The sequence below is a fragment of the Impatiens glandulifera genome, chromosome 4, assembly GCF_907164915.1.
Source record: "Impatiens glandulifera chromosome 4, dImpGla2.1, whole genome shotgun sequence".
In the NCBI taxonomy this organism is placed as follows: Eukaryota; Viridiplantae; Streptophyta; class Magnoliopsida; order Ericales; family Balsaminaceae; genus Impatiens; species Impatiens glandulifera.
The window spans coordinates 3,449,008-3,521,096 of NC_061865.1; the positions used below are offsets into that span (position 1 = coordinate 3,449,008).

Below are 72,089 nucleotides of genomic sequence, written 5' to 3' on the forward strand. Positions count from 1 at the left end.
ACAGTGTGTTGACGGATAAACCAACGAAGAGGTAGAATCCCATGAGAATAGAATGTTGGGGGTGAAACAACAACCGAATAAACTCCGAAGTTATTCGCGAGTCTCGAAATCCATCCAACGACGGGATGGCAGTGTGTTGCATTAAAGAAAATCAGAAAAGAAGGTATATAGAATCCCATGGGAATAAAATGTTGGATTGAAACAACACCTGTAAAACTCATTCTAACGAGAGAATGCCAGTGTATTGACTAAATAACCAGTAAAGGAACACATATGATTGGATTAACACCTAAAAATATGACATTAACTACTGGGATAAAGCAACAACTGAAAACAAACTCAGAGAATATGATTGTTGAAAAAAATAAGAATATCAATATAATTATTTGAAAGAAGAAAATATTATTAAGAGATAGTAATAATAATTAATAAAAAATTATTAGAGCCCTCCATCAATGGCTAAAGTAACCATTGATGGAGGCAGCGGAAGACTATCACTTAATTGACTTAAAAACGATAATAAGGCTCTGATACCATGTTAGAATAAAGAGAAATTGTATTAGAATGATATATATTGAATTACATAAGTTATGTCTATTATATAGACATTACATTGAGCTTATAAGGAAACTAATAATATAATATAATATAATATAATATAATATAATATAATATAATATAATATAATATAATATAATATAATATAATATAATATAATATAATATAATATAATATAATATAATATAATATAATATAATATAATATAATATAATATAATCACAATTTACTTACATTATATTATCTTATATTCTAACAAAGTTGGTGAATTAACCATTTCTTCGATAGGGCAAGACTGATGATCAACCGAGTAGTGGTCGGTTTGACAACATGACAGAAAGTCTCCCCACAATCAACGCCAACCTATTGAGTTTCCATCACATACAAGACATACTTTATGCCTCTCAAAAGAACCATTAGCATGATCTTTATGAGTAAAGACCCATAAAGAACGAATAATATTAACATCATTTGGATGGAGAACCAACTCCCACGTCTTATTAGCAATTAAAGCATTAAACTCTTCCTGTATGACTAACTTTCAATTCAGATCTTATAGGGCAACTACATGGTTACAAGGTAATGAGATTTAGACCTAACATAAAAAAGGTTAAAAATACGTTTGGGTCGAAACACCCGCGCTGACTTCGAGTGATCGGTTGAAGAAAAGAGAGAGGGGCGGGGGAGGGGGAGGAGGTGGATGTGGATGTGGAGGTGGAGATGAATGTGTAGACTAATGATGAATCACATATGGTGATGAAAGATCATTGAGAAAATCATACGAGAGTGGAGAAGACTGAATTTCAATAAAAAGAAAACAAGACTAATCATAAATGTCATGACGACAAATAATGATTTTATTATTTAATATGTCAAAACACTTGTGATTCGGTGGATATCCAAGAAAGACACATGGGGGTAGACATAGAAGAAGTTTATGTATCACCGTGGATTGAAATAAAGGGTAACACAAACACCCAAACACACGTAAATGATCATATGATGGATATTTGTGGTACAAACGATATAACGGAGTTACGTATGGCATGTGTTTATGCGGAAGAATATTTAGGAGGTATGTGACCATTTGGAGAGCATGATGTCAAAATGAGGTGGGTATCTTGACATGGATGAGTAATGTATGAATCATATTATTGATAGAAATTGTCTCTCTTCTTGCCGTTCTAAGACAAGGTGTGAGGACATGAGAAGCGAAAGGTCATCCCATGCGTGGACGCAAATTCCCACCCATTATCACATTGAAAAGATTTTATATCCTCTCAAATTGGGTTTTGACGAGTGTCTGAAATTGTAAGAAAACAATAAACACTTGAGATTTATGAAATAAAGAGAAAGTCCACAAAAAAAGACGAAAAGTCATCGAGAAGCAAAACATAATATATATGCCCCATAGAACTAACTAAAGAGATGTTCATACATCACTATGAATACTGTCAAACGATAACAAAAAAATCAAAGTAGAAGCCTTATATGACAAACAAACATGTTTTCCCAATGAACACAAAAGACAAATATGAGAAACATGTTGTTTATTACAATGAATTAAGTTATTTAATCTAAGATATTCAAAACTAGAGTTGCCAAGATGACCCAAGCGACTTCGCCACAAGGATGATGACAAAGTATAAAAAACAGAAGACGACACTTGACTCCCAATTGTGACCGGATATAGATCCCCCCGACTGACACATCCCATTAGATGCATCACCGTCCGAAAATACTTAACAAAAAACCCAAAATGATCAAACTCAATAGACACAAAATTATTCGTAGTGAATTTACAAACATAAACTAGATTTTTAACAAGAGCAGGATCATGAAGAACATTATTAAAGGTAAGTTTAGGATTCGAAGAAGAAATAGTGGTATGCCCAATACCCCGAAACTAGAATCGTATTACCATTATCTACAAGAATATCATGTTTAATGCTTGAATTGAAATAAGACGAGAGAGTACCTTGTTGAGATGTCACGTGGGACGTCGCACCCGTGTACTTGTACCATGTTGTATTAGGAGACGTAATACCAAGGGTATACATGACCGCTTCAATGTCCACTTGAGTTGGTGGGGACTGAGCCATGTATGCTTGCGGACGTAGGCCAAGGAGACTCATATGTTGTTATGGCGTCGATGGACGAGGGTTAAAATGATGTCTCTTCCATTGAGCCATTGGATGCGGGCATGGAGGAGAAGCCCATGGCCATTTCTAAGACAATGATGGTGGACCTGAATGACCAGCCTGTTGTTGCGGCCATGGAGAAGGAGGCTGACTTTGGACTTAGTATTGTGACTGCCCCGATCGACCCCATTACGAGAGCCCTTTTTCTTTGGCTTTTACCGAGATCCCCACGATGATATAAGCTATGACCAATTCGTTTTAGACACGCCGATGACAAGAGTTACACCCGACGTTAGTGCCAAACCAGAGGCCACCTGCTTTGCCAAGCTAGATTCCTCCAAAATCAAAATGGATCGTGCTTGGTAGAACTGAGAAAAAGGATCACTTTTTCGGAGTAACGTTTCCACCCCATTGTACGCCTCCTCTAGGCCCGTGACCAATTGTAATATGAGGCGGTCGTTAGAGACTAGGCTACCGACGCCCTACAATTGATCGACCATGACTTTGAGACGTTGACAATAAGCTGAGACACTAGGAAAATCTGCCATGATGGTGGTGGAAAACTCTTGCTCAAGGGAAACTGTACGAGAATGAAATTTATCTTAAAAATCTCACGTAGTCGTGTCCAGGCTTGCTCGATTGTAGAGTCCGATTCGAAGATCGTGTGAAGGAGATCTTGTGAGATTGTAGCATATATCCACTGAAGCACAATGTCATCGAGAGTTAGCCACATATTTTCTATTCATCCGTTGATGGCGACGATAGAATAGGGACCGACGGGATGATGTGATGAAGGACCCAATGAGAACGAGCATGTATCTTGAACAACTCCGTCCATGTCGTGTATTAAACATTTTCCAACTCAAGAACAATTGAGACATGATTCTTGATGTTGGAAACGACAAGGCTGAGTGAAATCCTTGTTTGTTACTCGTCATCGGAAAAGAAAAATGATTAATTGAAAAGAAGATGAACTGTTAGGATACGACGTAAAAAAGTGATTGAAGAGAATATATTAGAAAATGGACTGTTAGGCTAGGACGCAGCGAAAGAGAGAAGAGAGAAAAATCCTAGGCTCTAATACCATAAAAGAATACAATCATTTGTTCTATTCATTCCAAAATGTTAACTATATATATACAAGATTATAATATTGAGATCCACTAATTTAGGGATCTCCAATATATTAAATTGATTATATTTATTATATTGAGATTCACTAATCTAGGGATCTCCAATATATTAAATTGATTACATTTATTAGATTCCTGTTGCTTGTCGTTCCAAATGGCAATGTTAAATTTAACATTAATGACAACAAATGTATGGATTTTCATTGCCCAACCTTCTTCTTTCTATCTTAACCATCAAAATGCGTGAATTCATTGATAGTTGTTGGGAAATTTGGGTGGAGACAGCCAAATTGGTTGTTTTAAAACGGTGAACTTTTATAGGACTGTGCAAAAAATCCGAAAACCGAACCGATAACTAACCAATTTATTTTGCTAGTTTATTAGTTAACCGATTCTAACGGTTCCGGTTAACCAGTTTTTTATCGGTTAAACGGTTTGATTTTTGGTTGAACTATTTTTTTAGCAGTTTAACCGGTAAACCGATAATAATTTAATTATATATTTATAATTTATATTAGTTATTTTGTAAATATTGTATATATTATAAATAATATTTAATAATATATATACATTATAAAATCTTTAAATTAATAAATTTGTTTGGTCTCGACTTAGGCCAATGTAATAAATTGAAAAACTCGATAAAATAATAAGATAATATTTTTTGGGAGATCCCTTTATAAATTTTGGTCCCAAAATAATCATAAATTAATAATTCATAGAAACTGAAAACATATATATTACACTCTATTGAAATATTCATTAGTTGTCTAGTTTCTTGTAAAGTTAAGTCTAGTTGAAGCTCATCTCTAACTTTATACTTCAAAAGTTACTTTTACGTTACGGTCCCACATTTGTATCTCTTGTTTAAATTTACAATAGTACTTCAAAAGTCATTAATAGTAAATTTGGAGTCTTAATGTTCGCTGCAAAGTAATTCTAGCAAAGAGGATTAGCAATTATAAGTTGAATCGGTTACAAACTCTTTAAATTAATAATTATTAATTAATCGATAAATTAATAACTTCTAAATTAATAAATTTCTTCGATCCCTATATTAGATAGAAGTGGTATCTTAAACCGACCAACCAACCAACGGGGAAGGAGATATTTATACTATATATATATATATTAGTTATTTTTAAATTTTAAATTATAATTTGTATAAAATTATTTTAAAAAAATATATAATTCATATAGGTATTAGTTTAAAAATTGAGACTTTTAAAATATATTATACTATTACACTAATATAATATAGTATAACATATTTCTAAATATATCTATAAAATATTATTATAATATATTATATTATAACAATAATATAATATAACATAGATAAAAGGAATAACAACCTAATAGTACGAACTCAAACAAATATTTTGATAAAAAAAATATCATTTAATAAATTTAATACTTAATTAAAAAATTAAATTATCGATTCTCGGTTAAATTCTGTTAACCGATCGGAACTAGTAGCACTAGAACCGATAAAACCAATATCAGTAATGGTCGGTTAATCGGTTTGTAAAATAAGAGGTAAAATTGGACTTAACCGGTTAACCGACCGGTTGAACACCCCGCTTTTATTCCCGTTATTTTTTGATGGATCATATGGTTTGAGCAACATAACTGAAGAACCTTCGACAACTATAAACGACCGTTAATGTCCAATCGAAACTCTATTATCATGGCGTTGACTAAGGTGATATTAGGTAAAAACGTGAACTCGACATGATATCTCATTACTCTTTTGGAAGATCTCCGTGCTCGCTGATTTTGTATTTTTTTTTCTTGTTTTGTTTTCAGTTTCTTTGTATTTTTCATGTAATACATTTGTTGTTGCTATAACTATACTTTAATTTTGATGAATCATTTAAAAAAAGCGTCATTTTCCTTCTCGCAAACCTCAAAATTAAATTATTGAATATTATAACGCAACTAATCTGAAAATGGCTATGATTCACTTCACAGAACCGGAAAAGCTCGAGATTCAATTGGAAACTTACTACTCAATCTTACTGCATAGATGGACTAGTTGATATGCTAGAATTTATTTGAATAAAATGTTGATTATAATTATTTTGTTTTAAATGCACATGTTTATCAAATGTCTTTTTTTTAGTTGGTTAAGTTTATACTATTCTTGACTTGTTCTAAGTAGTGAGTTAATGTTTGATAATTTCTTTAATAGTGTGTTAGTTGGTATTTACTACTTTATAGAACAACAATTATTTGTTTTAGTATTTAATTCTTAATTTGATTATGAGTTAGAAAAGACTTTGATTACCTTTTTACATAATAATGGAAGAAAAGTTCATAACCATTTCGATTATCAAGGTATGAATCACACTAAAATCTTATAATCAAAACTCGTTTTCATGTATGTTAAATGCGGAGATTTAATAAAACGCAAACAGATTCTTTACACAAGAATGTTTGAAATTGGATTTGAACATGATTCCTACACATTCATTTATGTTTTCAAATGTTTTGCATTTTCTTTGTCATTTATTAAAAGTTGATTTTTTTTTATACTTTTAATAATAAGGAGCTCAAATTGTGAATATCTAACTTAATTTAAAATATATTTATACATTTTGCTATAATAATTTATTTACAAATAATAATTTATATTATTTATTTATGTGAAAATGATTGTTTGAGATATAATTCTTTTACCTATGTCTTCAAATAATTATTATATTAAAGTATATATTGACATTTGTAAGACAATTAAACTATATTAATACAATATTGTTTAAACTGTAAAATAATACATTCTTGAATGATTAACACAAATCCGTTGTAGTCTAGTTGGTCAGGATACTCGGCTCTCACCCGAGAGACCCGGGTTCGATTCCCGGCAACGGAATTTTTATATTTTGCTGTAGTCTAGTTTAACTAAAAATGAAGAACTAATTTTGAAATCTGGTTATGCAGGTTTTGCTTCTTGTGTTTTGAACATTTTTAGTAATTCTAAACATCATATATAGGTATGCTTCAATCTATGTTTTAAGAACATCCAGCACTAAAAAGGGGATTTAGATCCCTCTATTTGAAAAACATAGTTCAGTTTGTTTGTTAGAAATAAAATTAGTTTTCAGGTTTAAACCCTTGATGATGTTTGGATTGGTTGTGGAAACTGGAAAGATGCTTTTTTGTTCAATATTATTGAATAGATCAAATGTTCAGAAAACATAAAACAAAATTTCTGAAATTTTGGGTTTGCTACTTTGTTGGTGTATCACAAACATGAGATCTCTTCTATTCCCAAGCCAACTTAGCCAAGACCCATTGTGTGGAACCCGAAACCACCCCACACTCAACCCGCACCACGGCTTGGATCCACCTGCCCAAACCGGCCCACCATTTGCTTATAGTTCTCTTATTTTTGTGCTTTTAAATGTTTTAATTAGTTTTAAAAAATTCAAAACAAAAAAATAAAATTGTTTAGGATATGTTTGGTTCATTTCTTTATTTTCGTATTGCATTAAAAAATCCAAAAAAAAAAACTTTTCACATGAATGTATATTATACACTAGACATGAAGAAGTAAAACATTCTAAATAAAATAAAATAATTGCAATAAAAGATTTTTACTTACTATTCTATGATCTGCTTGCAAAAGTCACCCCATGCCATAACTGTTGCTAAGATGTTCTTGGGCGATGGTATGTAAGCGATCCTTCATAATGTCCATCGAAGAGTATGGTGGGAGGAATAATTTGTAGAAGCATGTATGAGATGAAGGCAGGTGATCCTCACTTTCGAATGATCTTTCAATCCACAGCCGTTCCAAACCCCAAAATCCATCAATTGGTAAATACTTCACCGAGGTCCAGAAGAACATGAGGTGCCTTCTTTGCTCGAGCGTCATGTTTTGCACTATCTGCAAGATAATTTACATTTTACATAAATAATATATAGGAGATAAATATTATGGTTAAAGAAAGCAATAAAGATCATGTAATACCTTCCAGAACCAAACTATTTGAGGATCAGTTTTTTTGTAAATTTGGTAAAGAGTATGTATTTTCCAATCTGTAACCGAAATAGCATTTCCTTTACCCAACAACAACTTATCAAGATTCTTCAGCTCTAAAGAACTGAAAAACAATTGTTGGTGTTCCCAATCCAACAATATATTTGAAAAACCATCGGAAAATAGGGCGATCTGTCGAGCAATTGATGTGACGAAAACATGTTGAATAAGAAGATCAACAAATTGTTTTCTATTTCTACTATTTACAGCCACATCTTGTCCTCCAGGACAAAGCTCAACCACTTTCCTTGATCCAAATTCATCTTCAAATTCGTGCACAAACGTTAGCCCCAATACATCAGAATCTACTTCATCAGCATTCATCTCAATAATTTTCTTGCAACTACTGTATAACTGTGGATCAGCATCTTGAATATCCTCGAGAGAAATAGTTTTACCAGCTAATTGGTTGACAAAAACACGATCAAACACAATGCCTACTTGAATTTTATGTTGCAATGCAAGGCCAATCACATTTCCAGCAAATTTATAATACTTAAGGCGTGAATAAGACATCACCTTAGAAGCTGCAATGAAGATGAATCAATATATTAATTGGATTGCATACCAAATATACATACATACAAACAACATATATATTACATATATGCAGCAAACATACCAGGATTTGGATAAACTCTTCTGAGATCAGACGGGCATGCCACAAATAAGTCATTTGATGATGGATTAAAGATATCCTGGCATACCAAGAAAAACCATTCTCGAACTACACCTGGACCATGGGCTACCTCATTTTTAAACTTTATAGACAAATTACTTTTCAATAATACTGAATTTGCAAGGGAAAAAGAATTGCATGATTCTTCTAACAACTTAGACCTCTCTATGATAATTGTGTTCGAGTTGCCATCATCATCAACAACCACGTCATCATCAACAACCACGTCATCATCAACAAAATCACCATCATCATCATCAACAACATGTGTTATTTTGGGAAACATGTTCCTTACTAACTTTCTCCTAGACTTAAAATCAATCACATCATCGTACTCAGAAATCCATGCTACTATCTCTTTAGTCTTATACGTTAATAAGTAGTTGAGTGCAATCTTTCTTTCCTTCAATTTTCTGTGAAACATTTCACTGGCTCCTGAATAAACTTTTGATAAACAATGTATGATCTTCAAAGTAGAAAAGTAATAGAGCCCAGGCAGATGGAAATTATTGAGTTCTCTTTTTGATTTGATAGTCAACAAGTTCTCTATTTTTTCAAGATGTACATCAATTTTCTCAAGTAAGTCAATACAGACATCATAAATGAACTTGATCTCCTTAGAATGACACTTAAGTCTATCATCAAGTTCAAATTCAACAGATGAAAAGGATACCAACGGCCCTAAACCCAGTTGTTGCATTATCACGGATTGCAAGGAGACACATAAATCTCCCAAACAACGGACCTCAGATAATTTATCATAAGAACTACTTATAGGGGGCACAATTTCAGATGATAAACTATTCAATAACATAGTGATGTCATCTTGAAAAAATGAGAAAATATCTTCAAAGAAAATCTGACAGTTATCCTCAATCCAACAAGTATTATCGTCCTTTGAATCCCAAGTAAGTTGGACATAATTCAGATTTGAGCAAAGAGCATTCCTACAAGCCCCATAATTACTGATGATCCACTTTACGTTAACATAGTGATTACTATGAAGAGCTAGACGAAGTGTTTTGAATAATTCAAACAATATGGGTGCATAAATGATGGGTGGAGGAGACTTTGGTTTATTATACAGACCACAAGTAAAAATGATACCTCGAATGAATCCAGGATAAAACTCTGTGATGTCTGGTCTATCAGATAAGTAGAGCCTTACTATAGCTTGAGGGAAACCTAAGGAAAAAAATACTTGAAGATATCTAACAGATGTGTCTTTATTAAAACCCTCTACCCTTGTTAAGAACCTCATTAACATCGAATTTACCAACTCGGAAGAAAGGGTTGCATTGCCTTTGTTCAAATCGAAGATGAATAATCTCAAATCACAACCCATTTGCCAGGCTTCTAAGAGATAAGTGCTACGATTTCGGAGGAACAATTGAAGAACAGAATTGTTTTGTACAGATGATTCAAGTAATGATTGTTCCCATTGTAGCTGTTCTCCTTGATGTATCAGTCTTTGCTCGGTAAGTGGTATATGGGTTAATGTCTCGATATAATCGTGAACCGACTTCACTGAATCCTCTGGATTCACAATTAGGACTAACCTACTACCGTTGGGCATCATATCAATAAAGAACTTCAACATTGAATCATTGGAGGAAGAACAGGGAATTGATGGGTCATCTGAAAGAAACGAAATATGAAAACTTTGCGACCCCGAGTCATTGGAGGATTTAGCGGCGTCGGTTTCATTCCTATTCATCCTCAGACTCTTGACTTTTGCTTTAGATTCTTTTTCTTCTTCTTCTTCTTCTCTTCTCGTGTTTTTGTAGATTCAAGATTATGGATGTAAACGATCATAAGAGAAAGGTAATTTATAATCAAGATTATCGGTGTAAACAGTAAAGCTGTTTTGAAATAACTTGGTCAAAACACTACTTGATCTCAGGAAGATTTATATTTTAAAATCAAGCTCTCGAATAATTAGCTTATTATATATATATAATATAAAATATATACCTACTAAACATGTTTGAATAAATCGATAAATAATTTATATATACATTTCTAGTTATATTATATATATATATATATATATATATATATATATATATATATATATATATATATGATATAAATAATTTCTATATTATATTATATTATTTATATATAATATAAAATATATATTAATATATTTGGTATAAACAAGTGTAAATTAATTTTTAATATAAATTAAAATTTTAAATTATAAGTTTGGTTAGTATGTATATATATTAATTTTATTATTTATATTAATATAAAAAAAATAAATTAAATATATTAAATTTAAAAAAATTATAAAAAATAGTCAAACTAAATAAAATAAAAAATATAAATTATTTTTTTATAATTCATTATAATAAAATTGCTGACAATTCTTTAAAATATACTATTTTTTTAAATATTTTAAAATATACCATTCTCTAATATTTATAAATAGCTAGAACTACAAATGACGTGTGTCCGGGCACCCAGTGTAAGCCAAGAGAGATGTAAAATAGGATGGAGACAAATGAATGCCAAAATTAAGAGTTCATATACCGGATAATTATTTTTAGAGCCGCTATGTATACTTCCCGGGGATCATGCATGAAGAGACAAACTTGCTGAACCGCATACGTGATATCAGGACGAGAAAACGTCAAATAATGCAGAACACTAGTTAGGCTGTGGTAAAAAGAAGAATCTAACCCAAGAGATGAGACTGAAGCCCCAAGTTTCGATGTGGTATCAACCGGCGTAGTCGACGACTTACAAGATGACATACCCATATAGTCTACAATCTTATACGCATACTTTTGTTGAGAGAGGAACATACTATTTGCATGAGGCCTTACCAAAATGCCCAAAAAATAATGAAAGGGACCTAAATCCTTCATAGCAAATTTCGTACTCAAGCTAGAGATGAAGGATCGGCGGGGAGAGTTAGAGGATGTCGTCAATATTATATCATCAACATACAATAACAAGTATGTCATGTGCTCACCTTGGTGAAACACAAACAATGAGTGATCTGAAACAGTCCGGAAAAAACCAAGTGTGGACACAAAATCCGTAAAGAGTTTGTTCCAAACTCGAGAAGCCTGCTTTAAACCATACAATGATTTCTTCAAACGATAGACATGATGAGGAAATGAGGAATCTATGAACCCAAGGGGCTGATGCATGTATACAACATCATCAAAAGTGCCATGGAGAAAAGCATTCTTTACATCAAGTTGGTGAATTGACCATTTCTTTGATAGGCAAGACTGATGACCAATCGAATAATGTCCGATTTGACAACATGACTGAAAGTCTCCCCACAATCAACGCCAACATGTTAGGTTTTCCATCACATACAAGACGGGCTTTATGCCTCTCAAAAGAACCATCATCACATTCTTTATGAGTAAAGACTCATAGTGAACGAATATATTAACATCATTTAGACGGGGAACAAACTGCTACGTCTTATTAATAATTAAAGCATTAAACTCTTTTTGCATGGCTAACTTTCAGTTCAGAACCTGTAGGGAAGCTATAGGGTTACGAGGTAAATGTGATTTAGACCCAGCAGAAAGAAGGTTAAAAATACGTTTGGGCCGAAACACCCCCGCTGACTTTGAGTGATCGGTCAAAGAGAAGAGAGAGGGGGAAGGGGAAGGGGAGGATATGGAGGTGGAGATTAAGGTGTAGACTGATGATGAATCAAATATGGTGATAGAGGATGATCGAGAAAATCATACAAAAGTGAAGGGGACTAAATTTTAACAAAAGGAAAACAAGACTCATCAAAGATGATATGACGACAAATAATGATTTTATTATTTGATATGTCAAAACACTTATAACCCTAGTGATTCAGTGGGTATCCAAGAAAGACATATGGGGTAGAATGTGAAAGAATTTTTTATGAATTGCCGTGGATGGAAATAGAGGGTAACACCAACACACATAAATGATCATATGTTGGATCTTTGCAGTACAAACAATGTAATGGATTAACGTATGTAATGTGTTTATGCGGAAGAATATTTAGGAGGTATGTGGCCATTTAGAGAACATGATGCCAAAATGAGGTGGATATCTTGGCATGAGTGAGTAATGTATAATCATATTATTGATAGTATGAAACTGTCTCTCGGCCTTGACCTTCTGAGATGAAGTGTGAGGACATGAGAAGCGAAAGTTCATCCCATGCGTGGACGCAAATTCCCTAAATAAATGATTAGCAAATTCCCTCTCATTATAACATTGAAAAGATTTTATAACCCTCTCAAATTGGGTTTTGATGAGTGTCCGAAATTACAAGAAAATACTAGAGACTTGAGATTTATGAGATAAAGGGAAAGTTCACAAAAAGACGAAAAATCATCGAGAAACAAAACATCATACTTATGGGCCATAGAACTTAACACATGAGACGTCCATACATCACTATGAATAATGTCAAACGGAAACAAATAAATCGAATTAGAAGCATTAAACGAAAAATAAACATGTTTTTCCAATGAACACGAAGGACATATATAAGTAACATGTTGTTTATTACAGTGAATTAAGTTATTTAATCTAAGAGATTCAAAATTAGAGTTTCCAAGATGACCCAAGCGACTATGACACAAGGATGGCGACAAATAAGCAAAAACAAAAGATGACACATGACTCCCAATTGTGACCAGATATTGATCCCCCGGCTGCCACATCTCATTAGACGCGTCCTCGTCTAAAAATTCTTAATAGAAAACCCAAAAGGATCAAACTCAATAGACACAGAATTATTTGTAGGGAATTTACGAACATAAACTAGATTTTTAACAAGAGCAGGAGCATGAAGAACATTATTCAATGTAAGTTTAGGATACAGAGAAGAAATAGTGGTATGCCCAATACCCAAAATCGAAATTGTATTACCATTACCTACAAGAGTATCATGTTTAATGCTTGAATTGAAATAAGACAAGAGAGTACCTTGTTGAGATGTCATGTGGGATGTCGCATTCGTGTCCTTGTACCATGTCAGATTAGGAGACGTAATACCAAGGGTATACATGGCCACTTCAATGTCCGTCAGAGTTGGTGGAGACTAAGTCATATATCTTTACGGACGCAGGCCAAGGAGACCCTATTGCTGGTGTGGCGTCGACGGACAAAGGTTGGAAGGAGGTCTCTTCCATTGAGCCGTTGGATACGACATGGAAGAGAAGCAATGGCTACTGCCAAGACAATGATGGTGGGCCTGAATGACCAGCCCATTTTTATGGCCAAGGAGAATCAGGCCGACTTTGGACTTGGTATTAGGAATGCCCCGATCGACCCCCATTATGAAGCCCTTCTTCTTTAGCTTCCACCGAGATCCCCACGATGACATACGTTGTGACCCATTCATCTCAGACGCGTCGACGACAAGAGCTACACTCGACGTCGGTACCAAACTAGAGGTCACCCGCTTCGCCAAGCCAGATTCCTCCAAAATCAACATGGATCGTGCTTGGTAGAACTGAGGCAAAAGATCACTCTACTAGAGTAACGTCGCCACCCCGTTGTATTCCTTCTCTATGCCCAAAACCAACTACAATACAAGGCGATCATTTGAGACTGGGTTATCGACTAGGGATGTCAATGGGTACTCGTATACCCGATACCCGTGGGTACCTGGTGGTCAGGTTCGGGTATTTTAAATCGGGGTCGGGGTCGGAGATGGAGAGTAAAAATGATTACCCAATTAGGTTCGGAGTCGGGGATGGAGAGTGTGTAAAATCCAAACCCGATACCCAAAATATTAATATTAAATATATATATATATATTTATATATATATATATATACTTTTGTTAAAAATTAAAATAATTTTTCAAATTTCAAATCAATATCATCATTATAAATTTACATTAAATATATTATTTAATTTGTTATACCAACACTCCACTCCACCACGTCATCATTATTTTAATTTAAGTTTCTCGTTACTCTTAATCTTCTATTTTTTAATAACAAAATATTTTCTCTCTCTATTCACTTTTTATGTTCAAGAATAATATCTCATCGTCTTTTTTTCTAACATTCTCTCGAAGTTTTTAGTACTATGGCCCATATCATCTTTTGCAACGGAAGTTTTTGGTAAAATTAAATGGGAGAATGCCGCTACTGGCGGGCACCGAAAAGGAAGCAGCCCAACCTCTAAAAGAAAGCTTTGTTGAACTAAGAGCGAATTTGGAGCTTCATCCTCTCCTCACAGGAATCAATGTTGTTTTTTTCCTTCTCGAGCTTCTATTTCTTCCATGAATATGACTCGGAAGAGAAAGAAGGGGAACTTGTGTACTTACCACTATTTATAGTTCGTTCTCTCAAAAACCGATAAAGCGGAATCGTCTTCTCTCTAGTTTTTATTAAAGTAATGTATGTAATAACAACAAAGTTGTTATATTGTTCAACTTTTACAACATAACTATGCAAATAAGTAATATTTTTATATGTGTTTTTAATATTTAAAAAATAATAAATAAAAATTCATATTTTAATCTGGTAATAGGGTACCTGTCGGGGATCGGGTACCCGATGAATCAGGGATGGAGATACAAATAGATATACTCGTCGGGTTCGGGGATGGGTACTTTACTACCCTGGTGGGTAGGGTGCCCGTTGCCATCCCTACTATTGGCGCCCTATAACCAATCAATCAGGACTTTGAGATGTTGTAATAAGCCAAGACCCTAGAAAAATCCGCCATAATAGTGGTGGAAAACTCTTGCTCAAGGGAAACCGTACGAGAATGAGAATTATCTTAAAAAATCATATGTATCCATGTCCAGACTTGCTCGGTTGTAGAGTCTGTTTCCAAGATCGTGTGAAGGAGATCTTGTGAGATTGTGGCATAAATCCACCAAAGGATAGTGGCATCGAGAGTTATCTACATATTTTTCTCTTTATCCGTCGATGGCGGTGATAGAACAAGACTGACGGGATGATGTGATGAAGAACCCGATGAGAACGGGTGTGGATCTTGAACAACTCCGCACATGTTGTGTATTGAACGTTTTCCAACTCGAGAACAATAGAGATGTGATTCTTGATGTTGGAAACGGAAAGGGCCAAATGAAATCATGTTTGTTACTCGTCATCAGAAAATAAAAGTGATTGAAGAAAAGATGAACTATTAGGAAATGACGTAAAAGAGTGATTGAAGATAAGATAGTTGAAAATGGACCGTTAGGCTAGGGCACAGAGAGAAGAGAGAAAAACTCTAGGCTCTAATGTCATAAATGAATACAAATTATTGTTCTATACATTTTAAAATGTAAACTATATATACAAGATTATAATATTGAGATTCATTAATTTATAGATCTCTAAATATATTAAATTAATTATATTTATTATATTGAGATCCTAATCTAGGGATCTCTAATATATTAAATTGATTACATTTATTAGATTCCTGCGGCTTGTCGTTACAAATGACAATGTTAAATCTAACATTAATGACAATAAATGTATCGATTTCCATTTCCCAATCTTCTTCTTCTTCCTATCTTAACCATCAAAATGCGCGAATTCATTGGTAGTTGTTGGGAAGTTTGGGTGGAGGCAGTCAAATTAGTTGTTCTAAAACGATGGGATTTTATAGGACTATAAAAAAACGGAAAACTAATAACTGAATCGATAACTTAACGGTTTCATTTTACTATTTTATTGGTTAACCGGTTCTAACGATTTCGGTTAACTAATTTTTTTATCGGTTAAACGGTTCGGTTGAGCTATTTTTCTAGCCGTTTAACCGGTAATAATTTAATTATATATTTATATTTTATAATTTATATTAGTTATTTTGTAAATATTATATATATTATAAATAATATTTAATAATATATATTAATTATTTTTAAATTTTAAATTATAATTTGTATAAAATTGTTTTTAAAATAATATATAATTTATATAGATATTAGTTTAAAATGCAAGACTTTTAAAATATATTATAATGTTACAATAATATAATATATTATAATATATTTCTAAATATATTTATTATAATAATAATATGATATAACATATAAAAAAGTAATAACATAATAGGATGGCTCAAACAAAAGATTTTGATAAAAAAAAAAATCATTTAATACTTAATTAAAAAAATTGATTTATCAATTTTTGGTTAAATCTTGTTAACCGATCGAAACTAGTAGCACCGGAATCGATAAAATCGATGTCAATACTGGTCGGTTGACTGGGTTGTAAAATGAGAGGTAAAACTAGACTTAATCGGTTAACCGACCAGTTGAACATCCTGATTTTATTTCCGTTATTTTTTGGTATATCATATGGCTTGAGCATAACAGAAGAACCTTCGACAACTATAGACGACCATTGAGGTCCATTCAAAACTCTATTATCATGACGTTGACTAAGGTGAGATCAAGTAAGAACGTGGACTCGACATGTGATTTCATTACTCTTTTGAAAGATTTCCGTGCTAGGTGATTTTGCATTTTTTCTAGTTTTGTTTTTCATTTTTTTCAGCATTTTTCATGTAATACATTTGTCGTTGCTTTAACGATACTTTAGCTTTCATGAATCATTTAAAAAATGAAGCGTCAATTTCCTTTTCACAAACCTCAAAATTAAATTATCGAATTTATAACTCGAATAATCTGAAAATGACTATGGATTCACTTCACATCGCGGACAAGTTCGAGATTCAATTGAAAACTTACTGCTCAATCTTACTGCATAGATGAACTATTTGATATGTTAAATTTATTTGAATAAAAAGTTGTTACGATTATACCATTTTAAATGCACATGTTTAGTTGGTTAAACTAAGTTTATCCTATTCTTGACTTGTTTTATGTAGTGGGTTAATGTTTGACAGTTTCTTTAGTAGTGAGTTAGTTGATATTTACTACTTTATAGAATATCAAATTATTTGTTTTAGTATTTAATTCTTAATTTGTTTATGAGTTAGAAAAGTCTTTGATTACCAAATTTACCATATCGATTATCAAGGTATGAATCACAATAAAATCTTATAATCAAAACTTGTTTTCATGTATGTTAAATGCAGAGATTTAATAAAATGCAGAAGAATTCTTTACATAAGAATGTTTGGAATTGGATTTGAACATGATTCCTACACGTTTTCAATTGTTGTGACCAAAAAATTTATTGAAAGGTGAAATTTTTATTTAACTTTAATAATGAGTCCAAATTGAGCATCATCACTGTTTAAAAAATACTTAAAATAACTTAATTTAAAATATAATTATACATTTAGCTATAATATTTTGTTTGCAAATGATAATTTATTTTATTTTTTTGAAAATGAATGTTTGACATAGACTTCAAATGATTATTATATTAAGGAATATATCAAAGAAATAATTAAACTATAATAATACATTATAAATCTTAGTTTTGAATGATTAACACAAATCCGTTGTAGTCTAGTTGGTCAGGATACTCGGCTCTCACCCGAGAGACCCGGGTTCGATTCCCGGCAACGGAAATTTTTATATTTTGCTATTTTTGTTTTGATATTCAAGAACACATTGATCTTGGTATCAAGTAAGTGCTTAACTTGTCTTGTTAGTTAATTTGGTTCTAGCTGCTGATGAATTGTATGTTGATCTTTGTGAAAGGTAATGTATGATCCATCAAAGGGTATCTTTGGTATGGATTTTTATGTTGTTCTAGGATGACCCGGATCGAGCATAGGATTCTAGACCCGGAAGAAGACAACATTGTTGAACAATTGGAGTTTTCGAGTTTCAGGTTTCGAGCTAGAGGTCTTGGTTCTCCGTGTGATTGATTGGGACACTTCCTTGAACTCAAGCTTTAAAAAATCTGTTGAATTCTTCATGTAGCTTTGCATTATTACGAAAATGAGGGAAAACACCATTTTTTTGCTTTTATTAGTTCTGAATTGGTTTATGTAATGATTCTAGATTAGTGGGGATGTTTGAAACTAACTAAAAAAGAAGAACCAAAATTTTGAAATCTGAGAATTTGGTTGTGCAGGTTTTGCTTCTTGTGTTTTGAACATTTTTTGTAATTCTAAATATCGTATATAGGTATGCTTCAAATTATGTTATAAAAACGCCATGCACTTAAAAGGGGATTTAGATCCTTTTATTTGAATTTAACAAAGTTTGGTTTGTTAGAAATAAAATTAGTTTTCAGGTTTAAACCTTTGATGATGTTTGGATTGGTTGTGGAAAGTGGAAAGATGTCTTTTTGTTCAATGTGATTGAATAGATCAAATGTTCAGAAAAACAAAAAACAAAATTTCTGAAATTTTTGGTTTGCTGTTTTGTTGGTGGATCATGAATCTGTGATTTCTTCTAACCCCGAGCCAACTTAGCCAAGACCCCATGTGTCCAAACCCGAAACCACCCCACAATCAACCTGCTCCACGGCTTGGATCCACCTGCCGGAACCGGCCCACCATTTGCTAATAGTTCTCTTATTTTTCTGCTTTTAAATGCTTTAATTAGTTTTAAAATATTCCTAAAAAAAATTAAAATTGTCAACCTATTTGTTTGGTTCATTTCTTTATTTCCATATTGCATTTAAAAATCCCAAAAAAAAAACTTTTCTCATGAATGTAGATTGTAGACTAGACATGAACAAGTTAAATATTCTAAATTAAACAAAATTATAACAATAAAAGAATTTTACATACAATTCTATGATCTGCTTGCAAAAGTCACACCTTGCCATAACTGTTGCTAAAATGTTCTTGGGCGATGGTATATAAGCGGTCCTTCATAATGTCCATCGAAGAGTATTGTGGGAGGAGTAGTTTGTAAAAGCATGTATGAGATGAAGGCAGATAATCCTCACTTTTGAATGATCTTTCAATCCACAACCGTTCCAAGCCACCAAATCCATCAATTGGTAAATACTTCACCGAGGTCCAGAAGAACATGAGGTGCCTTCTTTGCTCGAGCGTCATGTTTTGCACTATCTGCAAGATAATTTACATTTTACATAAATAATATATAGGAGATAAATATCATAGTCTATTATGGTTAAAGAAACAATAAAGATCATGTATATACCTTCCAGAACCAAACTATTTGAGGATCAGTTTTTTTGTAAACTTTGTAACGAGTATGTATTTTCCAATCTATATCCGAAATATCATTTCCTTTACCCAACAACAATTTATCAAGATTCTTCAGCTCTAAAGAACCGAAAAACAATTGTTGATGTTCACAATCCAACAATATATTTGAAAAACCATCAGAAAATAGGGCGATCTGTTGAGCAATTGATGTGACGAAAACATGTTGAATAAGAAGATCAACAAATTGTTTTCTATTTCTACTATTTACAGCCACATCTTGTCCTCCAGGACAAAGCTCAACCACTTTCCTCGATCCAAATTCATCTTCAAATTCGTGCACAAACGTTAGCCCCAATACATCAGAATCTACTTCATCCGCGTTCATCTCAATAATTTTCTTGCAACTACTGTATAACTGTGGATCAGCATCTTGAATATCCTCGAGAGAAATAGTTTTACCAGCTAACTGGTTGACAAAAACACGATCAAACACAATACCTACTTGAATTCTATGTTGCAATGCAAGGCCAATCACATTTCCAGCAAATTTATAGTACTTTAGGCGTGAATTAGACTTCACCTTAGAAGCTGTAATGAAGATGAATCAATATATTAATTGGATTGCATACCAAATATACATACAAACAACATATATATTACATATATGCAGCAAACATACCAGGATTTGGATAAACTCTTCTGAGATCAGACGGACATGCCACAAATAAGTCATTTGATGATGGATTAAAAATTTCCTGGCATACCAAGAACAACCATTCTCGAACTACACCTGAACCATGCGCTGCCTCATTTTTAAACTTTATAGAGACATTTTTCAACACTTCCGAACTTAAGGAATTTAATGATTCTTCTAACAACTTAGACCTCTCTATGATAATTGTGTTCGAGTTGCCATCATCATCATCAACAACACCATCATTAATAACAACATCATCATCATCGACATCATCATCATCGTCGTCATCGTAGTCGTAGTCGTCGTCTTCGTCGTCGTCGTCGTCGTCATAGTCGTCGTCGTCGTAATCGTCGTCGTCGTCGTAGTCGTCGTAGTCATAGTAGTAGTAGTCGTAGTCGTCGTCATCAATTAGTTTGGGAAACATGCTCCTTACTAACTTTCTCCTAGACTTAAAATCAATCACATCATCGTACTCAGAAATCCATGCTACTATCTCTTTAGTCTTATACGTTAATAAGTAGTTGAGTGCAATCTTTCTTTCCTTCAATTTTCTGTGAAACATTTCACTGGCTCCTGAATAAACTTTTGATAAACAATGTATGATCTTCAAAGTAGAAAAGTAATAGAACCCAGGCCGATCGAAATTATTAAGTTCTATTTTTGATTTGATAGACAACAAGTTCTCTATTTTTTCAAGATGTACATCAATTTTCTCAAGTAAGTTAATACAGACATCATAAATGAGCTTGATCTCTTTAGAATGACACTTAATTCTATCATCAAGTTCAATTTCAGCAGATGACAAGGATACCAACGGCCCTAAACCCAGTTGTTGCATTATCACAGATTGCAAGGGGACACATAAATCTCCCAAATAACAGACCTCATCTAATTGATCAAAAGAACTACTTATAGGGGACACAATTTCAGATGATAAACTATTCAATAACATAGTGATGTCATCTTGAAAAAATGAGAAAATATCTTCAAAGAAAATCCGACAGTTATCCTCAACCCAACAAGTATTATCCTCCTTTGAATCCCAAGTAAGTTGGAAATACTTCAGATTTGAGCAAAGAGCATTCCTACAAGCCCCATAATTACTGATGATCCACTTTACGTTAACATAGTGATTACTATGAAGAGCTAGACGAAGTGTTTTGAATAATTCAAACAATATGAGTGCATAAATGTTGGGTGGAGGAGACTTTGGATTTTTATACACACCACAAGTAAAAATGATACCTCGAATGAATCCAGGAAAAAACTCTGTGATGTCTGTTCTATCAGATAAGTAGAGCCTTACTATAGCTTGAGGGAAACCTAAGGAAAAAAATACTTGAAGATATCTAACAGATGTGTCTTTCTTATGATTATTTATCTTTATTAAGAACCCCATTAACATCGAATTTACCAACTCTGAAGAAAGGGTTGCATTGCCTTTGTACAAATCGAAGATGAATAATCTCAAATCACAACCCATTTGCCAGGCTTCTAAGAGATAAGTGCTACGATTTCTGACGAACAATTGAAGAACTGAATTGTTTTGTACAGATGATTCAAGTAATGACTGTTCCCATTGTAGCTGTTCTCCTTGATGTATCAGTCTTTGCTCGGTAGGTGGTATATTGGTTAATGTCTCGATATAATCGTGAACCGATTTCACTGAATCCTCTGGATTCACAATCAGGACTATCCTACTACCGTTGGGCATCATATCAATAAAGAACTTCAGCAGCATTGAATCATTGGAGGAACAACAGGGAATTGATGGGTCATCTGAAAGAAACGAAACATGAAAACTTTGCTTCATATGCGACCCCAAGTCATTGGAGGATTTAGCGGCGTCGGCTTCATTCATATTCATCCTCTTCAGATTCTTCACTTTTTCTTTAGATTCTTCTTTTCTTTTTATTGTTTTTGTAGATTCAAGATTATGGGTGTAAACGAGATTAAGATTATGGGTGTAAACAAAACAAGCTAAATTTCAGAAATAACTCGGTCAAAACACTCCTTGATCTCAGGAAGATTTATATTTTCAAAACAAGCTCTCGAATAATTCGCATATTTTATATATTATATTATATTATTTATATATAATATAAAATATATACTAAACCATGTTTGAATATCTCGATAAATAATTTCTAGATATATATAGTTACATTTGGTATAAATAAGTGTAATTGAAATTTAATTTTTAATTTATAAGTTTGGTTAGTATTTATATTAATTTTATATTTTATTTTATTATTTATATCAATATAATAAAATAAAAAATTTAATATATTAAATTTAATGAAACTATACAAATAGTCAAACAACAATAAAATAAAAAAATATAAATTAGATTTTTAATAATTCATTATAATAAAAATATAACAATTCATTAAAATATACTAATTTTTATTATTCTATTTTTTTAATGTATATTTTAAAATATATTATTTTTTATTAAGTTAGAGACATCGACCCACCCCACGTCCACTTAAAAAAAATAATGATAAAATATATAATATAAAATTAAAAAAATAAAGTTATAAATATAAAAAGTTAGAGAAAAAAAAAAAAAAAAAAAGTCATATTCAATAGGATTGAGTATCCCTAATATCATTTTATATTTCTAATTTCTATGCAATAACTTTTTAGATAATAAATTTTTTTCTACCATGACTTACTTTTTTTCATCATGGCTTCCAAGTGGAATGTGAAAATGGGGAAATTTGACGAAGAGACCATAAATATGGATGAAAATAGAAAAATGACCAACACTTTTTAAAGTTTGTAAAAACTATATTTTTAGCCTATGAAATGTCTTGCCCATGAGCGATACTTATTACGAGTGAGAAGCATTACGTATTACGTGTGAGGAACATTATGTATTACTCGTAAGGAGTATTACGTATTACCCGTGAGGAACATTACGCATTACCATATAATTTTATTTTTTATTTTTAAAATGACCTTTTTGGCTTATGAAATATCTGCCTTGCCCGAGTGACGCATAATATATATTACACGTGAGAATCATTACGTATTACTATACAATTTTTTTTTAAATTAAGAAAAACTAGTATGTAATGACCACTACTGCTGCCTCATCTTCCAAATAACACAATACCATCCCTCTTGGTCCTTATTACTTATGGCCTAGAAAGGATGCTTAGAAAGAACTCAAAGTTTTATTAGAGAGTAAATAAGCAAATGATTCTTCTTCTTAACCAGGCTATTGATATTATCAATCTGTGGCAACAGAGTGGTGACAAATTGACATAAGCTTGAATTTTCTCGGTTCTTACTTCTATTGGTGAAAACAACTATTAGGAAATTGTATTTTGTTGAAGCTTAATTATTTGTAATTTTAACACCACTCATTTTCTTAATTCACTATTGTTCATTGTCATGTCCAAATTCATTTGTCTATTTTTGGAGTAATGTCCAGTCAATACTTCATGTGTGCTTGAGAATGACAAAAAAATAAGTCATTTTTTTAAGCTATATTTAGATATTAAAAAGTGTTTTCAATTGGTTAATAGTTTTGATAAACTATCAATATTATTAGCTGATTTACTTAAAGTATTGAAATATAATCAATTTATATCTAAAAGAACATGAGCAATATCATCAATTATTACGATAAGATGAAAACAATTCAAAAGCTGGATAAATAATATAATCTTGCATTTTTCAACCACCAAACTCTATTATTGTAAGCACGAAAAAAATCTCAACAATGGAAGAAAATACATAATGAAATAGCAAAAACGAGAGCATTAACAAACTATCAATGCAACTCAAAACCATAAAATTATGTCAAAAATTGAGGGAGATAGAGATATATTCTTGGTCGACTGATGTTTCTTCCGCAACTGTTTCGGCTTCTACAGTTAAAACCACAAAGGTATCCAATTTCCTGGTTCTCTAACAGGTGTTTCCATCAGAAAGAGGGAGCGAATTAATGGAAGAAGCAAGTTGAAAGAGGAACATTACAATACTCCTTATTGCCTAAAATGGAAGACCAATTGTCATGCTTATTGAAAAAATGAGGACACTTTAATCTAAAGTACATAAAAAGAAGAAATTGAATATATGGTTCTGGCTACAATAAATAAGAAGAAAACAAAACATGCTCACCGAAGCAACACAAATAATGAACTTAGAGGACACTAAATGAAAGTTATTCATCTTAACCAAATATAGGGCTATAACAACTATAACTACTGCACTGACACTACAACAAAATATATTTTCGGTAACCCATAATTGCCAACGCTTAATAAGCGTTGGCAAAAGTCAGAAGAAAAAAGGTTTTGCGAACCTTTAAGTGTTTATGACAACCTTTATTATTTTTATTTATATTTAAAACACCTTCAAACAATAATTAGATAGTATTTTATTTTAATATTTTGTTTCTTTGTTCTCTATTTTACTTATTTTTGTTAATTTTAATTTTAATTTTATAAATAAAATTAAAATTAAAATTAAATTGTATATTTCTTTTTATCTCAAAGTTCACATTTATTTATATTTTGAATTAATTAAATATAATTTTATTATTAATATTAAATTAATTAAATAAAATTAATATTAGATGAAATATAATAAATAATTTCTTTAAATAAATAATATAATAAATTAACTATTAAATAATCAAGTTCAAAATAAATGTATTTATAATTTAATAAATTAAATTAAATTATAAATGTATTTATAATTTAATTTGAATATTTTCTATTTGAGTTCTTAAACCCGTCTTTATTTATTAATAATTAATGAAGTTAGGTTAAATGGAATTGGGAAGTTTCTCAATCTCTCTGGTGTTCGTTCTCCCAATCTCTCGGTGTTCGTTCTCCTCAATCTCTCGGTGGTTGTTCTCCTCAATTGCGCCATCACCAGCATTGCTCCCGTAGCTTCCTTACCTTGATTTGGTATTCTAATTTAGCTAGTGAAGATTAGAGAGAGAAGAGGTCATTTATGGAATTCAGGGGTGATGACGAAGACGAAGAACTTTCTTCCGCTTCATGGAGAGGGGAAGAAGAGGTCACCAGCTAGCAAGTTTGGAAAATCTCATCACATGATTCCGATGATTTGCTTAGATCCCGAACTCCGTTATAGTTTCCAGCGTAACTTCTAGGTCTCTCTTTCACTCGCTCTATCTCTTTCTACATTATTAACGAATATGTTGCGGCAATATGTTGATTTAGGATATTAATTGTTGTTAGAGGGTATGAAATTGACAAAATTATGTTGATCCGAAACCCTCCCTCGCTGTCCCTGCCGTCCGAAACCCTTTCTGAAGCTGCTCCCCTCCTACAGCTGTCGGCTTACAGTTTCAATGAGAGCAGACCAAGTCTATATCATTCTCCTCATCTATTTCGCACCTTCTTCTATCAATCTTATCTAGTCTTAATCAATTGTATTTGTTATGATAATGCAGGGAAAACATATGGCAAACAGAGCTGTTTTCAATCCAACATTCTCCCTAAATCTATGGTAAGGTAATGAATTTTGATTTTATTAGACTTGAATATGTGAGAAAAAGAAAGGGATAATGTAGTTTTTATATAAAATGGGATAAAGGGAGTACATGTTATACTACAGATATTTAAATTTGATTGTTTTTACCCCTATATTTTGCAGGCGCAAAAACAATGATTATATTTTCAAGTTGTATTTTGTTTGGTCTATCACTTTCAGTAGTGTTATCTTGTCCCTCCATTGTGATGATTTCATATCAAAAACATGAAGTCAAGTTTCTCAAATGAGTTTTGGAGTCTTTTATTCTGTTTAGTAATGAGATTCTGAAATTGATTTACAATCTTTTATTTTCTTGTGAAGCTAGTTAACTGGTTAGTTTTCTTGTAAAAATATGATGATTTCTCTCTAACGGGGTTAATTTACGGTTAGGATTGGGCTGGCTTATGTTCTCTGCAGCGGTAGTTTAGTTGCTGCCTTGTTTCTAAACGACAAACCTTCTGTTGCATCTTCTGCTGCACTATTTGGATTGATTAGCACTATGCTTTCAGCTCTTGTCCAAAACTGGACAACTTACAACAATAAGTTGACAGCTATTGCAGTTTTAGTATCTGTTTCAGCTGCTGTTTTCTTTTGGGATTTGTGCTGCTGTTTAAACATCAACTTGGAAAATGACTCAAGGAAAATGTGCTTTCTTTGAGTATGAAGTAAAATGTTCTGCCAAGTTCATATTCGTGGAATTGTGAGTCTTGGATCCTTTGTTTACTTTTTCTTTTGTTTTTCTTATCTGATTTAGGTTTGTTTGTTGTGTGTAGAATGATGGGGACTGCTGTGGCTGTTTGTTGTGGTGTTAATATAAGGGAGTATTGTTGGTGGTGTAAATATTTGGATTATGTTCCTTCCAAATGGTGGAGCTGTAATGGAGATCAAATGAAGTGTGAGGTATTAATATAGTGATTTGGGATTAATAATTAATTAATGATTGAAAATGTTTGTTCTAAAAATGCAGATGGGTGTGAGTACATGGCAATTGACACTGACTTGCATGAGTAGTAGTGATAGGTATATGAACTTTCCATTCACCAATATACCACAAACTAGTCCAGGATTTGTGTAATATACCACAAACTAGTCCAGGATTTGTGTGATATGATATGCTCCTCTCCTTTTTTAGGATTCTTCCTTTTCTTTCTTTCTTTGTATAAGAATTTGTGACAAATGACATGCTCTTAGGTTATCCAGCAGTTTAATTTGACTATATACAGCAGTTTTATATAGTTAATGACATGCTCTTGGAAAATTGATTAAAGAGGCTGAACATCTGGACTGATTTGTTTGCAGTAGAGAAAATGTCACTGATTTTGTTATGTTTTCAGTAAAATACGGTTGTGGGCTGAAGACAACACTCAAAATGGGTGGAGCACTGAGAAATAGAAGACTTCAAGCTAAAAGGCACTGGGAAATAAAAGATTGTCCAAGCTGTTATGCCGTAAATGATGGATAGTCGTTTAAGGATTCTGTGTGAAAGTGTAAGAGAAAATAGTAAAGTTCTATCTCATGGGAACTAACTATTTGAAAATTAATGCATTTTATTTACATAAATATATCATGAAGTTAACTAATTAATGTTTTTTTTATTTAATTATTTAAGTTTTTTTATTATCTATGAAATGTTGGTGTTTTTATTTAATTTATATAAAATAAAATATTAAAACATCTAAAAAAAAATGTAGAAATAAAAATAATTAATAAAATTTTAAGAGAATTGTTAAAAAAAAATAGTTTAAAAATAAACTAGACTAATGGTGACGTTTGAGTTACTATTACCAACGCTTAAATAAGCGTGGTTAAAAGTCCCTGCCTTTTGGCAACGCTTAAATTAGTAGTACCGACGCTTAAATAAGCGTTGTTAAAACTTGCGCCCATCCTGCTTCCGGCGACGCAAGAATAAGTGTCGGTAATATTTTTGGCGACGCTTTTAAGGGTTGGCAAAAACCATTTTAAGCGTCGCCGTAAGTCTTTTTTGTTGTAAAGTGATTTAAGTGGGGACTACAACAACTATAACTAATGCAATAAATAAGAAAAACTATAACGAATATACCCATATTTTATAGATATAAAAAATGAAAGAATGATCATTAAGAGCATTGAGGATAATTATACAATACGCGGGAGGAACATTGTAATACGTGTGAAGAACATTGCAATATTCGTGATGAACATTACAATACGCGTGAGGAACATTACAATACGTGTGAGGAACTTTGCAATACACAAAATTTGTCTTCGTTATTTTCACAAAATCAGGCCACTAACTAGGAAATTATAAAATCAACTAACTATAACATAAAATGCACATTAACATATCCATTTGAGAATGCGGTGATTCTTCTTCAACCACCAGAGAGTCGTGGGTTCTTCTTCAACCACCGGAGAGTCATGGGTCTTCTTCAACCGTTATTGGTTGGTGGTTGTTAATGTTGAACGGTGAGTCATGGGGGTGGGGAGAGTCGTAGGGATAGGGATTAGGGATATGGAGAGTCGTGGCGGCTACTGATGTCGCGTTGAAGAATTTAGGGTTTTGTAGGGAGCAGAGGGAGATTAATTGAAGGAATGAGGATTATTTCAGAGTTTGGGGTATAAGGGCATCATTTCGCAGGCCCAAAGGCCATTTTTGTAAAAGATTATCAAGCATGGGTTATTTTTCTAATTTCACCCATTATTAGTGTCATTTTCTCAAATTTCCCTGAAAATGGAAACATGGCCCATATATATATATATATAAAATGATAATTTATTTAAAGTTTAAAATGATATTTATTTTATGATGTAATGTTCTTGAATATTTATAACCTATATATATCTAATAACGCTTAATTTGAAATGTTGAGGGTGTTCATCACACTCTCTCCAAAATAATTCTAATATCACAAGGTATTTTTTTATATTTATCTCTCTTCATTTATGAATTGTTTTTCTTTCACCGTATATATATTTTCATGAATTATATTAATTAAGTTTCATCATTAATTATTTTAGGTCGGTTACTCCTTTATATATATACTTATATATATATATATATATATTAATATTTTTTTATTAATTATTTTAAAATTAAATCTAATAATTCTCCTCTAAAATATTATATATATTAATTGAATTTTTATAAAAAACTGCAAGAAGAATAAGAGTTTTAATTAATATATTATATTAATTATAAAAAAAATATTTATATTAATTCAATTGAACATTAAATATTAAATATAAAAATATACAAGAATAAAAAAAACTTTCAGTTATCATATTATAATTATCTATTAATTTAATTTAACATTAAATAATGATTATATCAACGTATATAACTACAATTAAACCAATCCAACTTTTCATTACTTCTCCACCCAAATATTTTCTCATATAAATAATTTTAGATCAACAAGGTACAATTGAAGAGAGAATAGTCATATCGACTCATAATATTCTCAATTTCTCTATCAATATCATGCTTTCAATAATTGAATTTGCATTATGTTATGTTTCAACAATTCGTTGTTCACTGTTTTGCATTTTTTCCAGGAATTTGATCATTTCAGGCAGCTACAACAACATCATCGGTCTTCAAGCGTGTTATCTTTGTATCGACTCGTAATCTTCTTAATTTCTCTATCAATATAATGTTCTCAATAATTGAATTTGTATTAGGTTATGTTTCAACAATCTGTTGTTCACTATTTTGAAATTTTTATTAGGAATTTGATCGTTTTAGGCACCTGCAACAACGTCATACATATTTCATCGATTTTCTTTTGAATCCGATCGTTTCAGACAGCTGCAATTATATCTTACGCATTTTATCGATCTTCTTTTGAATCCGATATGGTCAAAGTATGAGTAATGATTAAATTTTATGACTAATTAATAAAATTAAATAAAAAATTAAATGCATATGATCTCTATATTCTTAGCCTAATATTTTTTTACTATTTTCCATTTTTTTTGAAATATTATTATTATTTATTATAACATTTAATTAATTTATTTATTATTTTATAATATTTGTTTAATTAATTTATTTATTATTCTCATTATTGTATAATATTTGTCTTGATTATCCTATTTAATATATTCATATTATATTAATAATAATGTGATTTAGTCTGAATTTAATCATAGCAGGTTGTTAATTCTATCATCATTTATTATTTGGTCATGCGGTGTTATCCTATTTATTCTTCTCGTTACATACCTACTGTTTTTGTTTTAAGATGATAACGTGATGGCTATGTATAGGAAAATCTGTAAAGGGGATTTCAAATGCCCGCAAGAAAAATGGGAAGCGAAAGTAGATAAGGATTTGAAATCAAGAGAAATCCAAAAATTCTTTGTCTTGTGAATTTAGAAAAAAAAATTAAAAATTATTATTTTTTATTTAATTATTTATTTATATTATTTCATAACACAGTCTAATAAGATATTTTATAATAAATTATAAGTAAAATTATATTTTAATAAATAATATTAATATTTTAATTATATGTATATAAATGTTGGAGATGTATATCAAGCTCTCTCCAAAATGATCTTCATCATCATATGTATTTTATCTTTCTTTTATATATATATATATATATATATATATATATAAATCAAGTATTTTGTTTAATACTCCTATTTTTATTGAAATAATAATGTGTTTTATAAATTTAATTTTATTGTACAACTTTTATTTTTATGGTAATACTTTTATTTTTTATACTCCTATTTTTAAAGAAAAAATGTTAGTAAAAATAAACTCAATAAATATAACATACCATCCATATATATTAATATTTTTTATTAAATATTTCATTTAAATAATTTGATTATTTATAAATAAATTCAACTAAAATAAACCCTTCTTATCTAAAAATTCATCTATAATTATTGAAATTTGTAATAAATATTAATATTAATTATGAAAATTATTTAAGAAATTTAAATTATAAAAAAATATATTTTACAGATAATAAATATTATTATAACCTCACATCCATAAAATAAATTATTTAGTTTCATTCTAATTTATAACTAATTAATGAAAATAAAATTAACCGATAATAAATATTATTATAACATCCCATTCATATATATTAATAATTTATCCAAATAATTAACATCAAACAAAACAAACCCCTTCAGTTTATTTTAGCCATAATTCATAACTAATTAATGTAAATATTGTGGAAATTGAATTATAAGAATTTCAACACCAACAAAAAAAAAAAAAAAGAGTTTTATTTTACAAAATTTTAGACAAATTATTTAGGTGGTACAAATAAATTCATAAACAATTGATACTTTATTTTTATTATTATTATTAACTTTATTATTATTTTTTTTTATTATATTTTAACTATAATGCTATATTGCTGGATGTTCAATATCTACTCTATTTTGATATTTATATATGTATTTGTCTTTTCATTTGGTAATAAATTTATTTATTTTTCTTGTCACTATTCTATATTTTGGTGATTTGAAATTGAAATAATAAGATGTTTATTGAGAAGGTTACTAAACTCTTAGCCTTTTGATATTATACTTTTCATTATTTACTACTTTTTCATCTATTTAATTTAAAATGAAATTATCTACAAGAACATAAAAAGAGAAATTTTGAACATCAATTTTATTGTTTGAATGTGTAAAACTACTAAATCCTTATCAGATAGATGCTGATTTCAATCGTATTTATTGATCTATGTAATTTAATTTGGATAAATTTTGATTGAATCGACACTATGAATAAGAGTTTTGTTTGATATTTATAGTCTCAAATTGGTAGGACTTTTAATTGATATTTATAGTCATAAATTTTGAGAAATTAAAACTTCTTATTTCTCGTGTTGTGTCTAATTAAGATCCTTACAACCTTACATTTATGTAGTAATAATTGTCCAATTATCGATATTCATTCCACTTATTATTTCATCTTATATTTTTTTTATGTTTACAACTTAGACTAACTATTATAATATTTATTGGTATTAGAATCTCAAAAAATAACACAAAGGAATTCATTTGAATTGTAGATTTAATTAGCGTGGACAACTACAAGCATTTAGTGGTCGTTCGACGAACACGATAATTTATTAAGACGGAAAAAAACAAAAAATATAATTTTTTTTTTAATTTTCATTTTTTTTACATATTTTTTTAATTAATATATGTGTTAACTTAGCTCGTTTGCACGGACTTTTTGCTAGTATAAATTAATGTTTATTATTATAAATTTGATATTATTTGCTTGTGAAATTATTTATATCATTATGTTTATTAAATGGATAAAATTATTAGAAAATTATGTTTATATAGGGATTGAATGATTTTTTTTTATTAAACTAGTTATAATTGTTAAATTATAATTCTGTGTTAATTTATAAATTTTTATCTAGAATATTTTATAGGTTTTGAAAAATTGAGAAGAATGTTTTAGAGGTTATGAAGAGTTGAGTAGAAGCTGTTGAACCCAATCCAAAACAAAAAGGAAGAGAAATTGTTATAAAGTTTAGGAATGATAATTTATTATTTTATATTTAAATATAATCAAATTTTATTGTAATAATATTTTGATGTAATTATACTTTTACATTTTACAGTAATATAAATTATTTTGTGTTATTTATATTAGGATAAATATTTTGTTGAATGATTTTATTTTTTTCAAAAATATAAGTTTTAATGTTTATTTTCTAGATTGTTGTATTAACTACGGTAAATTTACCACAGTTAAATTTTTTTATGTTAAAACTATTGATAAATAAAGATGGTTTTTATGTTAAACTAGCGATAAAGTTACCGCAGTTAATAGTCACTAACTACGGTTTATAAAACTGCAGTTAAAGATTATTACTACGGTAATTTTACCGCAGTCAACCGTGGTTAAAAGTTCTGTCGTTAAAAAAATGTTATTTAATAAGGGCGATAAAGTTACCGCAGTTGGAAACTATTAACTACGGTAAGCTTAATGTCCTTATTGACAAACATATCTTTAACTACGGTTTTTAAAACCGTAGTTAGAGGCTATTAATTTCGGTTTATTAAATCGTCGTTATAGACTATTAATTACGCTATTTTTTCCGTCCTTATTAATTATTATTTTTTAACGGTGGAAATTTTAACGGCGGTTGACTATGAGATTTAATTCGTAGTTAATAAGTTTTAACTACGAGAAATTATCTTTTTAAGGTTGGATAAAACCGCCTTTCAATGTTACTTCTTTACCGGTGATTCCTATTCATCATCAAATTCCACACTTTTGATTTAGCTAAGGTGTCTTCTTCTTTTTCTTTGTGTTTTTGAAGAACAGAAAGCTATATTATAGATAATAATTATATGGGTATGTATAACCACTCAAGCTGTTGACGAATATCTCGGTCAAAATTCGATATATCAGTTTATATTTTAGTTGTATAAATATTTATATTATATATTATATCATTTATATATAAAAATAATATATATATATAATAAAATTCATAAATATTATTTCCATATCTTCTCTCCAAACTCTATATTATTTATATATAAAAAAATATATATATATAAAATAAAAATCATTAATATTCTTTGCATATCTTCTACCCAAACTCTTTCTCTCCTCTAAATGAGTATCTTACATTAAACTCATATTCTCATTCTCATTTTTTTCCTTTTCTTCCTCTTAAACAAAGAAGTAAATCAGTTTGAAGTAAAATATGTCATTTTAATTAAAAAATAATAATTTTTAAGTTTTTCAATTTCGAGTAGTTCGAATTGTCAACGAGTCAAGTTCGAATATTAATTTTGATATCGATCGAGTTCGAATATATATAATGCAAATCGAGTTGAGTTTGAGTATTATGATATTCGTCTCCACTCCTACACCCATAGGTAAGACCATTTAGAAAAGAGGGGCGTGAAATTAAATTTAAATAAAGTATTTTTAAATAAAATGGTTGGTTACAATGTTAATTAATTTTATAGAAACATATATGTATAATAATGCTTAATTTGAATTTGTTTGGTTTGTAGGATCGAGAGTTGTGGCTAATTTAATGTATATGTGAGAGTAAATTGATATTTGGTTTGGATCGTGAGTTGACCTGTAATAAACTTGAAACGGTTAAAAATAAAATTAAAAATACTATATGTATGTTTCAAACTTACAACCTAACAAAACAAGTACAACCCTCTAACCAACTAAGTTAATAAGACTTTATATTTTAAATTCATCACCAAATTTAATGAACGTGCGATATTTATAACAATATAAGTTCAGTTTTTTAACTAACTAATATATATAATAATGTTTAATTTGAATTTGCTTGATTTGCCAAGTTGAAAGTTGTGGTTAATTTGGATATATATGTGAGAGTAAATGGATACTTGGGTCGGATCGTGGGTTGACCCGCTCATAATCTTAAAACGGTTAAAAATAAAAAAATGTTATATGTATGTTTTGAACTTCCAAACTAAAAAAACAAGTACAACTCTTTAACCGATTAGGCTAATAAGACTTTATATTTTAAATTCAACAGCAAATTTGATGAGCATGTGACATTCTTAACAATATAAGTTCAACTTTTTAACTAACTAATCTATATATGTATATATATAATGATGCTTAATTTTCATAAGTGACTGGATTACCGGGTCGAGAGTTGTGGTTAATTTGGATATATATGTGAGAGTAAATGGGTACTTGGGTCGAATTGTGGGTTGACCCACCCATAAACTTAAAACGGTTAAAATTAAAAATGTTATATATATGTTTCGAACTTGCAACCTAACAAAAAAAGTACAATTTTTTAACCAACTAGGATAATAAGACTTTATATTTTAAATTTAACACCAAATTTGATGAACGCAAGACATTCTTAACAATATAAGTTCAACTTTTTAACTAACTAATATATATATATATATATATATATATATATAATGATGCTTAATTTTCAAAGTGTCTTGATTGCCAAGTCGATAATTGTGGTTAATTTAGATATATATGTGAGAGCAAATTGATACTTGAGTTGGATTGTGGGTTGACCCACCCATAAATTTAAAACAGTTAAAAATAAAATTAAAAATGTTATAGGTATGTTTAGAACTTGCAACATAACAAAACAAGTACAACTCTTTAACCAATTAGGCTAATAAGACTTTATATTTTAAATTGAACACCAAATTTGATGAACGCGGGACATTCTTCATAGTATAAGTTCAACTTTTTAACCGGATTGAAGGGTCGAGAGCTGTGCTTAATTTGGATATATATGTGAGAGTAAATGGATATTTGGGTCGGATTGTGGGTTGACATACCCATAAACTTAAAACGGTTAAACATAAAATTAAAAATGTTATATGTATGTTTCGAATTTGTAACCTAACAAAACAATTATAACCCTTTAATCAAGTGTGATTGGGATGGTGGTTTGTCGAAGGATAATAGGTCGATAAAAATTTAAAGTGGTTAAAAAATACAAATCAAATATTTGATTGATCAAAGTGTGAGGTCGCGATGTTAAATATTAAAAAATATGAATTAGATATTTGATAGAATAAAATGAAAGTGTAAGTGTAAGGTCACGAGATAAGAGGTTCATTGGAAAAAAAATATGTGATGAGATATGTGAAAAGATGAGTTTTTTTATCGAAGTGAATAAAATGTTAAATGAGAGTGTGTTTATTTTTTATTTTAATATATTATTTGTGATTTATTAAAAATTTTAAACATTTTAAACATTTAATACATATTATTATAACTTTTTTTAAATTTTTTTATTTATATTTTTATATATATATATATATATGCATTGCGAAAATTTTAGTTTTATATAATAACCAAATTTGGGAATGTTATTATATATATATATATATATATATATATATATATATATATATATATATATGCTTAATCTCTTTATCCAACATTAATTGTTTACCTCCAAATCACAATACGCCCAAAATTAAAAAGCAAGGCTTACACATTCTAGAGATATTTTAGTAATCAATAAATATTTTATTATTTTAAAAAGAAGTAATAAGTAAATGTAGATTTTAGTAATAAATATATATTTTTTAAAAGATAAAAGATAATACAGAGATTTTAAAGAATAATACGTATAATACTTTATATTAGGAATGTAAGCAAAAAAAACAAAAAAACGACCGTAAAAAACGATCGAAATAATTATAAATCTACCGAATCGAATTTTGATCGGTTTATAATTTTATGTACTGACCATGACGGGTTCAGTTGGCGGTTTAAATAATAAAAGCCGATAGATAAACCGACCGATCGTATATATACGTGTTTGTGTTTAGATATTTTTAAATATATTTCTTTCTATCCTACTTGTAAAGATACATTATTGTTTATCTATATATATATATATATATAATAATGCTTAATTTTTAAAGTGTCCAGATTGCCGTCGGGTCGAGAGTTGTGATTAATTTAGGTATGTATGTGAGAATAAATGGATATTTGAGTCGGATTGTGGGTTGACCCGTCCACCCATAAGCTTGAAAAATTAAATAAAGAATATGATATATACAAGTTTTGAACTTGCAACGTCTCGTGATATAAGTTAACATTTTAACCAATTAAACTAATATTTCTTTATATTTTGAAATCGACTTCAAAATTGATGTATCGTATGACATTTTTAATAATTTAACATTTTAATTAATTAAACTAATAATATAACTTCAATATTTTAATTAATTAAACTAATATTACTTTATAGTTTAAAATCAACTTCAAAATTAATGAACGTATGATATTTATAATAATATAACTTAACATTTTAAAATAATATAACTTAACATTTTAATTAATTAAATTAATAATATTTTAAATTCGTTTATATAATTTATTTTATATATATATAACATTATATATATTTATGATTGTTAGTCATATCAATTATATATTTATACATAAATTTATAAAGAGAAATCAACAATTTTAAGTGGTGTAATGATTAAGTGTTCATTTTATCTAATAAAGATTGAGGGTTAAAGTGAGTTGATAAGTGGGTGAGAATAATATTGTTGTTTGTCGGAAATGAATTGGTAAAGTTCGGTAAAGAGGTGCTGACCGAAGTGAGTTGATAAAACTCGGCAAAGAAGAGATATGTTGCTTGATTGACGAAAATGAGTCGGTAAGTAGGTGAGGATAGTAAAAAGGAAATGGTTTTGTATTATAGAATATGTTGGCTAACGAAAATGAGTTGATAAATTGGTGAAAATAAGATTGTTGGTTGACCAAGGTGAATTGATAAAAGATGGTTAATAAGGAATATGCTCACTTATTGTAAAAAATGACTTATAAGAAAAAAAAAAAAAAAAAAAAAAAAAAAAAAAAAAGATCATTATACAATCCTAAGAACTATCATGCTTATGTGTACATAAATCTACATTTCTCATCTTCTTTGGTTTTAATTAATTATTAATTAATTATTAATATATATATATATATATATATATATATATATATATATATATATATATATAGCTATAGCTATGTAGGTTCAATTGAGAGAGAAAAAAAGATAAAAATGTTTTTGTATTTGGTTCTTCTCCCTGTAACTTTAATCCTCCTCCACCTCCTCCAAGTCCGGCGAGGCCGACGTCTCCCGCCGGGCCCCTTTCCTTTGCCGGTCATCGGAAACCTCCTTAACTTGGGCAACAAGCCTCACCAGTCGTTGGCGAAGTTGGCAGAAACCTATGGTCCGATAATGTCGTTGAAATTAGGTCAAATGACTACTATAGTAATTTCATCTCCACTCCTGGCACAAGAAGTTCTTCAAAAACAAGACATTTCCTTTTCCAACAGATTCACACCTGACGCCATTCGCGCATGCGATGAACACAAACTCTCGGTCGTTTGGCTACCCGTAAATGACCTTTGGAGGAGCCTACGAAAGCTTGCTCACACCCATATATTATCCGCCCGAGTACTTGATTCCAATCAGCACATCCGACGGAGAAAAGTGGAGGAGCTTTTATCCTATGTTCAGAAATGCTGCCATGAAGGCGTGCATGTGGACATAGGTCGGGCAGCATTCAAGACGGCGATGAATGTGCTGTCCAACACTCTTTTCTCTACTGACTTGGTCGATTTCGGAGGCGACGAGGCTCAAGACTTCAAGGACTTGGTTTGGAACATTATGTTAGAGGCCGGAAAACCAAATATGGTTGACCATTTCTCGGCCCTACGTGGCATTGATCCGCAGAGAATACGTCGACGTATGTCGTTGTATTTCTCCAAGTTGTTGGGTTTGATCGGCGGACTTATTGACAAGAAGATCTTGACGGGAACTAATTTATTGAGAGAGGTTGACGCGATAGACTCGCTTCTTAAGATTTCTGATCTCGATCGAAAACTAATCGAGCACTTGTGTATGGTATGGATAGTTTATTTATTTATTTCTTATACTTTTGTAATAATATATAATTCAATTTGTTCGAGTGGTTTTATACTTTTGTAATTAATATATCATATAGGATATATTTATCGGCGGAACAGACACTTCATCGAGCACAATTGAATGGGCAATGTCGGAATTATTGCGAAACCCAACGTCTTTGCAAAATGCAAAAGATGAGCTTGAACGAGTAGTTGGTGCAGGGAAGCAAGTAGAAGAGTCTGATATTGCCGAATTACCATATTTGCAAGCGGTTATAAAAGAAACTCTAAGAATGCATCCACCAATCCCATTTCTTATCCCTCGTCAAGTTCATAAAGAAGTTGAACTGAGTGGGTACACCATACCAACTGGAGCGCAAGTATTGGTGAACGTGTGGGCGATAGGTCGCAACCCTGATCATTGGAAAAGTCCAATGGAGTTTAAACCCGAGAGGTTTATTGATTCCAAGATTGATGTGCGTGGTCAAGACTTTGAATTGGTTCCTTTTGGAGGTGGACGGAGGGTTTGCATCGGATTGTCCCTAGCAATGAGAGTCATCCCAACAGTGTTGGGCTCTTTGATTAATTCATTTCATTGGAAGACTGTGGGAGGAGAGCTGCTTCAACCAAAAGATTTGGACAATGAAGAGAAATTTGGCTTCACTTTGCAAAGGGCTAATCCCCTCTTAGTCATCCCAATTCCAATATAGAAATATTTGGAGGTTGTCTTCTATATATATTTAATAATACTTAATCAAATATTTTTGTAGGTGTTACATCTACAATTATTTGATTTCTCTCCTTATAATTATTATGTTTTTCTCTCTTAATAATTTATTATTTTATCTCTTATTATCATATATATATATATATATATATATATATATATATATATATATATATATATATATATATATATATATATATTCTCTTCATAAAACAAATTTTTATTTTATAATTATCATATAAATATATTATTTTTTATTATTAATTTTATATAAATATTTTATTCTCTAATTTTATATATATATATATATATATAATATTTATTTAAATTAAAATTTATTTAAAACAATCTATATATATCTAATAATACTTAATCTAATATTTTGGAGGATTAAAGATAAATTTAAAATGAAATAGTCAAGATTAAAAGATAAACTTAAAATAAATAGTTGAGTTTAAAAGATAAGTTGTTTGAGATAGAAGAATCGAAATTAAAGGATAAGTTTGAGAATCAAGAATTAAGATGGATAAATGAAATTGTCACTCATACCAATAGCATTTGAATAATATTAGTTTTATTTAAAATATTTATATATAAGAATACAATATTTTATAAATTTGTATATAATTACATCCTTGAATTTTATAAACAAATCCGTTGTAGTTTAGTTGGTCAGGATACTCGGCTCTCACCCGAGAGACCCGGGTTCGATTCCCGGCAACGGAATTTTTTATATTTTGCTATTTTTGTTTTGATATTCAAAGACACATTGATCTTGGTATGTCTCCAACTTCAATATTTTGCTATTTTTGTTTTGATATTCAAAGACACATTGATCTTGGTATGTCTTCATACTGAAGTTGGTTCTAGCTGGTGATGAATTGTAACAAAGTTAAGTTGGTTTACGAATTTTTATGTTGTTCAAGAAGGTCCCGGTTACCGAATGTGTCGGCGTCGAAGATGCATGTCTAGAGTAGGAATCGAGAATAGGGTTGGTTACTAAAGAGGATGATACTATTAAGTGGTTTCAGGTCAAGTATGAAAGAGTGATTCTAAACAAGACTAATAATCTTACAACTTAAAGGAGATTTTTTTATTATCAAAGTGTATTAAATTAATCTAACACAAATTTTACAATCTAGTATAGAAAATAATAAATCAGTATATATATATATATATATATATATATATATATATATATATATATATATATATATATATATATATTTTGAATTTGTAAGACTAAAGTAGTCTATAAACCGAAAATAATATATTTGTATTAGCATACGAATATAAATGAGGTGAAATAATATGAAATCAGTCTGTGATTTTAAAAATAAATAAACAGCCAAATTTGCATATTGTTGCAATAATTTTGAATTAACCCATATTTCTGAAAACATATAAACCTATATTTGAGATAAGGACGGTAAATACAAATAGATTTATTTTGGGATCCCATTCATTTTGTATAACAATGAAATAAATCTTGAAAAAAAATATTTGTAAGAACATATGACGGAGAAGACCCGTCAATGAAGGAAGCAGTGTAAGAAGAAAAAAGAACAAATGATGAAGAAAAGTTGTTGATGAAGAAGACGTCAATGAAGAAGAAGGTCGGTCGCGGTCGTGGTCGCCTGTTGGTTGCCGTATCGCGCGCGGAAACCTAATTCGTATGAAGAAAAGAAAGAAACCGAAAATTTAGATTAGAATAATAATAAAGAAATAAATAATAATAAAATTAATGTTAAATAAATAACCATAGAGTTTTAAATATAATTAAATAAGAAAATTAGTGTTTTATAAAATTTGAAGTATGATAAAATTTGCTTTCTTTCTTTTTTGTCGTTTCAAATGGCGAGGACGAGCTTCCTGGTTAAATCTAGCTCCCGCATTATGCAATAGAAAGAGAGAAATCGCTATTCATGGCTACAGTGATGACAACAAATGTATGTATTTCCATTGTCCAACCTTCTTCTTCCTATTTCAACCATCAAAATGCGTCAATTTCCTTCTCGAGAACCTCAAAAATCTCTCGAACTTCTCTCAAATCGCGTCAGATTTCAAGCATTCTCAGCCAAAGCACATGCCAACAACTGAAAAACTACAACAGCGAAATTATCGAATCCTGTAACGCGACTAATCTGAAAACGGCTATGGATTCGCTTCACAGAGCTGAGAAATCCGAGATTGAATTGGAAACTTACTGCTCAATCTTACAGCTCTGCGCGGATATGAACTCGTTGGATAATGGAAGGAAAGTTCATTACCACATCGATTATCAAGGTATGAATCTCACTGGAATCTTAGGATCTAAACTCGTTTTCATGTATGTTAAATGCGGAGATTTAAGAGAAGGTAGACGAATTCTTGACCTAATCGATAGCAAGAATGTATTCCTTTGGAATCTTCTAATGAACGAGTATGCTAAATCTGGTTATTATACAGAGAGTTTAGTACTTTACAGAAGAATGCTTGAAATTGGAATTGAACCTGATTCTTACACATTCACTTGCGTTTTCAAATGTTTTGCATTCCTTGGTTATGTATTAGAAGGTCAAATTGCTCATGGATTGTTGTTGAAAAAGAAATTTGGATCTTATAATATGGTTTCGAATTCCATCATAGCGTTTTACTTCAAAACTGGAAGAATTGAAAGTGCATGTAAGGTGTTTGATGAAATGTCTAACAGAGATGTTGTAACATGGAATTCTATGATAAGTGGTTACGTTACGAATAATCTTCCTTACGAAGGACTGAAGATTTTCAATCAAATGTTCTCCGTTGGAATTGAAATTGATCTTGCTACGATGATTAACGCACTCGCAGCTTGTGCAGACGTCGGTTTATGTTCTTTTGGTAGTGTTCTTCATTGTTATGGTGTAAAAACCGGGATAATTCAAGATACATTGTTCTGCAACAGTTTGCTTGATATGTATTCGAAATCAGGGGAAACTGATAATGCGATTCGAGTTTTTGAGGGTATTGGTGAAAGATGTGTCGTGTCGTGGACATCGATGATTGCTGGATATGCTCGGGAAGGTTTGTCTGATAAGGCGATTATGTTGTTCTGGGGAATGGTTGAGAAAGGAATTGAACCGGATGTGTTCACTATTACAACCATTCTTAACTCGTGTTCTTGTAGCGGATCGTTGGAAAATGGAAGGGAAATACACAATTACGTTATTGAAAACAATCTCGAATCGAATTTATCAGTATGTAACGCTCTAATCGACATGTATACGAAATGCGGGGACATGAAAGACGCTCAATCTGTTTTCGAACTCATGCCTGTAAAAGACATAATCACATGGAACACTATGATCGGGGGTTGTTCTAAGAATTCTCTCCAGAACGTAGCGATTTCTTTGTTCCTCCGAATGCAGGAGGAAGAACGAATAAAGCCCGATAACGTAACAGTTAGCTGCGTTCTTCCTGCTTGTGCGAGTCTATCGGCGTTCGATAGAGGCCGGGAGATTCATGGATATGTGACGAGAAACGAGATGGGTTCCGATCCATACGTTGCAAACGCAGTTATTGATATGTATGTGAAATGCGGGTCCATCGATATAGCACGCAAAGTGTTCGACGAAATGGCTGTGCGAGATTTATTCTCGTGGACTATCATGATAGCTGGATATTGCATGCATGGTTTGGGGAATGAAGCTATAGCGACGTTAAAGAAAATGAAGAAAGGCGGTTTTAGGCCCGATGAAATCTCGTTTATTTCGATTCTATGTGGTTGTAATCATTCGGGATTGTGGAAAGAAGGGGAGAAATTGTTCGAGATCATGAGAAAGGATTACAAAATCGAGCCCAAGATGGAACATTACGCTTGCATGGCAGATCTTCTTGCACGTGCTGGGAAATTATCCGACGCATTTAGGTTCATCAAGAGCATGCCTATAAAACCTGATGTTTCGATATGGAGAAATCTTCTATCCGCATGCGGAATCCATCGCGACGTGAAACTCGCAGAGGAAGTCGCGGAACGTGTTTTCGAATTAGAACCCGAGAATTCGGAATACTACGTTATGCTCGCGAGCATTTACGCGGACGCTGAAAAATGGGGAGTAGTGAAGAAACCGGATGAGGGGAAGAATTCGGGTAGAAGTTGGATTGAAGTTAAAGGAAAAGTTCATATTTTTTTGAGAGATAGTTTATCTAGTCATAATCAATCTAGAAGGATTAATGCGATATTGAAAGGTTTAACAAAGAATATGAAAGTAGACGGTTGGATATCGAAGGTAATTACGAAAGAAGCGAAGAAGGAGGTTGCGGCTTGTGGTCATAGCGAGAAATTGGCGATGGCGTTTGGAATATTGAGTCTTCCTCCGGGGAAAACGATACGCGTGACGAAGAACGAATTTAAGATTTGCCCCGATTGTCATGAGATGGCGAAGTATATGTCGAAAACAGTCGCGAGGGAGATCGTGTTGAGAGATTCTAACCGTTTTCATCATTTTAAGAATGGAATCTGTTCTTGTAGACGTTAAAACTAAACTTAGTGAAACTTTTTTTACTTGATAGTGTGAATAAGTTGTTTAGGTGTTGAATAAAGTTCTTAGTTATTTTCAATAATTTGAATGAATATAAAAATTGTAAATTTTATAAGAATATATTACATTAACAAGCATAACCAGGCTTTCAATCATATAATGTTATCTACTTTAAAATATACTATTTTCATTCAATCAAGTTACATATTATATTAGTTGTAAAAGTCAACAAAAACAAATTGAATATCTAACCCAATTTATTACGATTTTCTTTTTACCCTACCGATTATAACGTTGATCGGTTCAGCACTAGTAAAATTGTTCAAACGATTAAATATTTAAATAAGATTGAACAAAAATACGATCAAATATTTAAATAAGATTGAACAAAAATTAAACTTTAAACTGATAATGATGATTAATATATTATAAATATTAGATAATAGTACACATCTAAAGTAATATTAATAAAGGTAAAAATTTGTTAATAAACTATCAAAGATATTAACTATTATTAGTAGTAAACAATTTTAATTTTAAAATTGTTACTCAATTTTAATGTGATGTTTAATAATTTTTGTTTTATTGTAATGCATTGTGTTTTAAAAATTATATTAGTAATTTATTAATTGTTACCGAATCTTATTTATAATATTTGTATTTATTCGTATAAATAAAAATATTTATATTATATATAATCTATTTTAATATTTTTGTTAATAACCCAACCAATATTATAACGAATCAAACCGATCAACAAACCGAAAGTTTAAAATTGATCAAAGTTTTCTAAACGAAAATCAAACTGTAATTTAGAAATCAACCTTAACAATTGAGCTCACTCAGGGTACAATAGTAATACAAAAGATAATAATAATAATTTTAAAAAATAACATAATTTATTCAAATAAAATAATACAAAATTCAAAATCAACCAAGAAATACAATAAAACAAATGAGAAAACATGATAAATATGCGACAAGGGATAGTTGAACATTGGTCGGCTAGCCTAAATCAAATTTGACTGGAAATATAACAATTATTTTTTAAATCACATTTTTGTATAAAATATATTTTCGTTTACATAGTAAATGATAAGAATAAGTAAACACAATCACACACCAACCAAGTGGGGCAATGGGTTGAATAAATACGAATCGATACGATACGATATTATCTCACTCGAGTCTTGGGTTGACACGATACAACACGATCACGACACGATTATGAGTTTATACGATCATAACACAGTTAAGAGTCGACACGGACACAACACGAGTATAGACACGACACAAGTATAAACACGACACGAACACGAGTATACACACGAAAAACACAATTAATCACATGACTTAAGCTACTCACATTAATATTCTCTAAACCTATTACATTTTTATTCAATTAATAAATAATTTAATTTCATAAATATAGTATTTAAAATTAAACATACTAAAATACAATATTAAAAATATTAATTTAAATAATATAAATTAAAATATAATATAATAAAATAAATAAATTATACAAATAGAAATGTGATTCTATTAATAATTCTGTTGGATATTATTTTATTAATTACTTATTAATTTTTAATTTTTTTATAATGGTAATTATTGTTAATACATTAAATAATAAATATATGATAATAATATATATTTATAATGCTACCCACATTTTTTTCATTTCCTTACTCAAACTACCCACATTTACATTAACATTATTAAATTATCACGTGTTTTCCAAGTCTCCTAATAATTAATCACATATTTAATTATTTATCATCAAATTATTTTAAAACATCTTAAATCACTCCAAAATTTTACAAGTTAATAAGAAACTTTACGCAACAAACAAAAATTATAAAATAAAAAGATTAAATTAATATTATTAATTAAATAAAAATCTAATTTATAAAATTAATATTAATTCAAAAAATACAATAATAAATAGTTACACAAATTTATTTTAACCTAAAAAATTTACCAACTACTTTTAATTATTTTAAATAAAAAATTAATAATATATCAATTCTAATAATTTTTTCCTAAAAAAGTATCTATTGATTAATATTTGTATATCACTAAATTATTTAATTTTTTTAAAATCACTCTAAAATTTAAAAAGTTAATAAAACATTTACAAAAAAACTTTATTTTATCATAAAAATCTCCACTACTTTTAATTATATATAATAATAAATATCATATACCTAATTAAATAATTATATATAAATTCTTATATAATATTGTAAAAATTATAAAATTTCACATTTATCATATTTAACTAACTTAATATATATTTTTAAATAAATTAATAATTTTCTAACCAGACATTTAACTAATTTTATTCATGTTAAAATTTATATTTACACATTTTACCTATTAAATAACTTTTAAAATAAATTTAATACATTTAACTTATTAAATTAATTCAAATTTTCTAAATTAAAAATCATATTTTATAATTTTTAATAACAATTTAATTTAAAATGTATAAATAAATAATAAACATGAGTTTGTAAAGACACGATAGTGTTGACACGATTTTGTTGACACGATTGTGTTGACACGATTGTGTTGACACGATTGTGTTGACACGATTGTGTTGACACGATGACAAAATCTAGTCGGAATAACACAGAATACGAATTTAAACACGAGTTAGCACGACACGAATAAACTTGTATTTTCGAATAACAGGACACGAAAGAGTCCGTGAATCATAATATTTTAAGTGGGTCAAAACACGATACGACACGGATAAGATTGAGACACGACACAACACGACACAATTAAGAATCTAACACGACTTGTCCGAATCGAATACGAACGTTTATGCACGATGTCCAACTCTACCACAAACCCTGTCATTTAAAAAAAAAATCACAAAAATATGAAAATAAAAAATGAATAAAACACGTTACGAACCAACCCGCCCTCGAGTTCACAGATAATCGTAAAGAAGTAACTCTAAGAACCCGACTTAGTATAATAACGATCATTTGCACCATTTTGAGATTAGAACCAAGATGATAAGTATAACAAAAACAAACAACAACCAAAATCCAACACCAACAATAATATTGGTCGGTCCAGGCTCATAACATACATCCACATTCCTTAAATCGCCAGCGTGAGACGACAATTTACCCTTATCATAACACAAATCCTCATTCCTTCCAATTCTAAAAAACTCCAACCTATTCACAAACGAATTATCAAACGGCAATTCCTTCTCGAAACGATTTCCTTCAAAATTCAAATATTTCAACTCCTTCAAATCTGCAAAGAAATCAGGAATGTCCCCAGTCAACCTATTATTACTCAAATCCAAATGTACCAAAGACTTCATCGCCGCCATTGATTCCGGTATGTTCCCCGACAATAAATTCGAAGCTAAAGACAGGTTCTTTAGCATTATCATGTCTCCAATCGAATTGGGTATTGAATCGTGAAGTGAATTGGACGATAGGTTTAAGTATAGAAGATTTTGTAGGGTTGAAATTGATTCGGGTATTGTTCCTTGGATTGAGTTTAGTGATAGATCAATGAAAACAAGATTCTTTGGCCAATTAATTGGGAGAAACCCAGAAACATTTGCGTTGGAAATATTTAGTGCGGTGAGATTATGGAATTGGTTGGAAATATTGAAAGATGATTGGAGGATTTTGAATTGGGTTGGATCAAGTTTTGATGAAGAACAGGAGAGAGAGAATGTAAGCAAGAGGATGAGAGAGAACACTGTTTCCATGATAGATTTGGTTTGGGAAATTGTTGTCTCGTAGTAAGCTAATAAACTAAGTATTCTTTATCAACTCATGTCATTAGTTGAAAAGGCACAATTTTAAATATTAGATAAATGAAAAGATGAAAGGTTACTCTTCCATTTGTGCAGTATAATATTAGTTTCCTAAATAATTTAGAAAGAAAAAAATTACTTACTTCAAATATCTTGTTACTAAGTCATTCATAAGCTTTTATAACCAACTAAGTTAATAACACTTTATATTTTAAATTCAACCCAAAATTTGATAAACGCGTGACATTTTAACAATATAAGTTCAACTTTTTAACTAATTAATCTATATATATATATATAATTCTTAATTTTTAAAATGTCCGGATTGCCGGGTCGAGAGCTGTGGTTAATTTGATATATGTGAGAGTAAATGAATACTTGGGGTCGGATTGTGGGTTGACCCGCCCATAAGCTTAAAACGGTTAAAAATAAAATAAAAAATACTATAGGTATGGTTCGAACTTGCAACCTAACAAAATAAGTACAACCTTTTAACCAACTAGACTAATAAGACTTTATATTTTAATTTCAACCCAAAATTTGATAAACGCGTGATATTTTAACAATATAAGTTCAACTTTTTAACTAACTAATATATATATATATATAATGATGCTTAATTTTTAAAGTGTCCGGATTGCCGGGTCGAGAGTTGTGGTTAATTTAGATATATGTGAGAGTAAATGGATACTTGTGTCGGATTGTGGGTTGACCCGCCCATAAAATTTTTATCGTAATATTTTTTTCACGGTTTTTTATATTATTACTCGTGCAAATGCACGGATACATGCTAGTTAAATTAGTTACCCTAAATTTAATTTTAAAAACACTGTTACCCTTTGCAAAAGTTATTTGATTTCATTTCCTTCTGATATTTATTTTTTTATTGTTATGCTTAAATATTTATTTTTATTATATTTAAAATAAATACAATTAGTTTATACATTTGTACAAAAAAAAAAAAAAAAAAAAAAAAAATATATATATATATATATATATATATATATATATATATATAAATATAAAGTTAATAAGTCACTTTAGAAACACTTTTTTTTCTAAATAAATTGAATTCAAATACTAGGTTCATCTAATAAAATAAAAATCAATTGAGTTCAACATTCAAATATTTGATAAATTAACCTCAAAGGTTCTACTTTTCTACATGTTCCATAACCCAAATTATTTTGTAACTAAATTTATATAAAGAATGATCATAATAATAATGATCTGATTTAAAAAATCTCAAAAGAGATTAAAAAAAAACAGTAAAAATGTGAATAAACATTACCAATAATGATATACAATTTGATTAGAAAATTATGAATTTGTGTGAAGATGAGAAAACAAAAAAAAATGAAGTGACATAATAAGAATCTAGTAAAGGGGATAATTGCTGAGATACCAAAATCCATCATGAAGAAGAAGGTTTTTTTATTCTATTCTTACTTGAAATGGGCAAGAAAACATGTTCCTTTCCTCTTTGAGAATTTTCATTAAATTTAATAATATACTCTTCAAAAGTAGACACTCCCACGTTTTCCACTTCATTTACAACAACCAAGTTAATTTCCCCCTGAACTTGATTATATGTTCAAATTGATCCAATTTACTTTTAACAAATTTAAAATAACATGCTTTTATCATGTGATTTACATGACTAATATTCAATGGTGATGTAAGAGTATCTTTAATTATTGAGTAGGTTAGGTTATGAATTGTGATGAAGTCTATCATTAGTGGTTAAGAGATGTAAATTCAGACAGAGCCTATCATTAGTTATTGAGTAGGTTATGTTGTGGATTGAGATGTAGTCTCTCATTAGTGGTTGAGAGATGTAGATTGAGACAGAGTTTATCGTTATTTATTGAGTAGGATGTGGATGTAGTCTATCATTAGCAGTTAGAAGATGTGGATTGAGCGTTAGCCGTTGAGAAGTGTGAATTTGATAAATTTCTATCTTTATTATCTTCTTAGCGAGAAGTGTGAATTTGATAAATTTCTATCTCAATTATCTTCTTAGCGACGATCTGATTTGAAAAATAACTGTAAGAGGCTTAGTGAAGAGGCTTAGTGAACATTATCTACTTGGTGGATTATCTGACATACTTGAGTAAGCCTATTGAAACAGCGAGGAAACTCATTGATTTTTTAAAAAATCTTCGTACTCTTTAAAGTTTGTTCTTTGTCCATTAATAAATATTTTGTGTCAGTGATGTTTTTTAATAATTCTTCTCTTGTTTATTTTTTTTTTATTGATTTTGTTGTTGATTTTAAATGACTCTCATTCATATAATTGTATGAATCATTTTAAAAAACAAATTGAAAACAACACTCATAAAATGGTCTGAAACAAGATTTGAAAGTTTGAACTCTTTACTTTCATAGCTAAGCAATACTAAACACTCTTTAGTTTTATAGCTAAGCTATACTAAACACTTTCACCAATTTGGAAGTGTCACAAACAATGAGGTTCTCCGAATCAGACGCGGTTGTGCATAGCCAATTGACCTGTCAATTAATCAAAACGCGAAAAAAAAAAAACCCGAAAATGAGCATTATTCATTGAGCCATGGATCATGTGCAAGAGAAGAAGGATCTTACTTTTCTGGTCAAGTTTATGTTCATACTTAGAAGAGCATCATTGTTTCGGCTTGTTTGGCCACCATCAGAGTGGTAACCCCGTGACCAATCCCAAACCTTCACTGATTTATCGTTTCCTCCCGAAATTATATACTTTCCTTTCTCTCCAAACATCGAAAAAGCCCTATCATCCATCCCATGCATGTGCAAACAATGTCAATTCATCACTTGCATAATTGCATTCCATTTAATAACAAAATAAAATGAAAAAGTAGCTTACACACAAGATGCAGCTGCAGTGTGTCCTCCCAAAGTGTAGTCGAGATAAATCATCCCCTTCTTATCTGATTCACCATTATCATCATCATTTGAAGAAGGATTTGAACTATTTTTGGTAGATTTAGTAATCTTCTTTTTAGGCTTCGTCTTGGAAGCGGCAAGAAGTTCAGATTCAACATCAATCACATTGATGATACCATCTCCTCTTCCCACTGCGAATAACTTCCCCACCGAATCAACCATATCCGGTTCAGGAACAGTGATTGAGTGGATGAAAGCAGGATTTAGACCTTGACCGCCTGCACCTCTATTGTTTGCATCAGGAACACCTGAAAAAAATAAAAAGTTTACCACTTATCACTTGATCTGAAAAAGTAAGTGCTTATTTAAAATAAGTCTATTATACAACTTTTAATGAAAATTAATCAAATTACATCATTGTAAGGGTAAAATGGTCTTTATGTACTTTCCCGATATTAGTTTTAACATTAATCAAATCAACTTGCATTTCAGTACTTAAAATTTAGATATTTTCATTTGGTTTATTCAACATTTTCTATTTCGCCACTAAAAATTCAGTATTACATTCGATCACTTACTTTTTCAACATTTTCTTGTCTTTTCAAAAAGTAAAACAAATACTCACAAATAACGACATCCAAATTAAGTGCAACAAGATCCATAAAAAGATTTTGAAAAAATAAAAATAAAATAATCTACGAAGACAGTATTTTCTGTTTTGCTATGTACCTAAATCAATGGTATGATAAGGACGTCCTTTAGAGAAGTCCCACATAATAAGCTTCGAATCAAGGCCACCAGTAACGACTGCAAAATATCGAAAAAAACAGTTGGCCCTTAGAAAGACAAACACAGCTTATATCCATATTGAAGTTTCATGTTCTGAATACTACAATGCATGAATGAATCGAAAAGAGGGACAGACAGACCAACCTTCCCATGATGTCCAAGGAAGAAACTGTACACTGCTACAGATCTATGAAAGTAATTCGGAAAACATGTAAATACTACGACAAAATATACTGAAAATTTGGGGAAATCAAACTAGAAAGAAAGTATACATTTGTATGGCCAGCTCTCAAAGATTTATAAAGGCACTGCTGACTAATGTCAACTACCTGCAAAAGATGAATACTATGGAAATGAAAGGAACTCGACCAAAATTACATAATGTGAGTAAAGGGATGGGATTTGATTAAGGCCAAACAATCTGTACCTTAACTTCACCTTTATCATCTGCAGCAGCAAGAAAACGAGATTTCGGGTCACATACCAACTGCAAACATTTAATAACTGTTTTTAACTACTTATTTCTTAATATATTTCCAAAATATTTCACACAGCTCCCATAAATCCTGTGCATTTCTATACTTCAAGATAGAAAGACAACCAGTTGTCTTAGAATGTTCTCAATGTTGTATAGATACTGTCGATAAAATGAAGCAGCAGGGAGTTTTTGTTGAACAATCTGAAACAGGTACCTGATTTATCTCCTCTTTATTATAGTTAAAATTTGTCAAGCAATCCCACGAAGCAGCATTCTGAAAGGAACATGAACAGAATCACTGGAAACTAAACTAAAAAAGGAAAGAACATGACCAAAATAACTTTAACAAAGTAAAGTCATACTGGTGTAATCAAAGGTAGTTAAGGGATTTACAGAGCGTAAGTCAAATGCTTTAACTTCAGTTCCCGCAGAAACATACATTATGTCTTCATTTCCTATTTTACGAAGAAACAACCCATGATTTCAGTCTTCACCCAAAAACTTCAATAATACAAACATAATCAGAGCCAGATATAGCCAAAGTTAATGAACATTTGAATGGCAATTGTCAATTTGTCATGAGATACTAATGTAAGAACTGAAGAACAATTTGATTTCAAAGCAATCAAGCTGATTCATTAATAGTGTTTGAACTATGAACTTTCAGTACTCTGAAGCAAATGAATAGACCTGAGTTGAAGCAAAGAGAGGAAACTGGTTCATCACTAACATTCATCACAAATAGAACATCTTTGCACCGTAGGTCAAACAAGCAAACACGTCCATCCTGTATGTTTAATTGCAAAAATTCTGCAGTTAAAGAACAACCATTTGAAGATATAAAGAGAATGAGCTCCGAATATAAAATTTGGAACCATTCAAATCGAAGATATCCGTTCAATTTCGTGATTTCTTTCTACTAAAGAAGCAGAAATCAAAGGATGCTAGAATTAGGGTTTACTAATGAAGCTCGTATACCTCGCCGGAAGTGACGATGATTCCCGGGCGTTTGCTTGAAGCGATACAACATGTGGCGGTGTCCGCGTGACCTCTTAGTTTTCTTGGGGCCGACATGGCGACGGCGTTTGCCTTACGACGGCGACGGTGACGGCGTTTGCCTTACGACGGCGACGGTGACGGCGTTTGCCTTACGACGGCGACTTCGACTTGTAATTTTCGCAGCTTTGAAGAATCAAGTAGGTTAACTGTAAAGTGGATTAACAAATTCTAACCAAAAAAAATATATATATTCTTTCCCCTTTTTTATTTATTTTTCAATTGTTTTTAATACAATTTTTTTTTTCTAATTTTTTAGTGAATTAAAATGTACATTTTAAAATTAATATGAGTTAAAAATAATATAGGAACACAAGGGGAGTGGAACATTTAAGGGTTGACTTATATATGTTTCTTTAATTAATGGTTTATATTTCCATCTATATATAGTTTGATTTACAAAATATATAAGAGACAAATATTAAGTTTTATAATAAAGGTAAGGTATTTTAAAAAAATATATATCAAAGTCTAAGCATTGTTTTAATTTGTTAATTTTGATGAATTAAAATACACCACAAAACAATATTTTTCTTTAATGTTTTTTTATAAAATTTACTAATTTTATTCATTCAATATATATTTAACTTAACCGTGAAAAAAAATCAAATTATAACGCCAAAATAAATTGTCGTTCAAAATATTATAAATATTTATGATTACTAAAAACAAAAATAAAGAAACTCATATCTACATAAATTATTTACTCGTCGCGCAATAGCTCACGAAAGAAGTGAATCGGGGAATCGATGACGACTTTTGGGCATTTTACAATAATAGTTAATTAATATTCATGCAAGAACTTCCATGTTTCTGTTTCGTCGATTTATTTGTTATATTCTTTTTTACATTAATGTTTTAGTTTATATTGATTTATTAATTAATACAATTATTTGAATATGAGATAATTAGATAAAATGGCCTTAAAAGTTCATTGTTAACTTCTCTTTTAACTTAACATTGATTTATTGAGTCAGATAAATAAGATTTTAATAAACATATTATTATTAGAATTTAGGTTGGCTCAAACTTCAAGTGTGAATACTCTTCATTTTAGAGATAAAATATTTTCTATTTGATTCCAACTTAAAAACTCAATTAAATGAAAGTCAGAAAATATATACCTCCTAAATTTATAAAATATATATTAATTCATCATCATAAGTTTCACGAGGTAGGATTTTTATTGTGTGAAACAGTTAGTTGACTGATAAATTGTCGTGTTTTAAAAGAAAACATCACATGTTTCACAGCAAATATATATTGCTTCATTTTAGTTTGGCAACTACTGCAGATCCTAAGGCACACAAATTTATTACCCAAAATATTCAACTTGAATTATATTTTCAAATAAGGTCTCCAAGTCTATTTTAATTCATATGAATCCACATTCTGATTTTTTTTTCTTTCTTTCTTTCTTTTTTCTTGTATAACATATACAGATGCAAGAGCAGCATATATGAACAATCAATCACATCACATCACAAGCCCTAGAATCAAAACAAAACAAAACTAATTGAGTGTTCATAATAATATACACAAACTGAATTTCATTTTTGGCTTGTGCTATCTGATTATAGATGCAACATTCCTAGCCCACTTTCTAAGATTCTTCTTCATATCCATTTCATTGGTGAAATCAGGTATCTTCCATCCCATCAAAGCATCAATTCTCTTCATTTTTTCAAGATCTTCATCCCATGTCTCAGAAAGGTAAGGTCTTTGAACTGAATCAACCTTATTATTCACACTCCTCTTCAACCCAGGAATTATATTCACCAATCTTGAATTCTCATCTTCCTCAGAAAACACAAACCCTAAATCCATAAACCCTTTCATCTCCTCAAATTCCAACTCTGACAAACTCTTTGTCATACCCCTTTTCCTCTGACCCCTGAATTTTGCCTTCTTCTTCTTCTTCATATCTTCTTCTTCATCGGAAAACACGATCTGCAAGACTGAATCAGGAGACAGATAATTGCCGATGATCTTGGATCTTGCTAAACTCGGCAAGATGAGATTTTGGGGAATTGAAAGATCCGATCTTGCTATTTTCTTTTGAATTTGGATATATGGGTTCTCTTTGTATGCTGATGATCTTTGTGGGTTTGATGAACTTTTGAAGAATTCGGATGAAAACCATATTGAATCGAAAAGGTTGATGATTTCATCTGCTTCCATTGATGAAGGATCTGCTCGAGGATGATGACTGTTACATAAAAGGTCTTGCTTGGTTTTTATAAGGCAAATAGATCAGTGTAGATATTTTGTGGAAAAACCTCAACAATTTCACACGTTTTTTGAATTATGTCCATTTTTCGGTAGGTAATAAGTTTGTAATCAAAACTATTATATTTTAAAGAAATTAATACTATAAATTAAGTTTTGAATGAAAATATTTTTAAGAATTGTATATTTAGACACATGAGTTAGTGATGCGCTTTTAATTAATTGTGGCATTAAAGTACATGTATCCGTGTGAAAGAGAATTGACTTTACAAATTATTAGATAGAGAAATGCCCTAGAAATTGCTATATATTCTAGAATGACCATTTCAATTATTGTATCATAGCAAATATAAAAGAAAGGCTGAAAAGAAACTTCTAAATGAACTAAAATTTTCACTCAAATAAAATTAATTTATTTATTTTTAACAAATAAATAATAATATATAATTAATACTTAATTTTTGAAATAAAGGTATGATTTTTTTTAATATTTCAAAAATAATATTATTTATTTGTAAAAAAAACATTGAAGTGGAGATAAGGTCGGTGATGAATCAAATTAAAATATATAGGTTTATTTTATATCACAATTTAGTTGACAGATGATTATTCAAAATTTTATGTTAATTTTTATTTTACATATTTAGGTCTTATATTTTTTGTTATTTATTTAAATAACCAAATCTTAAAAATATTTGTAAGTAATTCTTTCGTTTATTCGAAATTCTCATTTTTGGAAGGGTTGTGTAATTTCTTAAGGCAGTCAATGTAAGACTTGTGGTCAATTAAGTATATACGATAATAACATTTCTCAGATAAGATGATATGTTATCACGACCGAATTACTTAAATAGGTCATGAGTATGTTCATCATCACAAGTCTTACCGTTTATAAATAATAATAAAAACACACATACCATGTTTATAGAATTACTACCTTCTTTTACCTTTTACACTTATAATCCGTATTATAAGTGTCTCCCATATTGGCTATATGGCTACTCACAATAATACCATATATTTCACATATACTAAACCACTAACTCTTGAACACCCTTTTACAAATAGATCATAACTGGTGTCAAAATACATGATTCATATATGATTTATTTGAACACTTAAAGTCTAGGGATAATTCATAATAGTCGCTACGAGACGCACCACCGACACCAAATTATTAATTATCATGAGAGGTCCGAAATACTCTGATGCGTCGTTAACTCATTTACAACCACATGTTCATTCTGATTATCAACTATAATATCGAATTATAGGAACAATCGTTTGATCAAATCAAATAATGTAACATACACTAATCTTACCGATTTAATAGTGTCATGTTAATTTTTCTTTAATTTCTAAAAAAAATTATGTCATATTTCATTAAATCTATGATTATGACTACTTTTATGATCACTAAACACTTTTATATTAGTAACATATCATGAATTTTCATTGATTCATATTAAAAAAATATTTTTTATAATTTCACTTAAGATAATAATATAAAACAAAGAAAATGTCTTTATTAATTCAAAATAACAATATTCAATTATCATAATATATTCTATGATCATATATATATATTAGTTATGCATAGAGATCCTATAATTAGATTTTAATATGAAATTATGCTTAACGTATCTAATATTTATACAAAAACTCTCCAAAGAAAAAAAAATACTATTAATGACTATTTCAAACTTTATGTTTTTTTTTCTCGACGAAAGTTTCGGTTTTCTGTTGGGCCGCCACCACTCCAAGCTCCACCGCCACCAAAGGGTGGTCCTCCGATGATGGGTTACCCTCCGGCCTCTAATGGGTGGAGGATTATTGGTGGCCACCACCTCACCTCCTATGGGGAATGGGCCTCGTGGCCAATGCCTCCCCTAGTGGAAATCTACCACCATCACCTTTAGCACCAATTAATGGGAGGTAGAGCTTTGTCGAATTAATCAATTTTTTGTTTTTGTTTTCATTTTTAATGATTGAATTAGACATGATTGTTGTTATTCTGTGAAATTAGAATGGAATATGTGGAAACTAAGAATTAGTACTAGACATGTTTGGATTATATTCAATGAAAGAGTTAAAGAGACTCACTTCAAAAAATAATTGTTACGTATAATGATTTTTTTTAGTAAGATAATAAATGTTTGAAGATGACAAATCAATGTATTGATAATACACAATTTGGGATTCTTTCTTGTTTATTGTAATTACTGACTAATATTGATTTTTTCCTAAAATATTTCATATAAGTATTATATTTAAATAATTAATACTATAAACTAAGTTTTAAATGAAAATATTTTAAAGAAAAGTTTATTTAGACACATGAGTTAATGATGGGCTTAACTAATTGTGGCAGTAAAGTACATGTATCCGTGTGAAATAGAATTTTACAAATGAGTATAGAGAAATGCCCCAGAAATTGCTATATATTCTAGAATAACCATTTCAACTATATATTGTATCATTGTTTTAATGGTTATTTAAATAAAAAAAATTGGTAAAATAATTTAAATAATATTGATATATATATATATAAATAATTATAATTGAAAATAATGAAAATAATGAATATTTTGGTATTTTAATTAATGAATTAAGTGATTTAATTAAAAATAGAAAGAGAGTAAAATTATTTTTGACTTTTTCTTTTAGTTATTTTAGTTATTTGAAGAACTTAAAATCGAAAAAAAAAAAACTTAAAAGAAACATCTAAATGAACTAAAAGCTTCACTCAAATAAAATTAATTTATTTATTTTAAACAATAATATATATAATTTATACTTATTTTTTAAAATAAAGGTATGCCTTTTTTTAATATTTCAAAATTATATTATTTATTTGCAAAAATAAATATTGAAGTGGAGATAAAAACGGTGTGTCATGAATCAAATCAATATATATATATATATATATGATTATTTTATATATATATGATTATTTTATATCAAAATAACAAAAACTAAAAAGATTTGTTAGGTAATTCCTTCGTTCATTCGGAATTTTTATTTTGGAGGCATTGTGTCAATGTAAGACTTGTGGTCGAGTGATATATCTATAACAATAGTATTTTTCAGATAAGGTGGCATGTTATCATGTCCGAATTACTTGAATATGTCGTAATTATGTTGATCGTCACAAGTTTTACCGTTTATAAATAATAATAATAATAATAATAAAACACCCATATGATGTTTACAAAATTACGACATTCGTTTACCTTTTACAGTTATGAAGGCAATCGTGAACTATACTTTGTGACTCTCATATTGGCTATTCACAATACAATATGTTTTACATATACCCAACCACCAACTCTAAATGCCCTTTTACAGATCGATCGTAACTGGTGTCAAAATATATGATTCATAGATGATTTATTTGAACACTTAAAGTCTAGGAATAATTCATAATAGTCGCTACGAAACGCACCGTCAATACCAAATTATTAATTATCATGAGAGGTCTCATACACATGAGAAACACTCTGATGCTTCGTTAGGTCTCATACACATGCGAAACACTCTGATGCTTCGTTAACTCATATAGAATCGTATGTTCATTATGATTATTAACTATGACCTCGAATTATAAGAACAGTGTTTGATTAAATTAAGTAATGTAACATACATTAATCTTACCGGTTTATTGATGTCATATTTCATTAAATCTATGATTATGGATTATTTGGATATGAACGTTATGAAATATAACAAGTGAACTATTTTATAATCACTATTATAAACATTTTTATACTAATAACATAGAATGGATTTTCATTGATTCAGAAAATAATTTTCACAATTTCTTAATTCGAAATAATAATATTAAATTACAAGAAAATCCTAGAAAGAGAAAAAAAAAAAGTTCTGGAGATTTTTAAGGAAACACGATCGGCACAAACGACACATCACGGCACGATAGGCACATACGACACGATTGTCATAGGTGATACAATATTGTCTTGAGTCGGAAGTCATCAAATCGGCACCGAAATCACCATTTATCAAATGAAGTGCGATCGACACGGGCAACAGGATTGGCATAGGCAGCACAATCCGATGTGCACGGACGACACAATATTATCTTGCATCATAAATGAGCCATTAAGTTTCTCTAGTCTAGGGTTTCTTGTGCATTTGTATACATCGCTGGAATTTGCCCTCGATTGTGGTTTATCTGTGATCATTTCTTAGGTTTCCTGCAATTACTCTATTTTTTTCTCTATTTCTGTCATCATGGGGAGGGAAAGAACAAAAGTCATAAATCTAAAGAAGTTAGGGATTTTATGTTGGAAGAAATCAAGGAAGAAGTCGTCACAGAAATTGAAAAAATTGCTGAAGAAGTTATCAAAGAATAGTAGGATACCAACATAAATAAGTAATCTGCTTCAACTGCTACTGGAAAAATTTCTGTTGAAAATGATGCAGGAAAACAAGAGGATAATGAAGGAGTTTGGAAGATACACTATAATGAAAAAGTTAATCTGTTTGGGCTCAAGAATCAGATCACAAAGCTTCTTATGCATGCCAAAATGGGAGAAATTGTCATCAATAAGGAAAAAGCACAACAGATTACAATTCAACTCAACATCCATTATCTTCAAGACTGGAATCTGCTGAAAAAAAAAGAATATGAAGAAATTATTCAATGGTCAGTTGCTACAATGAACGAGCTGATGAAGACTCCTAAATTTAAGTCATATAATATTAGGAGCAACTCGACATGGAAAACTAATGAAGTCTGAAAAACAATAATGCAAAAAAGTCAGAAGATCATGTCTATAAAGGGAAAATCTACTTGGGTAATACACAAATAAAAGTGGAGGTATTGAATTCTAAATTTGAATTTAAATTGCCTACTGATGTAGAGAAAAACTGTATAAAGGATTGAGAAAATGTACTTGTGAGAAACTACATAGGGAAAAATAGAATATCCTTCCCAATTACTAAAGATGCATTATTGAAGTATTGAGAATGAAAAGGGATGGAGAAGATTTCAGCAAATATCCATGATTTATATTTCCTTAAATTTAAGAATGGATCTAATCTGGAGGAAATTCTAGAAAATGGGCATACATATATATATGATCCAGCTGTATGAAATTAGAACAATGGTCTGAAGATTTGAACCTATTGAGTAAGCCAAAAGAAATTGCACATATATGGTTCAAGCTCTAGAATATACATGTACATATGTACAATTCTGAAGCATTTATTCATTTTGCAGGTTTATTAGGTAGACCATTATACATGGATCCAATTACTGAAGGAGGAGAGTACTTCTCATTTGCTAGAATTATCATTGAGGTGCATCTTAGAAGCACACTGCTAAAAAGTATGACTGTAGTAGACAGAAAAGGAAAACCACTGTCATGGTCATAGAAATCACTTATAATTGGAGGCCAGACAGATGCTCTTTTTGCAATACCTTCCAACATGCAAGCCCAAAATGTAATTTGGTTAAAGAAGAAGATTAGAAAATTCATAAAGGCCAGAAAGTAAAGATGCATGAAAATGAAACAGATGTGCCTATTTTCAAAGAGAAAAATGTGGTTAAAAACATTAAACAAAAGATAAAGAAAATTATGTACAAGAAGAAAACATTACGAAGAAGGAGGTGGAACCTCAACCTAATCATGTTGAAGAGATAATTGAGAATTCTCAATCAAATCAAGTTGAAGTGGCTGCTGATGAAAATAGAGAGGAAGATACTCAAATTAATCAAAAGGATGAAGAGAATCCAAGGTTGATACAGAGGAATCCAAAGTTGCTGAGAATTCCAAAGCTGAAGTTGAAGGAAATAAAGACAATGATCTCGAAATTCAAGTTGAGAACAACAAGGTGAAGAGACCGGAAATCCTGAATAATAATTCTTTCTATCAAATCAGAACGGGTTCATATAAAGAAAAAAATCAAAATGAGAATAGACAGTATTCATCAACATTTTCAATCCATCCCCTTTTCATTGCAAGAGGGAGGGGAAGGGAAAGAGAAGGACAAGGGGAAGAGGAAGACAACATGTTGAAACATCAGGTTGGTATGGAAGTAAAAATCCTGATTGGAATAATTAGGATTTGATACATTTTGTAATCTTTGTTTCTTGTATGTTTGATTGTTACTAATGAGGTTCTTTAGGGTCGTTTGATTGCTATCATTTAATCATAGCTAAAATTTGTCTAACTTTAACTCTTTATCTTTTCACTTTTGAGATTTTAATGAAATGACTTTAACCGTTTTCTAAAAATAATAATATTCAATTATAATAGTTAGGTGCTAACTTTGACATAATGCACACTCTAGGATCATATTAGTTATGCATGAAGATCTTATGATTAGAATATGAAATTCTAATTAACGCATCTAATATTCATAAGAAAACCCTCCAAAGAAAAAATACCATTAATAACTATTTCAAACTATATTTTTTTTAAAGAAATTGTGAAAGATGACTCTAAGGATTGTTCTAAGAAAGTCAAAAAAGCTTCTTAAAATCATTAAGAGTGATTAACTATAAAGATTTTATTCTACTTGTAATACAAATTACATACAAAATTTAAATTTTATATGTGAGATTAGAAACTTTCTCCTAATTTGAATCGATTCATTCACTTTAAAACAAAAATGCTCAAATTTTTAATATCAAACTTTAAAAAAAATATTGGGTGGTTGTTTTTTAAATCTAGCTCAAGAATTGCAACCCAATAATAATCTTAAAAGTGATTATGAGCATTTCTAAACCATCCTCAAGTGATTTGGTTAAAATTTGTTCAAATTCATAAATTAAGTTAACTTTCGGTTTTAATTATGTGTTTAGTTTATGACTAGTTTAGAGTGCTTTGTATAGTTCTATTTCAATTCATACATGTTTGTGAAGATTTATGTAAGCTTAAAATTATATCCGGTGAAAGCTTCAATTTTCCGTTGGGCCGCCACCACTCCAAGCTCCACCGCCACCACAAGGTGGCCCTCCGATGATGGGTCACCCTCCTGCCTCTAATGGATGGGGATTAGTGGTGGCCACCACCTCACCTCCTATGGGGAATGGACCTCGTAGGCCAATGCCATATGGGAGGCAGGCAAAGCTATGTCGAATATCACTCCTCAAATGGGAAGGCCTCCTGTGATCCCCCAATTTTTATTTTCATTTTTAATGGCTGGATTAGACATTGTTGTTACTCTGTAAAATTAGAATGGATATGTGAGAAACTATGAATTAGGACTAACTTGTTTGAATTATATTCAATGAAATGAAAGAGTTTAAAGAGACTTCAACCAAAATATTTTCTTCATAATTAATGAATTCTTACAAATAATAATATATATACAATATGTTTGAAAAAAAAAAGATATTACATCATTTTATATTTGTATACAGAATTTAGATAAATTTTACCATTCACATCAAACCGAGACAAAATGCAAATACAATATACATATATGTTAACAAAAAGGTTGTTTATAAAATAATGAAAATGAAAAGAAAATTCATATTTAATCAAGAATAAAATCCAAAAATATTACAAATAAATCAATGAAATTACATAATAAAAGTATTATACATTAAGTTAACATTTATTATATTATATTATATTTATTAATATTATTATTATATTTATATTTTTTTATTATTATTATACTATATATATATATTATTATATTTATTGTTATTATTATATTTATATTTATTATTATTATATTATTATTATTATTATTATTATTGTTATATTTATTATATTTATTATATTTATTATTATTATATTTATTATATTTATTATATTATATATATTATATATTTATTATTATTATTATAATTATATTTTTTATTATTATATATATTATATTTATTATTATTATATTATATATATATATATATTATTATTATATTTATTGTTATTATTATATTTATATTTATTATTATTATTATATTATTATTATTTATTATTGTTATATTTATTATTTTTATTATTATAATATTTATTATATTATATATATTATATATTTATTATTATTATTATATTTATATTTTTTATTATTATATTTATATTGTTTAGTATTATTATATTTATATTGTTTATTATTATTATATTTATGATGATTATTATTATTATTTATTATTGTTATATTTATTATTATATTATATATATTATTATTATTATATATTTATTATTATTTATATTTATATTTATTATTATTATATTTATTATTATTATATTTATTTTTATTATATTTATTATTATGATATTTATTATTGTTATATTTATTATATTTATATTTATGATATTTATTTTATTATAATTATACTTATTGTATTTAATAAATTTATTATTATTATTATTATATATTTATATTTATTATTATATTTAATATTATATTTCTTATAAAATAATAAAATAATAATATTAATAATAATTAAAATAATAATAATAATAAAATTAAAATTAAAGACAATAAATATAATAATAATAATAAATATAATAATAAAAATAATAAATAATAAATAATAAATAAAAATATAATAAATAAAAATACAATAATAATATAAAAATTATAATATAATAATAATAATAATAAAATAATAATAAAGATAATAAAAAATAAAAAATAATAATAATAATACTAATAATAATAATAATAATAAATAAATAAATAAAATAATAATAATAAAATAAAATATTAATATTAATATTGATAGATATTCAATTCTTTTATTTTTATTTTTATTATTATATTTATTATTATATTTATATTTATTATTATTATATTTATATGAATTAAAAGTGTTATTTAGATGGATCACTTACACTGAATTGACATCGCTACTATAATTCTACAAAATCATTAATTTTTAATGATAATAAATAATAAATAAAAAAATAGGAAAAATCAGTAGAACATTAAAATTAAATATAAATATAATATAAATATAAATATAAATATAAATATAAATATAAATATAAATATAAATATAAATATAATATAAATATAAATATAATATAAATATAAATATAAATATAAATATAAATATAAATATAAATATAAATATAAATATAAATATAAATATAAATATAAATATAAATATAAATATAAATATAAATATAAATATAAATATAAATATAAATATAAATATAAATATAAATAGAAATATAAATATAAATATAAATATAAATATAAATATAAATATAAATATAAATATAATATAAATATAAATATAAATATAAATATAAATATAAATATAAATATAATATAAATATAATATAAATATAAATATAAATATAAATATAAATAAAAACATAAATATAAACATAAATATAATAAATATAATATATATATATATATATATATATAAATATAAATATAAATATAAATATAAATATAAATATAAATATATATAAATATAAATATAAATATAAATATAAATATAAATAAATATAAATATAAATATAAATAAATGATATAATAAATATAAATATAAAAATAATAAATATAAATATAAAAAATAATTATTATAATAAATAATAATAATAATAATAATAATAATTATATTAAAAATAATTATTATAATAAATATTAATATTAATATTAAAAATAATAATACAAAAAATAATAATACAAAAAATAATAAAAAAATAAAATATTAATATTGATTGATATCCATTCATTTATCTTCAATTTATTTATTTGTATTATTATTAATATATTTATATTTATTATATTATATTTATATTTATTATATTTATTATTATTATTATTATATTTTATTTATTATTATTATATTTTTATTTATTTTTTTTCTTTATTATTATTATTATATTGTTCTTTATTAAATTTATAAGAAACGCATGTTCATACTATTTATATTTATATTACTCACCCTACTATTTATATTTATATTTATATTTATATTTATATTTATATTTATATTATATATATATATTATTTATTATAATTATATTTATATTTATTATTATATTAGTTTGTGTGTTTACGCATGAGATATTTTTTTTTATTTAAGTAATCGTTTGTATTTAAAAAAAAAAATACTTTTAGTTTTATCTCCAATTATGAAACATGTACAAATTTATTTTATATTTATAAAGTAAATGAAAAAGGTAATTTCTTTGTGTTAAAGATGTTTAATGATAAATTTCTATTTTTTTAACTATGGTTATTCAGTGACATTTTTATTAAAAAATCAATAATAATAATAATATAGTTATATTTGATTAGATTAGGTGAAAAATATATAGGCAAATTCACTTAATTTTATAATATTTTAATTCACAATTGAATTTTATTTTAGAAATTATGTTACAAATTATAGTAGAGGGCATTTATTTGACCGATTTGGTAATTAAAAAATATAAAGATATAAATAACAATGTTTGCTTAATGAGTGAGAATTTTTTTTATACATTATCAAATATTAAGTGAATAAATATATATATATATATATATATAAATAAAGGGTGTGTTTTAGAAAATTCATTTATTCTTTTTCTTAATAATCAAAATTTATTAATCAAGTGTTTTTAATATTTTGTCTCTAAATCTTAAACACGAAATTCAAAATTTTATCACCTAAATTTTTATGCATTATACTTTAAACCCTAAATCTTAGTCTTTTATAAAAATTTGTGTATACAATAAATTCGTACCTTCGATAATTATTTTAAAATACTTTTTTCATTATTAGAGAACTTAATGTATTTCTTTATATATAATATCATTAAGAAAAAAAAGTAAAATTAAATTATCTCAAATTTAAGGTTGAGTACTAAATGATAAAAGCCGTGATGTGACACAACACTTTCTTAGGATACCAATTTTAATCTAACCTTTTGAGAACTTAACCAAATTGAACTTTAATAGTTGATCAATAAGGTGGGAATGACTTTTACACCAGATCACACACATCACCATTTTAACTCATATATATGAGTTCACAAATATAAGTCAAAAATCTTAAAAAAACAACACAATATTCGTTATAATAATATTATTAAAATTCTTAAAAAAAAACTAAGCATCACATAAGCTCTAAAGACCATGCTAAAGATAATAAATTGATATATAATACCATTAAAATAGTGTTAGGTTTTATAAATCATTATTTGTAAATATAGATATGTGTATAGACCCATATTTTACACTTTTAAATTTTATAATTTTAAATAAATCTCGAGAAAGAATTATTTTAAAATATATTCCTATACGGTTCATTGAACATAAATAAAATAAATAAATAATTTGGAGATAAAGTCATCTCAGCCTGACTACAAAATAATTTAATTCCGGAATAATTTAAAAAAAATATAAAAATGATACAAATAAATTGTAGAAAAATAAAGAAAAGAGAGAATATTTTATTGCTTTGTGTTTTTGTTGTTTTCTTACATAAGACTGTCTAGTGCTTAAATAGTAAGATTACATTAGCAGAAAAGGAAATATTAAATAGTAAAATCATGTAATTGATAATCAACGGCCAATTAGCAATCAAGCAAATCAATTAGTCTAATTGATTGATTTACAAATCAATTAATCTAATTGCTTGATTTGCTGCCGACTTTCCTCAACATTCCATTCTTGGAATTATTTTTTTTTTCTTCAAGGATAATTCTACACTCCCCCTCAAGTTGGGTAGTAGATGTTGATACTGCCCAACTTGCCACATGCTTCCTCGAGTCGGCTTGGTGAGTATGTCAACCACCTGATTGCGGAATGTAACGTAGAGGAGTGTAATAGAACCTTGGCAGAGATTGAAGAGGGGTGTTGTCGATGAATTGTTGATGACATTCTCTTAATTTGACTGATTCAAAATCATGATTCACTTAATTAGAAGAGTGGCACTTGGCTCTTGGCTCTTGGCACTTGGCTCTTGGCTCTTGACTCTTGGCTCTTGGCTCTTGGCTCTTGGCTCTTGGCTCTTGGCTCTTGGCTCAGCTCTTGAGTGAAAAATGATAATTTTTGGACAGATAAATGTTGAAAAGAAATCTGTCGAGACATGAAGACGACGTTTGCCAAAAAAGAAGAAAAAAAATAAATCTGTCGAGACACGAAGACGATGCTCGATACAGATTTGAACTAAACTATGGGAAAAAAATGCCCTGAGATTTGTGATAATAATTTTAGAGAAATATGATATTATAGAATCATTGAGTTCTCCTCCAATGGCTATTTCCACCATTGGAGGAGGCAGCGGAAGTTGTGAACAGGGTTCCTTCAAGATAGAAAAACCTGCTCTGATACCATGTAGAAAAATAAAGAAAAGAGAGAATATTTTATTGCTTTTGTTTTTGTTGTTTTCTTACATAAGACTGTCTAGTGCTTAATAGTAAGATTACATTAGCAGAAAGGAAATAATTAAATAGTAAAATCATGTAATTGATAATCAACGGCCAATTAGCAAATCAGCAAATCAATTAGTCTAATTGATTGATTTACAATCAATTAATCTAATTGCTTGATTTGCTGCCGACTTCTCAACATTCCATTCTTGGAATTATTTTTTTTTCTTCAAGGATAATTCTACATAAATCAAACAAACTAGTTGGCTTATAAATGATTTTTATCTATTTTGTTTAATTGTGTGTTTTTGTTTTGCATAAGATAAAAAAAAAAAAACATGACAATATATAACATGGTCATTCTTGGTGTTTCCCTGTTTTGAACCACAGATTTTACCATTAATATATATTAATAAATCAACTTCGGGTTAATATATATATAGATATATATATATATATATATATATATATATATATATATATATATATATTAATATATATATATATATATATATATATCCGAAACTCGAATATAACACTCCTTCTAGGTTCAACTTCCTTTCATAACGTAAAAGTTGTTTAAAGAAGTAAAACAAGCGCATAAGTGTGAAGATTGATTTACTTTTATGTAAAAGCATTTAACCTCCGTGCTTATTATAATATTAATATAAATAATATTACACACTATAATTAAAGCATAATATTCAAATATAGTTTTAATTTATACAATTATATATAATTTTAATATAAATAATATTATCACAAATTAAAACACATATATTAATAAAATTAACATAATATATATATATATATATATATATATATATATATATATTTTAAATGAGTGTATTTATTAATAAAACACATAAAATGAAGCATCACTTAACCTCAAGGAATCAAAGAAAAGAAAGAAACTACAATAAAAATGTTGAATGCAACCAATTTTTGTAACCAAAATGAGTTTAAGTGCATATTTTTACGATTTGCGAGTAATTAAATAATGTTATAAGCAAAACATTAGAAATATTGTAATTTATTTACCAACACAAATGATACAAATCAAAAAATTGTGAATTTTAGTAAAAATTTTGGTATAAGAGTGAGTAATTTTTTAAAATTTATTTAGTGACGTTTCTTTTTTAGATTTTATATAAATAAAATATATAGAAAAAAAAAAACACAAACAATATTACGATCAATGCATAAAATCACTAACTAATAAGATTTTTCTATTTTTCAGGTTTTATTTGATCTATATAATTTCCGATTTTGTTTGCAATAATTTTTTTTCTACATTACAAAATAGGCTGTAATTGTGTAAAAATATTATTTGAATATTAAAAAATTGTGCTACTTATATAGAAAACAGTAGAGTATGAAAAAATTATTAAAACTGTTATGTTTTTTTCTATGCAACTTATGTTATATACGAGTTGAACTACTTTATAGTTGCATATTTGCAAAATAACTACTTTAGTTTTAGTTATATATTTACATAATTGTTTATTACATATGTTTAGTTGTCACTTATAAAGTAAGTTAGCTTGACATATTATTTTAATGAGAAAATAAGATACATGCCATTACAATAATTGTGTTACTTATTTAACAACTATGGAGTATAAAGAAATTATTAAAACTTTTATAACTTTTGGTTATACAATTTATGTTATATATAGGTGATTACTTTAGTTGCATATTTGCAAAATGTTTATTTACATATGTTTGAAAAAACTGCTACTTGCAAGTTACACAATTTGACACAATATTGTAATACAAAAATAAAATGCATAACCAATTACAATAATTGAACTACTTATTTAGCAACTGGAGTATGAAGAAATTATGAAAACTACAAATTAATGATTTCTATGTAAATCTTTATTTGATTTCTTATAAAAAAAAAAATTAGTAATTGAGTTGAGAGATAATATTTGTCTAATATTTGTTTATTTTGAATAAAAATTAACAAAGTTATTTGTTGGCCGACTTCTATTAACCTAATGAGAGATGAATAAAAATAAATTTACATTCAAACGTGAAACCATCTCTTTGCTCAAAATTTCCATAACCGGACTTCCTATCCATCGACTCCTTTTCTATCAGCGAGCTCCCGATCATTTGTTCGAAATTTCTTCGTGTACGAACCACTTGCACTTGGCAGAATCAAACCTGATTCGGATCATTTATCTACTTATATACGTTTCAACAAATTAAAGAAGTTTATGTATCTATTGGATAAGCTCACATATTTTCCTCGCTTTTTGCCTCTTTGCAAGCAGCAGAAAGAATTTACTTACCGTAAGTATTTGTACGATTTATTTACGATTTGTTTTGAGGGCTCGCATTTTGGCTCTAAGAGCATCTCTAACCGATATCCAAACTCAAATTCAAACTACTTTTTTTTCTCCAACTGACACCCAAATTCAAACCCAAAATCGGTTTTTTATCATTTACCTCTCTTGCAAAAAGCATATATGCGTTTCTCTTGCAAAAGCATATATGCGTTTGTACTATTCATCAATCTCAAAGATTTTTTTCTTCTAATTCAACTCCTAAACTTAATTTTAGGTATATTTTATATATTAAACTTATTTATATAATTTATTATTTTAATTTATTTATATAATTTGATTCACTTATATAATGTTTTTATATAACATAAATTTATAATAATGTTCAAAATTTATAATAATATTAAAAAATTATAATAATTTTCAAAAATAATTATAATAATGTTAAAAAAATATCTTTTAGTTTGTATATTGTAATTTTTGAATTATTAATAAAAATTTAAATTAATTTATAAACAAATTTAAAATAATATGGTGATATTAAAATATTGCGGTATAATTTATAACATTGTAAAATATATGAGATGATATTAAAAAGTTATAAAAGTTGATGTAAGAAAGAACATTATAAGAATATTATTTTGGGTTTGATAATGAATTTTTCGGTTAGAAAGAATAATATTTAATAGGACACTTACATCAAAATAAATTTAAAATGGATTCTTCTGTTGGAAATGATTTAAGAGTTTTAGTTTATGTTTGTTTGACATTTGTTGGATAAGAAGACTCTGCACATGGAATACCTTTGACTGTTGAGTTTTTTTCTCTCAGTTTCCATTCCTCTAATAATTAGGAAGTTTTATGCTCTTGCTTTAGATTGTCTGTTTTTGTAGTTTTATTGTGGATTCTGAGTTTGTGGGATAAATGATTCCTTCCTTCTACTTCTAGTGAAGATAATGACTTTGGTAGATCCAGTGCAGGTAACATTTGATTTGATAACTTTACTTATATTTGTTCATGCAATCCACAAACAAAATTGATTTTAAACAGCAAATTGTATGTAGAAGTTGAATCCCAAAAATTGGTATGTAAAGACCAAATTCTTGACTCTGCCACTAAGATATGGATCTTCATGCCAAAAGGGTGTTGTGGAAATTGAATACAACCAAGAAATAGGAACTGGTTTAAAATATAAGCATTCAAATCCGGTTTAAAACCAGGTCTGACCAACCCTTTTTTTTAATCATTTCATTAATAATTTAAATTTAACAATCTAATAATATACGATTATTCGATTTAGAGGTTTCCTTATTAGGCATCTTCGGATTTTCATAGAAGAGGAATTAAAGCATCTATTATGTGGAGAACGTGGACAATGGCTAATACTTTGATGATATATGATTTATTAAACAGAGAATTATTAAAAAAAAAAAAAGAAAAATACAATTAGTATATATATTTGGTCAAATTTAAACATATCACTAATTATGTGGCAGTAAAAATAATATTATAAATCAATACAACTGTTATTTTTTAAATATTGTTAAATATATGGTAAATATAAAATAAAAATTATTATTAACAATTTAATAAAAATTAATATATATATATATATATATATATATAATATATATATATATATATATATATATATATATATATATATATATATATATATATAATATTAGTATATATATATATATATATATATATATATATAATAGAGTAAGATGTTAATTTTAGTGTCAAATTATTCTTAACAATTTATTAAGAATTACAAGATATATTACAAAATAATATATATATTATAAATAAAGTTGTAATATTTTCAGAATAAAATATACCCAAAATATTGAAATAAAGAGTGTTAATATCTAGTTACAAAAGAAAAATGTCAATGGAGTTGCGATTAGAGTTGTAAAAGTTGCTACTTTCATAATACTATCCATTTCCGCAAAATTGTAATATTAGTGACAAATATTATAATGTTATTATAGAAGTTAATTTTCAATGAAATTTTAAGTGGAAAATCGTAGGGGTTGTAATTTAATTTTTATTTTATTTTTGTAGTTTTAATCTCAACGAAAAAGTCGCCCTCAAATGCTCCTCTCATATTGTTTTATTTTGAAGGCGACTTCAAGAAGTTCAGTAAAGTGTGGCTTATATTTAGTAGCAACAAAAATAAAGAAAGTTACCTCCTCCATTTAGTCGTGCTGCTATGATGTAACGCGTAGTCATCCCGATGCAACACTTGTATGGATTTTGCCCCCTATTCTTTCCTCCCGACCTCTATGGAGGCTTATTCGGCGCCATATCATTCATTCATTCTCGGGCATAGCTATTCACAAGCGTGGCATAAGACATCTGTCGGCGGAGGGAGTCTTACATCCGAGCGAGATGTCAACATTCATCCTGATTGATCCGAAGGGATCTTATTGAATGAATTAATCCATTGGTGTATGCCCTACCTTACTTCTTTGTTTTTATTTTTGTTCGCCGTACTTCCCTTTCTTACTCCTGAGGAGGTTCAAATTAAAATAACTTCATCTCTTTTCTCGTGTAGGTAAGACATAGAGTAGAAAATATTCCCACATTTATTATATCAAACCTTCTAAGTTTCAATTGAAGAACATATGAAAACAGGTATGTATTAGTTTCATTACTTTCTATTATTTTAATTGTGTGAATCACCCACAATCTTCTTCATTGAATTTAATTCGTTGATCGAATTTCAAATTAATTGGAACTCGCAAGCAGCCTTAGATTATCGAGGACCAAATCATAACCATAAACTTTAAAAATGATTTTTTTTCCTTGTCATTTATTTATTTA

General features: G+C 28.8%; 9 protein-coding genes and 3 non-coding genes across 13 annotated transcripts; 6 read left to right on the forward strand and 6 right to left on the reverse strand.

The window, feature by feature from the left end:
• Window positions 1–2,941: 2,941 nt before the first annotated feature.
• On the reverse strand, window positions 2,942–3,432 carry LOC124934461. The gene is made up of 2 exons (XM_047475000.1): window positions 3,175–3,432; window positions 2,942–3,067 (listed from the first exon to the last, which is right to left on the reverse strand). The coding sequence occupies exons 1-2, from the start codon at window positions 3,430–3,432 to the stop codon at window positions 2,942–2,944; spliced, it is 384 nt and encodes a 127-aa protein (XP_047330956.1).
• A 3,202-nt stretch (window positions 3,433–6,634) lies between these two features.
• On the forward strand, window positions 6,635–6,707 carry TRNAE-CUC. The gene has a single exon. It is a non-coding gene; the product is annotated as a tRNA-Glu (tRNA).
• Window positions 6,708–7,463: 756 nt separating this feature from the next.
• On the reverse strand, window positions 7,464–11,717 carry LOC124934462 (E3 ubiquitin-protein ligase UPL5-like). The gene is made up of 4 exons (XM_047475001.1): window positions 11,092–11,717; window positions 8,500–10,325; window positions 7,809–8,404; window positions 7,464–7,724 (listed from the first exon to the last, which is right to left on the reverse strand). Exons 1-4 carry the CDS (start codon window positions 11,715–11,717, stop codon window positions 7,464–7,466), a joined length of 3,309 nt encoding a protein of 1,102 aa, XP_047330957.1.
• Window positions 11,718–17,963: 6,246 nt separating this feature from the next.
• On the forward strand, window positions 17,964–18,036 carry TRNAE-CUC. Its single transcript has one exon. It is a non-coding gene; the product is annotated as a tRNA-Glu (tRNA).
• A 1,291-nt stretch (window positions 18,037–19,327) lies between these two features.
• On the reverse strand, window positions 19,328–22,160 carry LOC124934463 (E3 ubiquitin-protein ligase UPL5-like). Its single transcript, XM_047475002.1, has 2 exons — window positions 20,279–22,160; window positions 19,328–20,187 (listed from the first exon to the last, which is right to left on the reverse strand). The coding sequence occupies exons 1-2, from the start codon at window positions 22,155–22,157 to the stop codon at window positions 19,580–19,582; spliced, it is 2,487 nt and encodes an 828-aa protein (XP_047330958.1). The 5' UTR covers window positions 22,158–22,160; the 3' UTR covers window positions 19,328–19,579.
• A 2,960-nt stretch (window positions 22,161–25,120) lies between these two features.
• On the forward strand, window positions 25,121–27,205 carry LOC124934464. The gene is made up of 6 exons (XM_047475003.1): window positions 25,121–25,430; window positions 25,519–25,646; window positions 25,734–25,794; window positions 26,587–26,713; window positions 26,781–26,833; window positions 27,148–27,205. The coding sequence occupies exons 2-6, from the start codon at window positions 25,541–25,543 to the stop codon at window positions 27,203–27,205; spliced, it is 405 nt and encodes a 134-aa protein (XP_047330959.1). The 5' UTR covers window positions 25,121–25,430; window positions 25,519–25,540.
• Window positions 27,206–37,353: 10,148 nt separating this feature from the next.
• Window positions 37,354–38,914, forward strand: LOC124934466 (geraniol 8-hydroxylase-like). The gene is made up of 2 exons (XM_047475004.1): window positions 37,354–38,202; window positions 38,303–38,914. Exons 1-2 carry the CDS (start codon window positions 37,354–37,356, stop codon window positions 38,912–38,914), a joined length of 1,461 nt encoding a protein of 486 aa, XP_047330960.1.
• A 670-nt stretch (window positions 38,915–39,584) lies between these two features.
• On the forward strand, window positions 39,585–39,657 carry TRNAE-CUC. The gene has a single exon. It is a non-coding gene; the product is annotated as a tRNA-Glu (tRNA).
• A 1,087-nt stretch (window positions 39,658–40,744) lies between these two features.
• LOC124936389 (pentatricopeptide repeat-containing protein DOT4, chloroplastic) lies at window positions 40,745–43,458 on the forward strand. The gene has a single exon (XM_047476885.1). It carries the CDS (start codon window positions 40,857–40,859, stop codon window positions 43,425–43,427), a length of 2,571 nt encoding a protein of 856 aa, XP_047332841.1. The 5' UTR covers window positions 40,745–40,856; the 3' UTR covers window positions 43,428–43,458.
• A 2,970-nt stretch (window positions 43,459–46,428) lies between these two features.
• LOC124934467 (receptor-like protein 51) lies at window positions 46,429–47,181 on the reverse strand. Its single transcript, XM_047475005.1, has one exon. The coding sequence runs from the start codon at window positions 47,179–47,181 to the stop codon at window positions 46,429–46,431; it is 753 nt and encodes a 250-aa protein (XP_047330961.1).
• Window positions 47,182–49,545: 2,364 nt separating this feature from the next.
• On the reverse strand, window positions 49,546–52,581 carry LOC124935756 (WD repeat-containing protein 53 homolog). 2 transcript variants are annotated; one of them, XM_047476179.1, is made up of 11 exons: window positions 52,358–52,581; window positions 52,070–52,166; window positions 51,773–51,834; window positions 51,594–51,653; window positions 51,329–51,388; window positions 51,174–51,230; window positions 51,046–51,088; window positions 50,842–50,919; window positions 50,093–50,420; window positions 49,834–49,996; window positions 49,546–49,740 (listed from the first exon to the last, which is right to left on the reverse strand). In XM_047476179.1, the coding sequence occupies exons 1-11, from the start codon at window positions 52,451–52,453 to the stop codon at window positions 49,651–49,653; spliced, it is 1,134 nt and encodes a 377-aa protein (XP_047332135.1). In that variant the 5' UTR covers window positions 52,454–52,581; the 3' UTR covers window positions 49,546–49,650. The 2 variants fall into 2 exon arrangements, with proteins under 2 accessions (XP_047332135.1, XP_047332136.1); XM_047476180.1 differs by having other exon boundaries at window positions 52,070–52,189; window positions 52,358–52,561.
• Window positions 52,582–53,851: 1,270 nt separating this feature from the next.
• On the reverse strand, window positions 53,852–54,635 carry LOC124936795. Its single transcript, XM_047477323.1, has one exon. It carries the CDS (start codon window positions 54,614–54,616, stop codon window positions 54,002–54,004), a length of 615 nt encoding a protein of 204 aa, XP_047333279.1. The 5' UTR covers window positions 54,617–54,635; the 3' UTR covers window positions 53,852–54,001.
• Between the last annotated feature and the right edge of the window lie 17,454 nt (window positions 54,636–72,089).

Bases quoted from the DNA above. Each gene is read 5' to 3' on its own strand.
- LOC124934461 (XM_047475000.1), bottom strand. From the start codon at position 3,432: ATGTGGCTAACTCTCGATGACATTGTGCTTCAGTGGATATATGCTACA. The intron at 3,068-3,174 runs GTAGCCTAGTCT...CCTTTTTCTCAG, and splicing joins CGATCAATTGTAGGGCGTCG to TTCTACCAAGCACGATCCAT.
- LOC124934466 (XM_047475004.1), top strand. From the start codon at position 37,354: ATGTTTTTGTATTTGGTTCTTCTCCCTGTAACTTTAATCCTCCTCCAC. The intron at 38,203-38,302 runs GTATGGATAGTT...TATATCATATAG, and splicing joins TAATCGAGCACTTGTGTATG to GATATATTTATCGGCGGAAC.
- LOC124936795 (XM_047477323.1), bottom strand. From the start codon at position 54,616: ATGGAAGCAGATGAAATCATCAACCTTTTCGATTCAATATGGTTTTCA.
- LOC124934467 (XM_047475005.1), bottom strand. From the start codon at position 47,181: ATGGAAACAGTGTTCTCTCTCATCCTCTTGCTTACATTCTCTCTCTCC.
- LOC124936389 (XM_047476885.1), top strand. From the start codon at position 40,857: ATGGCTACAGTGATGACAACAAATGTATGTATTTCCATTGTCCAACCT.
- LOC124934462 (XM_047475001.1), bottom strand. From the start codon at position 11,717: ATGCATCAGCCCCTTGGGTTCATAGATTCCTCATTTCCTCATCATGTC. The intron at 10,326-11,091 runs GTATATGAACTC...AAACACGAGAAG, and splicing joins GCTCTAAAAATAATTATCCG to AGAAGAAGAAGAAGAAGAAA. The intron at 8,405-8,499 runs GTATGTTTGCTG...TCTTCATTGCAG, and splicing joins AAGAGTTTATCCAAATCCTG to CTTCTAAGGTGATGTCTTAT.
- LOC124934463 (XM_047475002.1), bottom strand. From the start codon at position 22,157: ATGAATGAAGCCGACGCCGCTAAATCCTCCAATGACTTGGGGTCGCAT. The intron at 20,188-20,278 runs GTATGTTTGCTG...TCTTCATTACAG, and splicing joins AAGAGTTTATCCAAATCCTG to CTTCTAAGGTGAAGTCTAAT.
- LOC124935756 (XM_047476179.1), bottom strand. From the start codon at position 52,453: ATGTCGGCCCCAAGAAAACTAAGAGGTCACGCGGACACCGCCACATGT. The intron at 51,231-51,328 runs GTACAGATTGTT...CATCTTTTGCAG, and splicing joins ATGATAAAGGTGAAGTTAAG to GTAGTTGACATTAGTCAGCA. The intron at 49,997-50,092 runs GTAAGCTACTTT...GATGGATGATAG, and splicing joins ACTGCAGCTGCATCTTGTGT to GGCTTTTTCGATGTTTGGAG.
- LOC124934464 (XM_047475003.1), top strand. From the start codon at position 25,541: ATGTTGATCCGAAACCCTCCCTCGCTGTCCCTGCCGTCCGAAACCCTT. The intron at 25,795-26,586 runs GTAATGAATTTT...TGTTGTGTGTAG, and splicing joins CTCCCTAAATCTATGGTAAG to AATGATGGGGACTGCTGTGG. The intron at 26,714-26,780 runs GTATTAATATAG...CTAAAAATGCAG, and splicing joins GAGATCAAATGAAGTGTGAG to ATGGGTGTGAGTACATGGCA.